Here is a 72,089-nt window from a genome sequence, read left to right as displayed (position 1 = left end):
TCATATACGTATTGCAAAGCTTTATTAGCTCTCTTGAAGAAAAGTATGACTTGCATGTCCCTAGGGAAGAGGATGGTAGGAGTTAACCATCGCACGCCTCCAACCTGAACAACACTAAAATTTCAACAAGGAATAAGAATACTCACACCTTATCACCATGCCATAACCAATATTTAGATTAACAGCAAGTTAACACCCTTTAAATATCAATATTTCTACTAACCAACAACCATGTACTCACGACCTTTCATATTACCACATCAATATCATTAACCCACAATTTCTCTTTTATGTGCTACATGAAAGTTTTATTATATCAACTGTGAATACCTATCATTTTTATACTAGTCTTATACCCCAGTCGAATTAATGTTACCCCATGTTAGACTCTCAAATAAATACAAGTGAAGAACGAGGGTGCAGTTATTTCTACAAAATTACATGCCACCATGCTTAGAAAGATATAAGTGAAGCTCTAGAGCAACTCCTTAGCTCAAAAGATATAAGTGGAGAAATATAGAGTATTCTAATAAATAAGGAACATGTGTATCTGTCGGGATCCCGATCCTAAGTCATAGGAATCCAGCATGTAACACATCAAATCACTTTGCGGCCTCACGCTCTTGGCCGGGACCGTTTGTGTCTTTTGACTCGTGTATGAAATTGTGTCGCTAGCATTCCAATGTCAAAGAACCTGGATCGACATAAATAGTTATAAACCCAAGTGGCACATCCGTCCACAGACAGGCATACATAACCCAGCAAAGAAGGTGTCGGTCATCAGCGTGTGTAGACGAGTTGTAGCAAGCTACAGGGACTCCATTACACCGCGAGACATTTCCCCGAAGGGACAGCCACAGCAGCAAAGAAGGATACATGCTGGTCAACCAATGTGTTCGGAGCGGTTGCAAGCTACCAAGGCTCGGTGGAATCACAAAGGGGCATTTCTTTGTAAGGAGTACTACTAAAGGCACAAAACTAGGTGTCGACCCCATACATATCACAGCACATCACACGTACGCATGACGTACCCAATATGCATAGATACAACAATGGCATCACAACATAACGATACAAAACCACGACATTTATTTAGGAGGCTCAGAAGAGCCTTGCATAATATGTTCTTACAGATAGGGGTCACATGAACCGACACTCAAATCATACACACAAAGTCATACAAGCCATGCAGAGGCATCAAAGCTGTCTGAGTACACACAGAAGAAAGGTAAAAGTCATAAAGCCTGACTATCTAACATTCCCTTCCAAGGGGCCAGGTCATAGCTCGGACACCAACTACTCGTCATCGTCAACATCTAGGTAGAACCCACCAAATGGTTTTGGGTGTCTTGTGCAATAGTTATTAAGCAAACATGAGTACGGAAGTACTCAACAAGACTTTAAATCAGATATGTCTACTCATGCACATGTATCATCAAAAGGGAGTTGTGGGGTTTCATGCAGCAAGCCAGCTTTGACTCTTGGTTAACCTGTACTATGACTACGAGTACTTTTGAACAAGTTTGATAAATTGTACACGAGTCCACTATCTCCACAACAATACACCACCATGGATCCTTTCTTGTTTCCCAACGAGATTGCCATCCATGGTACTCACACTTGTCTTAATACTTTTATGAGTAGACATTAAATTTATCTATGAAGAACATATCTTTCCAAGTAGTCCATATCCGAGGACGCGGGTATTCGAATAGATCATAACCCTGCAGGGGTGTACTTATTCACACATGCTCTCGGCACTTATCTCCATCTGCACTTCACGCACCTCGGCAACCTTCAAGCGGAAGGCCAACGAGGGAGTCGGCCATGACCGTTAACTACACTAACACCTAGTCAAGGTTTATCGTCTATTTGAGACTGAAACCGCATGAAAGTCCAGCCGAAGTTTCCGTTCCGGCCTCAAACGATGTGTGCAGAGGTCGCAAGTCCACCATCTGGGTGCCACTTGGTACACCGTGCCACTGCCTACCGAGTCACAGCCCACCTCTAAGGTCAGTGCTATGCACGACCTCTAGCATATGATACAAAGACCAGAATCTACTTCCAACTCTTGGACCGGGTACTAGGTGATTAATAAGTAGAGCAGGGTCATATTTCATGGCCTAGCATGTGGTATCATCTAGTCTTGTATCACATACACGGAACTCGGTTCCTCAGAATGGTTCTAATGAGACAATCTGCCATGTACTCCTACATAGCCTCTCATCGGTACCTTTAGCAAATCATGTTTAATACCCAACTTTTAACACCAGAACACATTCATTCACTCCACTTCATCATCTAGATGAAACAGGCCTGACACAACTCTAAGCAGACCAAGCATAGCAAGGTAACGCACATCATGGCTCAAGCATCTACCAGGTATTCTAGTGGACTCGTGTAGCATAGCAAGCATAGCAAGGTAAGGCACATCATGGCACAGCAAGGTAAGGCACATCATAGCACCCCATTTGAGCATTCCAATAAAATTCCATGTTCTTGCTCCTCCTCTCATTTATTGCATTAGGACACATCATTTAAAATGCTTTTGCTTCGGTAGGTTTAGCTATTTATTGTGACAATGACAAGCCATGCAAAGGAATGAGTTTAACTACCGAAGCAAAAGCATTTTAAATGATGTGTCCTAATGCAATAAATGAGAGGAGGAGCAAGAACATGGAATTTTATTGGAATGCTCAAATGGGGTGCTTGCCTTGTGGATCAGCGGAGGGATACACTCCTTCATTCGGATACTCCTGGGTATCCTGTGGAGCGAAGCCTACCACAATTCAAATAGATAGCAAACAATACATAGCAAGTGCAACAATCTGATGCATGATCATGGCATGATAAGAATATGTTGAATGAGCTAATTCATATATTAATGGATTGGTTAAAGCTGGTTTGAATCAAAGATTCAAATTCCACTTCACATGCTCAAATTGAATGAGCTAAATGCATGTGTTAATAAGGTATTTTCAAATACCTTTAACTGATTTGACCTAATGCTCAGGTATAACTTGTTATAGCATGCATGATAATAGCACAAATGAGTTCCTTGGATTTTTCTGATAAATTTTCATGTATAAATTATTTCAATCTAAGTTACAGATTATTTTCTATGAATTATAGAAGTTTTAACCTATTGCTGGAATTTAATTAATCCAGAAATGCCTTTACTGCATCAGCGTTGCATGAGTTGTTCAATCTGACCGTTGCACGTCAAACCTAACTAATGGGGTCCAATGGTCACTCACACACGCACTAAACAGAAATAAAATTAAACTCTTAACCTAATTCATGGCGCTGGGCCCACTTGTCACTGAGTGCTTAGTGTTTAATTAAGTAACATAATTTATTTAACTTAATCCCGAATTAAACAGGGGCTCGCCCACCTGTCAGTGGCCCAGGGAGTCAACCCTGGTGGTTTAGCTATTTATTGTGACAATGACAAGCCATGCAAAGGAATGAGTTTAACTACCGAAGCAAAAGCATTTTAAATGATGTGTCCTAATGCAATAAATGAGAGGAGGAGCAAGAACATGGAATTTTATTGGAATGCTCAAATGGGGTGCTTGCCTTGTGGATCAGCGGAGGGATACACTCCTTCATTCGGATACTCCTAGGTATCCTACGGAGCAAAGCCTACCACAATTCAAATAGATAGCAAACAATACATAGCAAGTGCAACAATCTGATGCATGATCATGGCATGATAAGAATATGTTGAATGAGCTAATGCATATATTAATGGATTGGTTAAAGCTGGTTTGAATCAAAGATTCAAATTCCACTTCACATGCTCAAATTGGATGAGCTAAATGCATCTATTAATAAGGTATTTTCAAATACCTTTAACTGATTTGACCTAATGCTCAGGTATAACTTGTTATAGCATGCATGATAATAGCACAAATGAGTTCCTTGGATTTTTCTAATAAATTTTCATATATAAATTATTTCGATCTAAGTTACAGATTATTTTCTATGAATTATAAAAGTTTTAACCTATTTCTGGAATTTAATTAATCCAGAAATGCATGTACAGCATTACATCAGCTGTTCAATCTGACTGTTGCACGTCAAACCTAACCACTCGGGTCCAATGGTCACTCACACACCCACTAAACAGAAATAAAATTAAACTCTTAACCTAATTCATGGCGCTGGGCGCACTTGTCAGTGAGTGTTTAGTGTTTAATTAAGTAAAATAATTTATTTAACTTAATCCTGAATTAATCAGGGGCTAGCCCACCTGCCAGTGACCCAGGGAGTCAACCCTGGTGGTCACCGGGTTCGTGCTCACGGGCGTTGAGCCGCTGGCAGCACCAGAGACGTTGGAGGGGGTCGGAAACGCTTTTCAGGCGACCAAATCGACGGCAGTTAGCACCTACAGAACGGCCACTCACGCGCGACTCTGATGGAACAAGCCCCATGGGCTGGGGTGGTCCGGAGCGTCGCCAACGGTGAGCTTGGTGGTTGTCGGAGCTCGGGCGAGCTCAGGGTCGAGACTACAGAGGGTGGGATACCCATACTAGACCACCCACACGCTCTACGCGAGCACCTGAACCTAAAGGCGCCATTGGCTCGACCGGAGAGACACCAGAGTGTCACCAACGTCGAGGTCCGTGGCGGAGCTTTTCGAGCTCCGATGGCAACGACGGCTATGGCGCGAGAACGGCGAGGGAAAGGGGGAAATGGGTCCGGGCCTCACGGTAAAGCTAAAGACGTCGGAGGGAAGGTCGGGGAGGCACCGATACGGTGAATCATCGGCGACGGTGGTCGGAGCACAGGAAGAATACGAGGTCGGGGTCGTCGATCCAGGGGCTCCAACATCGATTCACTTGGCGGAGAGTACAAGGAGGACCAGGCGAAGCTCGAGGCACGGTCGGGGAGGCGTGGCTATGGCTGGAGAGGCATGGCTATGACGACGAGCTCTCTGCCCCGACAGTCATGGCAACAGAGGGGAGAGGAGAGGAGAGAGGGCACGTCTGGGGCTTGCGATGGATCAGGATGATGCTGAGGAGGCTTATCCCCCTCGCCACCTCGACGAGCAGGCACGCAGCTGCGTGCCAGAGGCACAGCATGCGGCGGCTAGCTCCTCGTGTGCCAGTCGGCAGGAGGAAGACGGCAGGGGAGGCTCGGTGGGCTGGGCCACTGAGCGCTAGGTAAGGCTTTTGCCTTATTTATTTATTTTTATTCTGTTTTACAATTATGACATTTGTTCTTTTGTTTTATTGAACCAATAATCCTTAGCTCAAAAATAGCTGCAAAATTTTATAACATGTAGTTTGAATATTTCCAAACTGCCACAAAAGTTTCAACAATTTTGGAGCAACTAAATATTTATAGTTCATTAAGTGATATTTTCAGGCGCTTTGTTGGATTAAAGTAAATTCCAAAATGATTTGTAAATTAAAATGCATCCCCAAAATGTTGTTGCCAATATTTATCGGAAAGGATGAACATTTTTAAGGCCATTATGGGTTCATTGAAAATCACACCTTTTTGAATTGTTTTATTTGGGTGAGGTTCTAGGGTTTATTAATCCCCATTTCAAGTTCAAAATTTAAACATGATGCACATGTTAGCTAGGCACAAATCACAAGAAAACATAGGGATGTGACAACTCACCCCCACTCAAAAGAATCTCATCCCGAGATTTAGGAGTCGTCGAGAAGAGCGCGGGGTACTCTAGTCGGAGACGGTCCTCCCTTTCCCAGGTTGCTTCTTTTTTAGAATGATTTGACCATTCAACTTTAAGGAACTTGATGTTTCAACATCAAGTGGTACGCTCAGCTTGATCAAGAATATGAAGAGGGCATTCTCGATATTAAATGTTATCCTCGAGATCAAGCATTTCGTGGTCCACTTCACGGATAGGATCTGAGAAGTGACACGTGAGTTGTGAGATGTGGAAAACTTCATGAACCTTGTAAAGGTGCGGAGGAAGGTCCAATTGGTATGTGCTACAGCAACAAAAGTTCTTCCCCGGCAGTGGAGCGAGAGATCCTTCTGTCGTCTCTTGGGCTTGCGTTGGTTCTTCCCTTGAAGAGGAAAGGGTGATGCGGCACAGGAGCAGTAAGTATTTCCCTCAGTTTGAGAACCAAGGTATCAATCCAGTAGGAGAATCTCGTCAAGTCCAGAGTACCTGCGCAAACACAAAAGAGCTTGCACCCAACGCTATAAAGGGGTTGTCAATCCCTTCAAGATTGTTTGCAAAGTGAGATCTGAAGGCCGAAAGTGCAACGAAGTAAAAAGTGTAAGGCTGAAAATATGGTGTGGAGTAGACCCTGGGGGCCATAGTGTTCACTAGAGGCTTCTCTCAAAATAGCAAGTATTACGGTGGGTGAACGAATTATTGTCGAGCAATTGATAGAACTGCGCAAAGTCATGACGATATCTAACGCAATGATCATACATATAGGCATCACGTCTGAGACAAGTAGACCGATACTTTCTGCATCTACTACTATTACTCCACACATCGACCGCTATCCAGCATGCATCTAGTGTATTGAGTTCATGAAGAACAGAGTAACGCTTTAAGCAAGATGACATGATGTAGAGGGATAATCTCAAACCAATGATGAAAACCCCATCTTTTTACCCTTGATGGCAACAACACGATGTGTGCCTCGCTACCCCTTCTGTCACTGGTATGAACCCAAAACAAAGCACTTCTCTCATTGCAAGAATCATAGATCTAGTTGGCCAAACAAAACCCACAACTCGAAGAGAATTACAAGGATATGAAATCATGCATAAGAGAGATCAGAAGAAACTCAAACAAGATTCATAGATAATCTGATCATAAATCCACAATTCATCGGATCTCGACAAACACACCACAAAAGAAGATTACATCGGATAGATCTCCATGAAGATCATGGAGAACTTTGTATTGAAGATCCAAGAGAGAGAAGAAGTCATCTAGTTGCTAGCTATGGACCCGTAGGTCTATAGTGAACTACTCACGCATCATCGGAGAGGTCATGGTGTTGATGAAGAAGCCCTGTGTGTCCGAATCCCCCCTCCGGCAGGGCACCAGAATGTCGGGACCCCGATCCTAAGCCATAGGAATCCAGCCTGTAACACATCACATCTCTTTGCGGTCTCACGCACGGTTATCCCCATGGCTGCAACCTTACCTTAGCCGGGACCGTTTGCGCCTTTTGACTCGCGTATGCAATTGTGTCGCTAGTAATCCAATGACAAAGAACCCGGATCGACATGTCTAGTCATAAACCAAAGCGGTAGTTCCGCACAGGGACAAGCATACATGACCCAGCAAAGCAGGTGTCGATCACCAGCGAATGTAGACGAGTCGTAGAGAGCTACAAGGACTCCATTACATCGCGTGACATTTCCCCAAAGGGACAGACACAACAGCTAAGAAGGACACACGTCGGTCGACCAATGTGTCCGGAGCAGTAGCGAACTACCATGGCTCCTTGGAATCACAAAGGGGCATTTCCCTGTAAGGAGTGCTACTAAAGCCTACGGCTAGGTACTTGAACCCCATACATATCAAGTACAACACACGTACGCATGGCATACCGATATGTATAGATACATCGATGGCATCACAACATAACCATAAACATACAAACTTTATTTAGAAGGCTCGGAAGAGCCTCACACATAATATTACAAGGTAGGGGTCTCACGACCCATCATCACAAGTCATACACACAATTCCTACAAGCCAACGGAAGATTTAAAACTGTCTGAGTACAGACAGATGGAAAGATAAAGGCACATGGCCTGACTATCTACAGACCCATACTAGGGCCAGATCGTAGCTGGGATACCAACTACTTGTCGTCGTCGATGTCTAGGTAGAACCCTCCATTAGGTTCATTAACAACCTCTACAACAATTATTAAGCAAACATGAGTACAAAAGTACTCAGCAAGACTTTAGGAAATCTATCTACTCATGCAATGTATCAATAAGGAGTTGTGGGGGTTCATGCGGATAGCCAGCATTTGACTCTTGGCTAGACAACTTGCATTTTTAAATAGTTTTGGCAACTATGTTTCTCGCACACGAGTCCACTAACACCATAAAAATACTCCATTGTGGAATCATTCCGTCTCCCTACAAAAATGTCGTCCATGACACCCACACTTATCTTGTCAATTTTATGAGTAGCCATTATAGTTATCTATGAACAACATATGCTTCCAAGTAGTCCATATCCGCGGACGCGACTATTCGAATAGATCATAACCCTGCAGGGGTGTACTTCTTCACACATGCTCTCGCCACTTATCGCCATGTGCACCTGATGCACCTCGGCAACCTTCAAGCGGAAGCCTAGCGAGGGAGTCGGCCACGATCGTTAACCATGCTAATACTTAGTCCAGGTCTATCGCCTATCTGAGGGTAACCCGCACGGAAGTCCGACCGAGCTTTCAGCCACAGCCCGAAACGATGTGCGCAGGGTTCCCAAGTCCACCATCCGGGTGCCACTTGGTACACCGTGCCACTGCCTACCGCATCATAGCCCACCTCTAAGGTCAGCGCTACGCACGGCCTCTAGCATGACTATAAACACCAGAAACTACTTGCAACTCCTGGACCAAGTACTAAGCGATTAATAAGTCGAGTGGGGTCATATTTCAGGGCCCAGCATGTGGTAGTATCTCGTCTTGGATTACATACACGGAACTCAGTTCCTAAGGACGGTTCCAATGAAACAACCCGCCATGTACTCCTACATAGCCTTTCACCGGTACCTTTACCAAATCAGGTTCAACGCACAACCTTTACTTACTGAACATGTTCCCACAGTTCTGTTCATCACCCAGATGACAGACCATACACAACTCTAAGCATAGCATGCATAGCAGGATAAGGCACATCATGGCTCAAGCATCTACCAGGTATGCTAGGTTGCAAGGTTCATCTATTTACTGTGACAAGGACAGGTCATGCAAAGGAAGTGGGTTCAACTACGTGGTAAAAGCAGTGAAAGCATTTTTACCTAATGCAATAAGTAAGAGCAGGAGCGAGAACATGGGATTTATCGGGATAATCAAGATGGTTGCTTGCCCTGTTGCTCAGCAGAGGGATAATATCCGTCAGTCGGATATTCGGTGGAATCCGGAGGAGCGGGGCCTACTGGTAAAAACAACATCAATCAATAACATTCATATGCAACAAGATGATGCATGAGCATGGCATGAAAATGAAAGGTGGTAGGCTAATGTAGCTACCTTTTCTGAAGTTGAAGTTGATTTGAATCAAGACTCAAATATCACTTCAAACAAGGTATTTTTTCGAATACCCTTTTAATTGCTTCAACCTGATGCTCAGGTAATCTTGTTTTAGCATGCATGAGGATGGTATGTTGGGGTGTTGGTTGTGCTTAATCATTATTTGGTCATAATATTTGAAGTGGAATTCAAATGGATTTCAAATTCCAACTCCAAATTATTTAATAAGGTTATCCTATTCATCATTTTATCTGTTTGGTGATGTTAACATTTTCAAACATGTTTGAAAATATTAAAATCAGATTCCTTGGATTTTTCTGATCATTTTTCATATATAAATTATTTTCCTTGGAGTTACAGTTTATTTTCTATGATTTTTAGGAGTTTTGGGCATTTTTGGAATTCTTTTAAATCAAAAAACTCTTTATTGCATCAGATCTACGTCAGCATTGCGTGAGCAGTCGGCCGACCTGGTCAGGTCAAACCTGACAAGTGGGGCTAGTGGTCAGCGACACTAGGGATAATCCCGCGCTGACCAGCCCCTAAGTGGGTTTGACCCACCACTAGGGCCCACTGCTAGCATCTAATTAGCGCTAAGTAATCGGGGATTAGCTGGCCACGTCGTTCCTTGCCGGAGACTGACCGGCGGCGACCAGATCCGTGGCAGATCTTCGCCGGAGAAGCACCAAAGGTTGCTCTGGTGCTCGGAATCGAGTGCCGAGAGCACTGGGATGATCCCCAGGCTCGGCCTCATCCACTACGGGCTTCAGGAGGGACTGAGGGTGGCTGGAGGTCACCGGCGACGAGCCGAGGCGGCTGCGAGAGCTCGGGCTCATCGGTCTCGTGGCTAGAGTGCAAGAAAGCGAGGGGAAACAAAGGGGAAACGCGCGCGAGCTCACGGTGGAGACAATGGGAGGTTCAGACGGCTCGGGGAGGTGCTGTGGACGGAGATTCAACGGAGACTTGCCGGCAGCCGGAGGTTGAAGTCGACGGCGATGTGGCGCAGCAGAGCTCGGGGAGGTTGATTCCTTCGGCGTACACGTCGAGCTTGACGAGGCGGAGAGGATGGAGCACTCGGGGAGGGTTCCCTGTGGCTAGAGGGCCCGGGCGCCTCGATCTCAAGCTCCTGCTAATGGCTGCACGGAGAAGAGAGAAGAAAACCGAGAGGAGGGGGAGAATGGAGAGCGGGGGAGGATAAGGACGCGCTCGGGGGACTCATTCCCGATGTCGCGCTGTCCTGGGGGCACCGGGGAGCGCCACGGCGAAGCACGAGGTGGAGGGGAGCCACCGTGGTCGATCTCTCCTCTGCCAGAAGGCACAGCAAGAAGACGACCCTTCCCCTGTGGGTTGGGCCTCTACACGTGAGCGTAGGATAGATTTTTTTCTTTTTCTTCTGTTTCTATTTTCTGTTTTATTCTTTCTGTTATTTGTTTTGTTTTATTTTTGGCTCCGAACTATTTCTAAAACAGTTTGAAAAATACTAGAGTGTTAGTTTGAATATTTCCAACCACTCATAAAGTTTTCAACATTTTTGGAAACTTTGAATTATTTGAAATCAAATATATAATTGATTTCAGTAGCTTTTAACTTAAATTTGAAATGCCAAAAGTAGTTTGAATATAAGTTTCATCTCTGATATTTTGTTTTCAACATTTATCAGAAATATTGAACTTTTAAGAAGCCCATTTTGGGTTCATTGATTTTGGCACTTGTTGGAATTCTTTTCAATAAGAAGTGGCTAGGGTTTTGCTTTGGTTTTTCTTGTTTTGCTTTTGGGTTTTCATTTCATTTCCTTGGATGCATTGACAGAAAACATGAGCACAAATTACTAAACCCTAACAGGGATCAGGGATGTGACAACTCACCCCCACTCAAAAGAATCTCGTCCCGAGATTTGGAAGTCGTCGGGAATAGGACGGGATACTCAAGTCGGAGACGATCCTCTCTTTCCCATGTTTCCTCCTTTTCGGAATGATTTGACCATTGAACTTTAAGAAACTTGAGGTTTCAACGTCGAGTGGTACGCTCAGCTTGATCAAGAATATGCACAGGGTATTCTCGGTATGAAAGGTTATCTTGGAGATCAAGCGTTTCGTGGTCCACTTCACGGATAGGATTCGAAAAGCAACGCCTGAGTTGCGAGACGTGGAAAACATCATGAACCTTGGAAAGATATAGAGGAAGTTCCAACTGGTAGGCAACTTCTCCTCGTTTAGCAAGAATGTGAAAAGGACCAATGTAACGAGGAGCCAACTTGCCCTTGATACCGAATCGATGGGTACCCTTCAAAGGTGAAACCTGAAGGTAAGCCTTCTCGTCAACTTCAAGGGTCACAGCCTTATGATGACGATCATATTGGCTCTTTTGACGAGACTGGGCTGTTTTCAACTTTTCATGAATAATGCGAACCTGCTCTTCTGCATCCTGGATCATATCCAGGCCAAAGAGTTGCCTCTCTCCGGTTTCTTACCAATTAAGAGGTGTTCGACATCTTCGTCCATAGAGAACTTCAAAAGGAGCTTTGCCCAAGCTTGATTGATAACTATTGTTATAAGCAAATTCAGCGAAAGGAAGGCACTTCTCCCAATTCATACCGAACGATATAACACAAGATCGAAGCATATCTTCTAGGACTTGATTCACTCTTTCTACTTGAGCACTTGATTGAGGATGGAAAGCAGTGCTAAAAGATAAGTGAGTCCCCATAGCATTATGAAAACTCACCGAGAAGCGAGAAGTAAAGATACTTCCACGGTCTGAGTTAATCTCCAGAGGAACACCATGAAGAGACACTATTCGAGAGATGTATAACTCTGCTAGCTGGCTAGCTGTTATACTCTCACGAACTGGAAGAAAATGAGCTACTTTGGACGGACGGTCAATGATCACAAAGATAGTATTATTTCCTTTCTTGGTCTTGGGAAATCTGGTGATGAAATCCATACTGACTTTATCCCATTTCCATTCAGGAATAGCTAAAGGTTGAAGGGTGCCAGGACGCCTTTGATGTTCTGCCTTAACTCGATGACAAACGTCGCAGTTAGCAACGAACTCAGCAATTTCTCTCTTCATCCTAGTCCGCCAATACCTCTGGCGTAGGTCCTGATACATCTTAGTACTACCAGGATGAATGGTACGAGGAGAATCATGAGCTTCCTTTAGGATTAACTGCCTTAGATGTGGTTTCTTAGGAACCACTAGACGATTCTCGAAGAACACAACACCTTGATCATTCATGGAGAATTCCTTAGCGTTTCCACTAATAATATTCTCCCTGATCCGTGATATACCCTTATCATGCTTCTGGCCAGCTATGATTTGATCCTTAAGAGTAGGCTTCGCCACCAGGGTAGAAAGGAATCCTTGAGGAACAATATGAAGATTTAACTTCCGAAATTCCTCATAGAGATGTGGTCGACCTTGTTGTAGCATCAAATTGTTTCAATAAGACTTACGACTTAGTGCATCAGCCATAACATTGGCCTTCCCCGGGGTGTAAGTTATTCCTAAACTCAACCCACCGTCTTTGCCTGAGATTCAAATCCGGCTGGGAGAAGATATATTTCAGACTTTGGTGATCGGTGAAAATTTCACAACGATTACCAAGAAGGTAATGTCGCCAGGTTTTAAGTGCATGGACTACAGCTGCAAGCTCAAGATCATGTGTGGGATAATTATCCTCATGTGGACGCAACTGTCGAGATGCGTATGAAATCACATGACGATCCTGCAACCTAATCCTTGTCGCGAGGCGTCGCAGTAGATAATAAAGTCCTTAGAGAAATCTGGTGGTAGCAACACAGGTGCGGAAGTCAGGCATCTTTTCAGTTCCTGAAAACTATGCTCGCACTGTGGTGTCCACTCAAACTTTTTATCTTTCTTGAGGAGTTCAGTTAGAGGCTTTGCAACCTTGGAGAAATTCTCGACAAAGCGGCAACAATAGCTCGCTACACCAAGAAAACTCCTAACTTGTTTAACCGATTCAGGTTGAGTCCAATCATGGACAGCTTGAAATCTCTAGGGATTGACAGCAATACCCTTACCAGAGATTACGTGACCTAGATAGGTCACTTCTGGTAACCAAAATTCACATTTTGAAAACTTGGCATAAAGGCGATGCTCTCGAAGTTTCATCAATACCAGCCTTAGATGCTCGGCATGTTCTTGTTCGTTCTTCGAGTAGATGAGAATATCATCGAGGTATACTACGACGAATTTATCCAAATACTCCATGAAGATGGAATTCATCAAGCGAGAGAAGGTGGCTGGGGCATTGGTTAAATCGAAGGACATGACGGTGTACTCGTATTGGCCATAACGAGTGACAAAAGCCGTTTTTGGAATGTCCCCGTTCTTGATCTTGATTTGATGGTATCCCAACGTCAAATCCATTTTGGAGAAGATTGGGGATCCAGCAAGCTGATCATACAGGTCATTGATCCTGGGAAGCGGATATTTGTTCTTTATGGTGACCAGATTAATTGGTCGATAATCTACAACTATCCGATCCGTTCCGTCTTTCTTCTTGACGAAGAGGACGGAACAAGCCCAAGGAGAAGAGCTAGGACGAATGAAACCTTTATTTAAGGCCTCATCTAGTTGCTTCTTAAGTTCGGCTAGCTCCAGGCGTGCCATCTTATATGGTCTTCTGGCTATTGGAACGGTTCCCGGAACAAGGTCTATCACAAACTCTACATTTGTGTCATGTGGAATTCCTGGCAGTTCCTCTGGAAAAACATCCGGGAAGTCACGGACTACCGGAATGTCTTCAAGTTCTGGAAGAGGGTTGGCATTGAGGGAATAGAGTTGGCATTTGGCAACTCGAATAGAGACATTGACTATCTCACCCGAGGGATGGGTAAGCTGAACATTTCTAGAATGAGTATCAATCTTGGCATAATGAGCTGACATCAAGTCCATACCCAAGATAATATTGATATCCGAAGATTTTAGGGCTATCAAAGATGCTAGAAAAACTAGCCTGTCTACTAGAATTTCATTGTCATAGGTTATCCTGGAGGTTTGCCACTTACTACCAGGGGTTTGGACAACCAACGGGATTGGCATATCACAAAAATACATGTTATGCAACTGTGCATAACTTTCTGAAATGAAGGAATGAGAAGACCTAGTGTCAAAAAGAACACACGTTGGGTGATGATTAACAAGGAGCGTACCCAGTATGATGTCGAGATCCTCTACAGCTTCTTCTGCTGAAACATAGTTCACACGGCCACGTGCAGGAGTTGAATTCACATAATAAGCTTTGCCCAACGGACTTTCCGGGTTGCTTGGCACCCATGTTCTGAGGACACTCTTGGGAATAGTGCCCTGGTTCTCCACACTTGTAACATATCACCTGATTGGCATGTGTTGCAGCATTGCTAGCTGGACCACCATAGGTTTTTGCTGGAGGGTTGGTCTGATTCGTCTGAGGCGCCCCGTAGGATGGCCTCGGAGTATATCTTGGCGGCAGAGAACTATTTGGAACCCACAGCCTGTGTTTTGGAAACGCGGAACTAGATGACGAGCCAGAGTCACGGGAGTGCTTCTTTGTGGCTTCATAGTCGGAGTGACCAGTCTCGGCACTGATTGCCTTGTTGACAAGAGCTTCAAAGCTTGTACATTCATGGAGGCGCAAATCGCGAGAAGCTCAGGGCTCAGAACCTTATGGAATCTTGCTTGCTTCCTGGTATCAGTAGACACCTCCTCTGTTGCATAGCGGGCGAGGTTATCGAACTCGCGACTATAGGCATCCACGGTCAACTTTCCCTGGGTGAATGCACAGAACTCCTCTCTCTTTCTGTCCATCACGCCCTCTAGAATATGGTGCAGACGGAAAGCTGCACTAAAATCTGCCCATGTGGCTGCTGGTCCGGCAGGGCGCAAGCTTCAAAGTTCTCCCACCACAGATTGGCGGGTCCTTCGAGAAAATACGCCGCAAAGGTCACCTTGTCGGCCTCAGAAACATTCGCAGAGCGAATCTTGCGTGATATACTGCACAACCAATCATCAGCATCGAGGGGATCGACGGAGTGATGGAACATTGGAGGATTCAGCTTCACAAAGTCATTGAGGGACACTGCATCATTCCTAGGCTGACGAGCTGTATTTTGATCAATACGCTCCAACAGTCGGTTGGTCTCCCTTTTGTATCTCTCCGCCTCAAGCATAACTTCCACCAGAGAGGGCGGGTGAGGCAGTTCCTCCTGCGATGCTTGACTACCCACGCCTTGCTCATGAGCAGGGGCACGGTTCAACCTGGTGAACACCATCCTGACAAACAAACTCACAACTTAGACCAATATCATCATCAACACTAGCTATGGATTAAGAATGCATTGAACACATGGAATGCGGAAATGAATATCCGAACAGCATGGTAACAAGCAACTTCTATATATACACCATGGTTCATACACACCATTACATAGTTCAGTACAATCTTAACCGAAGAGCAAACTACTGAAAACATGAAACTACTCCTCAGAGGCTTCCAAGCTTCCTATACATTATTTATATATGCCTCTGGAATTCATTTCACGACACAAGCATACCTCACAAGTCACACAGGATTGTGGAAGTACAACTACTACCATACTATCCTTCCACTCACGGTTCAGGCATCCGCATAGAACATCTCATAAAGATTGCCTCCATGGCCTCGAAGCTCAACCCGCGGATCAGGAAATACTCCAGCCTGAGACCCCTGGGATCCATAAGGACACAGGTGTGGCCTTGGTCCCCTGACTGGTGGTAGTAGAGGTCCCCGAAGAGGGGTGACTCCTCCTATAGCAGGCCAGTCAACATGAGCCAGAATTGGGTCCTAACAGGGTTCAGCATCTCCATATCTCCATACCCTGTCTGGACTACAGGTGCCAGCTGCGTCAAAGCCGTCCACAGACGGGCACGTGTAGCATAGAGCTCCATACGAAGGGCACGAGCATCCATGTCTCTATTCTCTAGCATCTCAGCAGTGGACTGCAGCAGCGGATCCTCCATAGAGGAATCAAAGTAGACCCCACTGAGGTATCCTTCTTCACCTGGCTGAGAGGCAGGAACATAGCAGAACTCTAAATTCTGCAGCAGTGCATGTCTAGCCCTCATAATAGTCAGCATTGAATAGGCAGCATCTTGTACTGCGATGTCAACAGTGACCCCCAGTCCATAAGACCAATGGATCGGCTCCTCAGCTCCAGGGTAATCTGGGAATACCCTAACAGTGCAGAGGTACTAACTCTGATTAAAATCCCGGTACTGCTCCTCCACTGTGTAGTCTGGGTACCAGTGGTAACCGGATACTGACATCATCCTGACTAGCATGGCCGTATGACCCAGCACATCAATGCACCTAGTCAGACGAACCACCTGACGAGAAGGACGGCCAGGCATCTGAAAATAGAGAGTAATTCAAAAGCATTAGAGCTCTGAAGACAAAATTGGGCAGCATAACGGCTGTAAATGCTCAAAAACAATTTTGAGACAACCCATAAAAATAGGATAGCGTAACCACTCAACTATCAAGTTCAATTCCCTGGTCATCAAAACTTACTTCCTTTTCCTTCGGATAAAAGAAACCCGAAGTAACTCTCGACCCGTTGTCCTATAATCTACCGATCAGAAACACGAGCCTAAGAGAAGATAAGTAACCTAGTCCTTAATCCCCACAGAAAAGACGAGGATGACCAGAATAGAATAACTTGAGAAGAGAAGCAAGAGTCTTACGTTCCCTTTCACAAACAATTCCCTTATATATAACTAAAGCAATTCTAGACTCAACTTCGACCAGTTTGGCTTAGTAATCCTACAGTCAGTCAGGCTCTGATACCAACGCTGTCGGGACCCCGATCCAAAGCCATAGGAATCCAGCCTGTAACACATCGCATCTCTTTGCGGTCTCACGCACGGTTATCCCCACGGCTGCAGCCTTACCTTAGCCGGGACCGTTTGCGCCTTTTGACTCGCGTATGCAATTGTGTCGCTAGCAATCCAATGACAAAGAACCCGGATCGACATGTCTAGTCATAAACCAAAGCGGCAGTTCCGCACAGGGACAGGCATACATGACCTAGCAAAGCAGGTGTCGATCACCAGCGAATGTAGACGAGTCGTAGCAAGCTACAAGGACTCCATTACATCGCGTGACATTTCCCCAAAGGGACAGACACAGCAGCTAAGAAGGACACATGCCGGTCAACCAATGTGTCCAGAGCAGTAGCGAACTACCATGGCTCGTTGGAATCACAAAGGGGCATTTCCCTGTAAGGAGTGCTACTAAAGCCTACGGTTAGGTATTCAAACCCCATACATATCAAGTACAACACACGTACGCATGGCATGCCGATATGTATAGATACATCGATGGCATCACAACATAACCATAAACATACAAACTTTATTTAGAAGGCTCGGAAGAGCCTCACACATAATATTACAAGGTAGGGGTGTCATGACCCATCATCACAAGTCATACACACAATTCTTACAAGCCAGCGGAAGATTTAAAACTGTTTGAGTACAGACAGATGGAAAGATAAAGGCACATGGCCTGACTATCTACAGACCCATACTAGGGCCAGATCGTAGCTGGGATACCAGCTACTCGTCGTCGTTGATGTGTAGGTAGAACCCTCCATTAGGGTCATTAACAACTTCTGCAACAATTATTAAGCAAACATGAGTACAAAAGTACTCAGCAAGACTTTAGGAGATCTATCTACTCATGCAATGTATTAATAAGGAGTTGTGGGGGTTCATGCGGATAGCCAGCATTTGACTCTTGGCTAGACAACTTGCATTTTTTAAATAGTTTTGACAACTATGTTTCTCACACACGAGTCCACTAACACCACAACAATACTCCATCGTGAAATCATTCCGTCTCACTACGGAAATGTCGTCCACGACACCCACACTTATCTTGTCAATTTTATGAGTAGCCATTATAGTTATCTATGAACAACATATGCTTCCAAGTAGTCCATATCCGTGGACGCGACTATTCGAATAGATCATAACCCTGCAGGGGTGTACTTCTTCACACACGCTCTCGCCACTTATCGCCATGTGCACCTCATGCACCTCGGCAACCTTCAAGCGGAAGTCCAGCGAGGGAGTCGGCCACGACCGTTAACCATGCTAATACTTAGTCCAGGTCTATCGCCTATCTGAGGGTAACCTGCACGGAAGTCCGGCCGAGGTTTCAGCCACGGCCCCAAACGATGTGCGCAGGGTTCCCAAGTCCACCATCCGGGTGCCACTTGGTACACCGTGCCACTGCCTACCGCATCATAGCCCACCTCTAAGGTCAGCGCTACGCACGGCCTCCAGCATGACTATAAACACCAGAAACTACTTGCAACTCCTGGACCGAGTACTAAGCGATTAATCAGTCGAGCGGGGTCATATTTCAGGGCCCAGCATGTGGTAGTATCTCGTCTTGGATTACATACACGGAACTCGGTTCCTAAGGACGGTTCCAATGAAACAACCCGCCATGTACTCCTACATAGCCTTTCACCGGTACCTTTACCAAATCAGGTTCAAGACACAACCTTTACTTACTGAACACGTTCCCACAATTATGTTCATCACCCAGATGACAGACCATACACAACTCTAAGCATAGCATGCATAGCAGGATAAGGCACATCATGGCTCAAGAATCTACCAAGTATGCTAGGTTGCAAGGTTCAGCTATTTACTGTGACAAGGACATGTCATGCAAAGGAAGTGGGTTCAACTAACGTGGTAAAAGCAGTGAAAGCATTTTCACCTAATTCAATAAGTAAGAGCAGGAGCGAGAACATGGGATTTATCGGGCTGATCAAAATGGTTTCTTGCCTTGCTGCTCAGCAGAGGGATAATATCCGTTAGTCGGATATTCGGTGGAATCCGGAGGAGCGGGGCCTACCAGTAAAAACAACATCAATTAATAACATTCATATGCAACAAGAAGATGCATGAGCATGGCATGAAAATGAAAGGTGGTAGGCTAATGTAGCTACCTTTTCTTAAGTTGAAGTTAATTTGAATCAAGATTCCAATATCACTTCAAACAAGGTATTTTTTCGAATACCCTTTTAATTGATTCGACCCGATGCTTAGGTAATCTTGTTTTAGCATGCATTAGGATGGTATGTTGGGGTGCTGGTTGTGCTTGATCATTGTTTGGTCATAATATTTGAAGTGGAATTCAAATGGATTTAAAATTCCAACTCCAAATTATTTAATAAGGTTATCCTATTCATCATTTTATCTGTTTGGCAATCTTAACATTTTCAAACATGTTTGAAAATATTAAAATCAGATTCCTTGGATTTTTCTGATCATTTTTCATATATAAATTATTTTCATTGGAGTTACAGATTATTTTCTATGATTTTTAGGAGTTTTGGGCATTTTCTGGAATTCTTTTAAATCAGAAAACTCTTTATTGCGTCAGATCTACATCAGCATTGCGTCAGCAGTCGGCCGACCTGTTCAGGTCAAACCTGACAGGTGGGGACCACTGGTCAGCGACACAGGGGATAATCCCGCGCTGACCAGCCCCTAAGTGGGTTTGACCCACCACTAGGGCCCACTGCGAGCGTCTAATTAGCGCTAAGTAATCAGGGATTAGCTGGCCACGTCGTCCCCTGCCGTAGACTGACCGTCGGCGACCAGATCCACGGCGGATCTTCGCCGGAGAAGCACCAGAGCTTGCTGTGGTGCTCGGAATCGAGTGCCGAGAACACTCGGATGATCCCCAGGCTCGGCCTCATCCACTACGGGCTTCAGGAGGGATTGAGGGTGGCTGGAGGTCACCGGCGACGAGCCGAGGCGGCTGTCGGAGCTCGGGCTCGTCGGTCTCGTGGCTAGAGTGCAAGAAAGCGAGGGGAAACAGAGGGGAAACGCGCGCGAGCTCACGGTGGACACGATGGGATGCTCAGACGGCTCGGGGAGGTGCTGTGAACGGCGATTCAACGGAGTCTTGCCGGCGGCCGGAGGTTGAAGTCGACGGCGATGTGGCGCAGCAGAGCTCGGGGAGGTTGATTCCTTCGGGGTACACGTCGAGCTTGACGAGGCGGAGAGGATGGAGCACTCGGGGAGGGATCCCTGTGGCTAGAGGGCTCGGGCGCCTCGAGCTCAAGCTCCTGCTAATGGCGGCAGGGAGAAGAGAGAAGAAAACCGAGAGGAGGGGGAAGAATGGAGAGCGGGGGAGGATAAGGACGCGCTCGGGGGACTCATTCCCGACGTCGCGCTGTCCTAGGGGCACCGGGGAGCGAGACGGCGAATCAGGAGGTGGAGGGGAGCCGCCGTGGTCGATCTCTCCTCTGCCAGAAGGCATAGGAAGAAGACGACCCTGCCCCTGTGGGCTCGGCCTCTACACGTGAGCGTAGGATAGATTTTTTTTCTTTTTCTTCTGTTTCTGTTTTCTGTTTTATTCTTTCTGTTATTTGTTTTGTTTTATTTTTGGCTCCAAACTAATTCTAAAATAGTTTGAAAAATACTAGAGTGTTAGTTGGAATATTTCCAACCACTCATAAAGTTTTCAACATTTTTGGAAACTTTGAATTATTTGAAATCAAATATATAATTGATTTCAGTAGCTTTTAACTTAAATTTAAAATGCCAAAAGTAGTTTGAATATAAGTTTCATCTCTGATATTTTGTTTTCAACATTTATCAGAAATATTGAACTTTTAAGAAGCCCATTTTGGGTTCATTGATTTTGGCACTTGTTGGAATTCTTTTGAATAAGAAGTGGCTAGGGTTTTGCTTTGGTTTTTCTTGTTTTTCTTTTGGGTTTTCATTTCATTTCCTTGGATGCATTGAAAGAAAACATGAGCACAAATTACTAAACCCTAACAGGGATCAGGGATGTGACACAGAACGTGCCCGAGATGGGATCTTGCAGAGACAGAAGCTTGCGGCGGCGGAAAAGTACTTTCGATGATCTCGTGATTGTTTTGGGATTTTTAGGGAATATATAGACGAAAAACCTAGGGCAAAGGGGCCTCAAGGAGCCCACAAGCCAGGGGGGCACGACCTCCCCCCTGGCCGCGCCATGAGGGCTTGTGGGGTCCCTGGTGGGCCCTTGCCCTGATTCTCTGGCTCTCCGATCTTTTTCTGTTCCGGAAAAAATCTTTTTGGCAGTTTCATTCCGTTTGGACTCCGTTCAAAATCCTCCTCAGAAAGGGGTCAAAAACATGGAAAAACAGGAACTGGCACTTGGCACTGAGTTAATAAGTTAGTCCCAAAAAATATATAAAAGGCATACAAAACATCCAAAGTTTGACAAGATAATAGCATGAAACCATCACAAATTATAGATACGTTGGAGACGTATCAGTATGCAACCTCTCCTCGTTTGGCAAGAATGCTAAAGGGACCAATGTAATGAGGAGCCAATTTTCCTTTGATACCGAATCGATGAATACCATTTAGAGGTGTAACCCGAAGGTAAGCCTTCTCGTCAACTTCATAGGTCACAGCCTTATGATGACGATCATATTGGCTCTTTTGACGAGATTGGGCTGTTTTCAACTTTTCACAAATAATGCGAACTTGGTCTTCTGTCTATTGAATCATACCCGGACCAAAGAGTTGCCTCTCTCCGGTTTCTGATCATCTAAGAGGTGTTCGACACTTTCGTCCATAGAGAACTTCAAAAGGAGCTTTGCCCAGGCTTGATTGATAACTATTGTTATAAGCAAATTCGGTGAACGGAAGGCATTTCTCCCAATTCATGACGAAAGATATAACACATGCTATAAGCATATCTTCCAAGATTAGATTGAATCGTTCTACTTGACCACTTGATTGAGGATGGAAAGCAGTGCTCAAGGAGAGATGAGTCCCCATGGCATTTTGGAATCTTTCCCAGAAACGAGAAGTAAAAATACTTCCACGGTCTGAGTTAATCTCCAAAGGAACACCATGAAGGGACACTACTCAGGAAATATATAAATCGACTAGATGACTAGATATTATACTCTCTCGAACAGGAAGAAAATGAGCCACTTCGGAAAGACGGTCAATGACCACAAAGATAGCATTATTACCTTTCTTGGTCCTAGGAAATTCGGTGATGAAATCCATACCGACTTTATCCCATTTGCATTCAGGAATAGCTAAAGGTTGAAGGATGCGAGCAGGCCTTTGATGTTGTGCTTTAACACGATGACAAACATTGCAGTTTGCAACGATCTAAGCAATTTCTCTCTTCATCTTAATCCACCACAACCTCTGGCGTAGGTCCTTATACATCTTGGTACTACCAGGATGAATCGTGAGAGGAGATTCATGAGCCTCCTTAAAGATCAGCTACCGGAGATATTGGCTCTTAGGAACAACCAATCGGTTCTGAAAGAACACAACACCTTGATCATCCATGGAGAGATCTTTAGCGTGTCCACTAGCGATATTCTCCTTGATCAGGGATATACCCTTATCACGCTTTTGGCCAGCTATGATTTGATCCCTAAGAGTAGGTTTCACCACCAACGTGGAAAGGAATCCTTGAGGAACAATGCGGATGTTTAGTCTTCAAAATTTGTGTCGCATGATCCAAATTCACTAACTCAAGTCCGATCATCACGTGAGTTGAGTTTAGCTTCAATGGTGAACATCTCCATGTTGATCATATCAACCATATGATTCATGCTCGACCTTTCGGTCTCTTGTGTTCCGAGGCCATGTCTGTACATGCTAGGCTCGTCAAGTTTAACCTGAGTGTTTCACGTGTGCAACTGTTTTGCACCCGTTGTATGTGAACGTTGAGTCTATCACACCTGATCATCATGTGGTGTCTCGAAATGACGAACTACCGCAACGGTGCATAGTCAGGGAGAACACAATTTTATCTTGAAATTTTAGCGAGGATCACCTTATAATGCTACCGTCGTTCTAAGCAAAACAAGGCACATAAAAGGATTAACATAACAAGCAAATCATAAGTGACATGATATGGCCATGAACTTGTGCTTCTTGATCTCCATCATCAAAGCACCGACATGATCTCCATCATCACCGGCGCCACACCATGATCTCCATCATCACCGGCGCCACACCATGATCTCCATCATTGTGCTGCCATCGAGGTTTTCGCGCTAACTATGCTATTACTACTAAAGCTACTTCCTAGCGACATAGCAAGAGCATCTGCAAGTGCAAAATAAATTTAAAGATAACCCTATGGATCCTACCGGTTGCAGTAGCATCGACGTGCAAGTCGATATTTAACTATTACAACATGATCATCTCATACATCCAATATATCATATCATGTAATTGGCCATATCACATCACAAGCATACTCTGCAAAAACAAGTTAGACGTCCTCTAATCTATTGTTGCATGTTTTACGTGGCTGCTATGGGTATAGTATGATCGCATCTTACTTATGCAAAGCCACAACGGTGATATGTAAATTGCTATTTAACCATCTCCAAGGACCGCCTCGGTCAAATCCGATTGAACTAAAGTTTAAGAAATACACCCGCCTGTCATCTTTATGCGACAAGTTGCATGTCAGTCGATGAAACCGGTCTCTCGTAAGCGTGCGAGTAAAGCTGGTCCGGGCCGCTTCAATCCAACAATGCCGCCGAATCAAGAAAAGACTAAGGAGGGCAGCAAATTGAACGTCAACACCCACAAACTCTTTTGTGTTCTACTCGAGATATCATCTATGCATGAACCTGGCTCATGATGCCACTATTGGGGAACATTGCATGGGAAACAAAAAAAATCCTACGCACATGCAATACCTATCCATGGTGATGATCATCTACGAGAGGGGAGAGTGAATCTACATACCCTTGTAGATCGCTAAGCGGAAGCGTATATAACGCAGTTGATGTAGTGGAACATCTTCGCGATCCAAATCACAGCCCGTCCCGCGATCTCATCATGATCCGTCTCGCGATGCCATCATGATCCATCCCGATCTAGTGCCGAACGGACGACACCTCCGCGTTCAGCACACGTACAGCTCGATGACGATCACCACCTTCTTGATCCAGCAAGAGGGGCGGAGAGGTAGATGAGTTATCCAACACAAAGGCATGGTGGTGGTGGTGGTGAACTAATCCAGCAGGGCTTCGCCTAAGCAGTGTCGAACTAGACTAGAGGAGAAACAGATCTAGAGAGAAGTAGAGGGAGCACGTGGCAATTAGGGTTAGGGCTGCCTGTAATTCCTCTAGTACATATAGGATGGGGGGAGGAGGCAGCCTCAAACCCCACAAGGTTTGGCCGAAATTGGAGCTGGAGGAGTCCTACTCCATTCCTACTAGGATTAGGATTCCTCATCTCCACTTGGAAACCCTTTCCTCATCTTCCACCTTTGGGTTTTTTCCTTCTCAAACCTCATGGGCCTTAGTGGGGGCTTAGGCCATCCCAATAGGGGCTGGCTTGTCTCCTCTCACAGCCCATGAGGCCCATCGGGGCGTGACACCCCTCTCGATTGTCCCCGGTACCCTCCAGGCAATCCCGGTACACTACCAAAGTACCCAAAACTTTTCCGGTGACCAAAACAGGACTTCCTATATATCAATATTTACCTTCGGACCATTTTGGAGCTCCCCGTGACGTCAAGTATCTCCGGGACTCTGAAAAACCTTCGGTCACCAACACCTATAACTCAACTATACCAAAACGTCACCGAACATTAAGTGTGCAGACCCTGCGGGTTCGAGAACAATGTAGACATGACCTGAGACACTACGGTCAATAACCAATAGCGGGACCTGGATGTCCATATTGGCTCCTCCATATTCTATGAAGATCTCTATCGGTTGAACCTCTATGTCAAGGATTCAGATAATCCCGTATGCAGTTCCCTTTGTCCTTTGGTATGTTACTTGCCCGAGATTCGATCGTCGGTATCTCTATACCTAGTTCAATCTTGTTACCGGCAAGTCTCTTTACTCGTTCCGTAATACAAGATCCAGTGCCTAACTCCCTAGTCACATTGCTTGCAAGGCTTGTTGTGATGTTGTATTACCGAGTGGGCCCTGAGATACCTCTCCGTCATACGGAGTGACAAATCCCAGTCTTGATCCACGCCAACCCAACAGACACCTTTGGAGATACCTGCAGAGCACAGTTATAGTCACCCAGTAATGTTGCGATGTTTTATACACACAAGGTATTCCTCCGGTGTCCGGGAGTTGCATGATTTCATGGTCATAGGAACAGATACATTGACATGCAGAAAACAGTAGCAATAAACTGACACGATCATATGCTATGTTCATAGTTTGGGTCTTGTCCATCACATCATTCTCCTAATGATGTGAACCCGTTATCAAGTGACAACACTTGTCTATGGCCAGGAAACTTTGGCCATCTTTGATAAACGAGCTAGTCAACTAGAGGCTCACTAGGGACAATGTGTTGTCTATGTATCCACACATCCATTTGAGTTTCCAATCAATACAATTCTAGCATGGATAATAAACGATTATCATGAACAAGGAAATATAATAACAACCAATTATTTATTCCCTCTAGGGCATATTTCCAACATGTAGCATATGATCATGTTAGTTTACTGCTACTATTTTCTGCTTGTCAAGTATCTGTTCCTATGACCATGAGATCATGCAACTCTCAGACACCGAAGGAATGCCTTGTGTGTATCAAAGGTTACAACGTAACTGGGTGACTATAAAGGTGATGTACAGGTATCTCCAAGGGTGTCTATTGGTTTGGTGTGAATCGAGACTGGGATCTGTCACTCCCTATGACGGAGAGGTATCTCTCGGCCCACTCAGTAATACAACATCACAATGAGATTGCAAGCAATGTGACTAAGGAGTTAGTCACGGGATCTTGTATTACAGAACGAGTAAAGAGACTTGCCGGTAATGGGATTGAACTAGGTATATAGATACCGACAATCGAATCTCGGGCAAGTAACATATCGATAGACAAAGGGAACAACATACGGGATTGATTGTATCCTTGACATTGTGGTTTGACAGATAAAGATCTTCATAGAACATGTAGGAGAAAATATGGGCATCCAGGTCCCGCTATTGGTTATTGACCGGAGAGTGTCTCGGCCATGTCTGCATAGTTCTCGAACCCGTAAGGTCTACACACTTAAGGTCCGGTGACGATATAAGCATAATTTACTCATTGTGTTGGTGACCAAAGGTTGTTCAGAGTCCCGAATGAGATCCTGGACGTGACGAGGAACTCCGGAATGGTTTGGAGGTGAAGATTGATATATAGGATTAAGGTCATCAGAGTCCGGAAGTCTTCCAGGGTGCACCGAGGGAATAACGGAATACGGAAAGTGGTTTCGAGGCCCCGACAATTGTTGGGGGGCTCATGGGCCAAGGAGAGGGGGCACCACAGCAGACCAGGGGCTGGGCGCAGACCTTCACCCCTGCCCACTTCGACCGAAGGGGAGGAGGCCTCCTCCCAGGGCGTCTCCATCCCAACTTGGGTGGCAAGGCACCCAAGTGGGAGGGGCCACCCAACCCTAGCCGCCACCCCCCCCCCTCTTGGCTGTCGTCCCCTAGGGGAAACCCTAGGGCGCCCTCCCCTCTCCCATCCCCATATATATAGAGAGGTAGAGAGAGCGCAGCCACAAGACAACTTGTCGCGGCGCTGCTCCTCCTCTCCCTCGTAGCTCTTCTCCTCCAAATACCGCACGGCGAAGCCCTGGTGAGCTGTCACCACCATCACCTCAACATAACGTCGTGTTGTCGGAGGACACGGGCTGCTACTTGACCATCATTCTCTGGATCGAGGAGGTGAAGGCGTCACTAGGTTGTACGCGTGCTGAACGTGGAGGTGTCGTCCGTTCGGCACTTGATCGGGAATTCGCGGGACGAATCGTGATTGGATCGCGTAGACGTACCACTACATCAACCGCGTTCTTGAACGCTTCTGCTTAGTGATCTACAAGGGTATATAGATTCAATCTCTCCTCTCGTAGATGTGCATCTCCTAGATTGATCTTGGTGAGCGTAGGAATTTTTTTATTTCCCATGCAACGTTACCCAACAATAACTTTGAGCCTATTTGTGATTTGAGTGTGGACTTGCAAATAGGATGAAAAAACTACGGGCCCAGTTGTAAGAAGGGGATGGACTTGCAACTTGGACAACTACACAAAACTAGGATATGAGTTGAGAGTCAAGGATGGACTTGCAAATGGGTTAAAAAAACTATAGACCCAGGTACGAGTCGGGGATGGACTTGCAACTGGGATGAGAAAAACTATGGGCCTAGTTGCGATTTGAGGGTGGACTTGCAACTGTCACAACTACACAAAACTATGATATCAATTCCCAGTCAAGGGTGAACTTGCAAGTGTGAATAAAACAAACTACGGGTCTAGTTGCAAGTCAAGATGGACTTGCAACTTGGCGCAACTATACAACGTCTTGCAATTGAGACAGTAAAAAACCACGAATATAGTTGTGAGTCGAACCTGGACTTGCAACTGGGATGAACAACTAAACATGTGCCCCATTGCGAGTAGATGATGGACTTGCAACCGGGACAACTACGAGCCCATTTGCAAGCCGAGGGTGAACTTGCAAAAGGGACAACTACAAAATTATGAGCCCATTTGCGAGTTAAGGGTCAACTTGCAATTGGGATGAAACGGAATGTGAGCCGAGTTGTGATTCAAAAGGGTGGACTTGCAACTGGGATGAAAACAAAACCACAAGCTCTAGTTGTGAGTTGACGGTGGGCTTGCAACTCGGACAACTACGGTCCTAGTTGAGAGTCGAGGGTTGACTTGCAATTGTGACAACTACAAAACTACGAGCCCAGTTGCGAGTAAAGGATTGATTTGCAACTTGGATGTAACAAACTACGCGCCCGGTTGCGAGTCGGTGGTGGAAGTGTAACTGGCTTGAAAACGACCACGGGGCAAGATGCGGTTCAAGGTTTGGGCTTGTAACCGGGAAGAAAACAGCACCCTATGGGCCGAGTTGCAAGTCGAGGTGTGGACTTGTGATACGTCTCAAATGTATCTATAATTTTTGATGTTTTCACGCTGTTATCTTGCCTTCTTTGTATGTTTTATGTACCTTTTATATCTTTTTGGGACTAACTTATTAATTCAGTGCCAAGTGCCAGTTCCTGTTTTTCCGTGTTTTTTGACTCTTTTCAGATCTGATTTTGGAACGGAGTCCAAACGGAAGAAAAACCCCGAAATGATTTTTTTCCCGAACGGAAGAAGTCCAGGGGGCTTTTGGGCCAAGCCAGGTGGGCTCCAGGGAGCCCACAAGCCCCCACTCCGCCACCAGGGGGAGGCGGCAGTGGGCAGGCTTGTGGCCTCCCTGGCCGCCCCATGACCTAGGTCTTTGGCCTATAAATTCCCAAATATTCCGCAAAAAATCAGGGGAGCCTCGAAAATACTTTTCCACCGCCGCAAGCTTCCGTTTCCGCGAGATCTCATCTGGAGACCCTTCCCAGCGCCCTGCTGGAGGGGACTTTGGAGTTGGAGGGCTTCTTCATCATCATCATCGCCCCTCCAATGACTCGTGAGTAGTTCACTTCAGACCTACGGGTCCGTAGTTAGTAGCTAGATGGCTTCTTCTCTCTCTTGGATCTTCAATACAAAGTTCTCCATGATCTTCATGGAGATCTATCCGATGTAATCTTCTTTGGCGGTGTGTTTGTCGAGATCCGATGAATTGTGGACTTGTGATCAGATTATCTATGATATATATTTGAGTCTTTGCTGATTTCTTTTATGCATGATTTGATATCCTTGTAAGTCTCTCCTAGTCTTGGGTTTTGTTTGGCCAACTAGATCTATGATTCTTGCAATGGGAGAAGTGCTTGGTTTTGGGTTCTGCCATGTGGTGACCTTTCCCAGTGACAGTAGGGGCAGCAAGGCACACATCAAGCAGTTGCCATCAAGGGTAAAAAGATGGGGTTTTTATCATTGGTTTGAGATTATCCCTCTACATCATGTCATCTTGCTTAAGGCGTTACTCTGTTCTAATGGACTTAATACACTAGATGCATGCTAGATAGCGATCGACGTGTGGAGTAATAGTAGTAGATGCAGAAAGTATCGGTCTACTTGTTTCGGACGTGATGCATATAGAAATAATCATGGCATAGATGTCATCACGACTCTACACAGTTCTATCAATTGCTCGACAGTAATTTGTTCACCCACCGTCTACTTGCTTTCACGAGAGAAGCCACTAGTAAACACTACGGCACCCGGGTTGATTCGCATCCCTCGTTTACATCTCCGCTTTTACTTTGCTTTGTTACTTTGTTGCTTTCAGTTCTCACTTGGCAAACAATCTATAAGGGATTGACAACCCCTTCATAGCGTTGGGTGCAAGCTTTTGTGTTTGTGCAGGATCTTGAGATACTCTTCCGCTGGATTGATACCTTGGTTCTCAAACTGAGGGAAATACTTACCGTCACTGTGCTACATCACCCTTTCTGCTTCGAGGGAACACCAACGCAAGGCTCCAAGGCCACGGGGGAAATCCTTTGCATACTTGCCTAGGAAGTCCCTTAAGGCGTAGCCGTAGCTGAAGGATTCCTGGTGTCGTCGACACAACTATTTCCAGGCGCCGTTGCAAGGGATACACAGCAAACATCAACTTGCAAGTGGGATAACACCTTCTACTGAGCTATATGTGAGTTAAGGGGGACTTTCAACTATGACAAGAACAAAAAGATGAGGCAAGACGCGGGTCGAGGGGTGGGCTTGGAATGAGGAGGAAACCAATACCTTCTAGCCTAGTTATGATTCGGTGGTGGACTTGCAACTAGGTTGGAACACAACTGCGACCAGGCTGCGAGTCAAGGGGTGGGCTTTCTACCCATACGACAATAACACCTACGAGACCAATTCCAAGTCGATGGTGGACTTGCAAGTGGGACAACACATACTACATGCCCTGGTTGTGAGTGGATGGGGCACTTGCAACTGGGATAAGAACAACAAGTACAGACCAAGTTGCAGGTTGAGGGTGTGGGCTTGCCACCTAGACAACAACAACACCAGTGGGCCCAATTGCAAGTCGATGTTGGACTTGCATCTGGTTTGGAAACAACTACATGAAAAGTGCGAGTCGAGGGGTGGGCTTCAACTGGGAAGACAACAACACCTATGGGCCTAGTTGCGAATCGAGGGGTAGACTTGCAAGTGGGACAACAACTACTATGGGCTTAACTGCAAATTGAGGGGGAACTTGCAACTGGTACAAGAATAAAAACTAAAAGGCAAGATGTGTGTCCAGGGGTGGTCTTGGAATCAGAACGAAAACACACCTACGAGCCTACTTGTGAGTTAATGGTGTACTTGCAATTGGGTTTGAAACAACAACGACAAAGTTCAAGTCGATAGGCGAGCTTGCAACTAGGACGACAACGAATTCTATTGGCCAAGTTGGGAGTCGAGGGGTTGACTTGCAAGTCGAACAACACCTACTACGCCCCAGTTGCGAGTTGAGGGGGGCTTGAAATTGGGACAAGAACAAAAAGAACGAGCCAAGATGTGAATTGAGGGGTGGGCTTGCAACCGGGACAACAACAACACCTACAAGCCTAGTTGCGAGTCAATTGTGGACTTGCAACTTGGTTCAAAACAAGTGTGTGGAAAATATGCAGGTCAAAGGGTGGGCTTGCAACCGGTAAGACAACAACACCTATGGGCCCAGTTGCAAGTCAAGGGTGGACTTACAAGTGGGATAACACCTACTACGTGCCTGATTGCGAATCAAGGGGGACTTACAACTGTCGCAAGGACAAGTATGGGCCCAATAGCAAGTAGAGGCAACACCCTATAGGCCCAATTTGCGGGGTTGCTGTGTGGACTTGCAAGTGGGACAACACCAACTACGCCCCCCAAATGAGAGTCGGGGTTGCAACTGGGACAAGAACAAAAAAAGTACGGGCCAAGAGGCACGTCGAGGGGTGGGCTTGCAACAAGGATAACAAGTACACCTATGGGCCTAGTTGCGACTCGGGAGGGACTTGCAGCTGGTACAAAAACAAAAATGTACGGGCTAAAAGGAAGGTCGAAGGGTAGGCTTGCAACCAGGATCACAAGACCAGTTATCGTCCTAGTTGCGAGTCAATGGTGGACTTCCAACTAGGTTTAAAACAACCAAGGAGGTGTTTGGCTATGGATTGGTAATGCAAATGTAATTGTAATGAGTTTACAGTGTTAATGTAAATGGAATGGACAAAACATGAAATTCGTTTGGTTATCTACTGTAACGCCAACTAATACCGGGATGGCTCAAGAATTCACGACGATGAACATGGATAGGCAGGTCGTGAAGGCGGAAACGGCAGTGGCGAGCCAGCGCTAGATATGGCGGTGGAGTACAAGGGCTTCGACTGTAAGAGCCTGAGTGAGCATCGATGGCAGTCTCCGGCAACAGTGCCAGAAAAATGTTGTTTGGCAGATCTCTAGCTATGGCTGGACGAATGCTATTCTCGATTGCTCAACAATTAGAAATTGTCTTGAAATAACCCACCAGCGCGTGGGATCGAGGAAGTTTTCGAGGGTAGAGTATTCAACCCAAAATTGTTGGTACGCCAATAGGAAGTGAGAGGATACTCTCAAGTATTAGCAGCTGAATGTGTCAGATTCAACCACACCTGAAAGATTAATATCTGCAAGCAAAGTATCAACAGCAAAGTAGTATGATAACAACGGTGTCAGAAACGATCTGTTGACGGAAGACTATTCCTAACGATTGTATCAATGGCGCCAGAAGTTGCCCGTTGATGGAAATTCTCTTTTCCCGTCAACGCCGAGCGAACCAGAATTGTAGCAGGTAGCAACAGTGTAACGAGTAGCTGCAGTGGCAAGGAACAGCAGTAGTGACAGCAGTAGCAAGTAGCAACAGTAGCAAGTGACAGCACAACAAGTAACAACATCAGCAATAGTAGAAAGTAACAGCAGCAGAGCAAAACAAGTAACAGCAGCAGTGGGACAAACTCGTAGGCAATGGGTCGGTGATTTGTTTGGATGACATTCATCATGCAATAGTTATAACACGGAGAGATATGTGGCTAGCTCCCGTTCATCAATGTGATGTAGGCATGCATTCCGTGTGTCGTCATACGTGCTTAGGGAAAAGAACTTGCATGACATCTATTGTCCATCCCTCCCGTACCAGCGGGGTCCAAAAGGAAACTATGGGATATTAAGGTTCTCCTTTTAATAAAGAACCTGACCAATGCATTAGCACTTGGTGAACACATGAACTCCTCAAACTATGGTCATCACCGGGAGTGGTTCCGGTTATTGTCACTCCGGGGTTGCCGGGTCATAACACATAGTAGGCAACTACAACTTGCAAGATCGGATCTAAAACACACCTATATTGGTGACAACATAATAATTTCAGATCTGAAATCATAGCACTCGGGCCCTAGTGACAAGCATTAACCATGGCAGAGTAGTAGCAACATCAATCTCAGAACATAGTGGATACTAGGGATCAATCTCCGTCAAAACTAACTCGATTACATGATAGATCTCCTCCTACTCATCACCGCCCAGTGAGCCTACGAATAGATTACTCACGAACGATGAAGAGCTTCATGGAATTGGAGAGGGAAGAAGGTTGATGATGACGATGGCAACGATTTTCCCTCTCCAGAGCCCAAAGCGGACTCCAGATTTGCCCTCCAGATGAAGAACAGGATGTGGCGGCGCCTCCGTATCGCAAACGCGACGAAATCTTCTCTCTTGATTTGTTTTGGGACGAAAGTGAATTTATAGAGCTGAGTTTGGGGGCGGCAGGGCCACGTGGGCCCCACAAGCTTGCTAGCCGCCACCAGGGGGTGGCGGCTACAGGGCTAGTGGCCCACTGGCCCATCCCCTCCGGTGGATCTTTGCGTAGGTATTTTTTATATTTTCCAGAAATATTCTCCGTAAATTTTCAGGATGTTCTAAGAACTTTCATTTCTGCACAAAAACAACACCAAGCAATTTTGCTGAAAACGGCGTCAGTCCAGGTTAGTTCCATTCAAATCATGCAAAATAGAGTCCAAAACAAGGGCAAAAGAGTTTGGAAAAGTAGATACGATGGAGACTTATCAACTCCCCCAAGCTTAAAACCTTGCTTGTCCTCAAGCAACTCAGTTGACAAACTGAAAGAGAAAGAAAAACTTTGACAAACTCTGTTTGATCTTGTTGTTGCAACTATGTCTAACTCATAACCAGAATTTCAGCAAGATCAGAAGTTAACCACATAAGCAAGTGACACAAAGGTCTCACGGTAAACTAATATCAATGGAATAATCAGCTAACGAGCAAATAATAATGAGTTTCAAATACCAACAATTCAATCAAAACAACCTTGAAGCAATATGAATAGGTGGTATCTCGCTAGCTCTTTCTAAGACCGCAAAACATAAATGCAGAGCACTTTCAAAGATCAAGGGCTAACTAAACATCGTAATTCATAGAAACAAAGATCCAGACATAGCCATACTCAATATCAATCAATAGCAAAGCATAAAAATGACAGAGGTGCTCCCTAATTGGTGCTTATATAAGAAGAGGATGACTCAACGGGAAAATAAATAGACGGGCCCTTCACAGAGGGAAGCATTGATTTGCAGAGGTGCCACAACTCAAGCTTTAAAAACAGAGATAATAATTTTGGGTGGCATGCTTTCATTGTCAACGCAACGACCAAGAGTTCTCAATATCTTCCATGCTACTCATGATATAGGCGGTTCCCAAACAGAAAAGTAAAGTTTTAACTCCCCCACCACCAATCAATCACACTCCACGGCTAGCCGAATACTCAGGTACCGTCCATACTAACATCAATCCGGGGGGAGTCTTGTTTTACAGTTATGTTTTCGATTTAAGCGTGGAACTGGGCATTCCAATTACCGGCCCCTTTCTCGTGAATGACAGTGAATAAACACATGTCGAGGATAACACTCCTAGCATGGAAGATACCAATAGCCCCCTGTCACCACATGAGCTATTCGGGCATGCAAAACGGATTATTTCTTGAAGGTTTAGAGAGTGGCACATGCAAATTTACTTGGAACGACAGGTAGATACCGCAAATAGGTAGGTATGGTGGACTCTCATGGAAAAAACTTTTGGGTTTATGGAAGTGGATGCACAAGCAGTATTCCGCTTAGTACAAGTGAAGGCTAGCAAAAGACTGGGAAGCGACCAACTAGAGAGCGACAACAGTCATCAAGATGCAATGAGTTTGACTAACATTGAATGCAAGCATGAATAAGATATAAATCACCATGAACACGAACATCATAGAGGCTATGTTGATTTTGTTTCAACTACATGCATGAACATGCGCCAAGTCAAGCCACTTGAATCATTCAAAGGAGAATACCATCCTATCATACTACATCATAGTCATCTCAAAATCTATGTTGGCATTCAGGACAAACCATTATAAGCTCTCAGCTAGTTAAGCATGGCATCAAAAACTATGATCTCTAAGTTGTCATTATAAACACGGTTCTCTCACAACAAAGCTGAATCAGGCATGACAAGCTAGTCATATTTACAAAAACAAAATAGGTAAAGTTGATACCAGCTTTTCCAGTGTCAGTCACTTCATCATATATCATCATTATTGCCTTTCATTTGCACGATCGAACGATGTGAACAATAATAAGAGTGCTCGTGCAATGGACTAAGTTGAATCTACAGACAAACACAAAGGAGAAGACAAAGTAATATGGCTCTTTGAAAGCTAAACAGGTATGCATGCAAGAACCACTAAACATTGTAACCAATATCTTCTACCTTGACCCAAAGAAAAAGAAAACTATTTACAAGGGAAAGCTCCCAACAACCAAAAGAAGAAAGGAAAATCTTTTTGGGTTTTCTCAAAAGGACACAAAACAAGAAAACGAAAATAAACTAGCATGGATAATACAGTGGCAAAGTGTAAACACCGGCTAACAAAGTGAAAGCATAAACATGAATGCAGGGTCGATGAGAATACGTACTCCCCCAAGCTTAGGCTTTTGGCCTAGCTTGGTCTACTCCCAAGGTGGGAAATAACCAGCTCCGGGATACTCTGGAGCAGACTATGGATGCCACTGCTGTGTGAGCTCCTCTGGCTCCCACTGATAAACTGGCGTCTGGTACTCGACTGGCGGCTCGGGCACGGGAACCTGTGGTTGGGCCAAGCCCCAATATGCGTAGATGTCCGAGGGCATAATAGTGTACCTGCTTGTATGAAGATCAAACAAAGAAGGAGCAGGCAAAGTAATAGTCTCTCGAGTACCCTGACTAAATACCAGGTTATAAATCATCCGTCTACTAGCATCTCTATCCAGAAAATCATGGCGAACCATGCTGTCATAATCCAGATGTTTCTCAGGAAGAAGCATCTCTCCTTCCTCTCCCAGTCTAACGGGTATCTCAAAGTGTCTGGCAAGACAGGTAGCATAGATATCTCCATAGACGACACCCTTGGAACGGTTGATGTTCAACCGCTGGGCTACTATAGCACCTAGGCTATAAGTATTATCGTTATAAAGGCCTTCGCGCAAAACCGCAAGGTCTGGAGAGCTAAGTGATCCAGCCTCCCCACGGCCAATCAAACATTTTCCCACAAATAATGAGAAGTACCGAAGCACAGGAAAATGTATGCTAGCAATTCTAGCACGAGACGCTCCTCTCTCCTCTCCAATAGCAATAGTACCAATGAAATCCTCCAAGTCCCGTGGGCGAGGGTCACGGATATCCCCAACATAACGTAATTTGCATACATTGCAAAAATCCTGTAGCGTCATGCACTGGGGGACATCGTATAACATGAACTCAACCATGGGAGGATTCTTCCTCGGATAAAAGTTGAAGCTTTGAACGAAAAGATTGGTGAGGAGGAGGTATTGCGAGCACTTATCTTCAACGAACGCAGTAAGACCTGCGTTCTCCACCAAGTAATAAAAGTCTTCATAAAGCCCAGCGGCGCGCAAAAATTCATCACTTGGCCACTCGCACGCTCGAACTTCTGTGACTCGAGGAACTACGTACTTGGGGTGGTTCTTCTCATCCTCCTTGGAGTTACGGCTCGAAGAGCCTCTCAAGAACCTCCTCATCTTTTCCTTTTTCTAGCTCTGAAAAATTCGGAAATTTTTAGAGACTTCGAAAGAAAAGTGAATAAAGATTAACCCAACTCGTAGCAACTACTCCTACTAGTGCCTAGAGACCGTATCATGCGCTAAAACTAATTGGGACCAGCTAAAATCAACATTTCTAGCTCAAGAACAGGGTCACCAAGGTAGCAAGAATACGCGAAGGATAAAGCACTAGAGAAAAAACTAATTGGACCAATGGAGGAGTCACTTACCAAGGAGTAATTTCCCCAAAACGGTTCGGAGAATGGTGCTTTGAGCAAGGAGATCGAAAATCACAGCCAAATGAGCAAGAACACGGGTTTGAGCTCCGAAACAATTTTTTCTGGAGGTGGAAGAAGAGGATGGGAGCTGGAATGAGTGGAGGGGGTCCCTGTGGGCCCCACAAGCTTGCTAGCCGCCACCAGGGGGCGGCGGCTGCAGGACTTGTGCCCCACTGGTCTGGCCCCCAGGCCAGCTCTCAGGCCCAGTATTTTTTAAATATTCTAGAAAAATCATACTAGATTTTCAGGACCATCGGAGAACTTTTATTTTCGGGGTATTTTTCTCCGGAACGCTAAAACAGAAAAGAGGAAAAACTAAAGTAAATCTATCATTTTTCTTCTAAGCAACAGAAAGTGAAAGCTTAAAATAGAGGTATGTGACTCTTTGATTCATCCATTTCATGGTCATCGAAAGAAATCCGTCAATGGGGTTGATCAAGTCATCATGACAAAACCTTCTTGAATCGCAAGAGAGAACGGAGAATTTTCAAATAGCCACCAAGTCATCTCAATGGGGATATGTATCTCCCCAACAAGAAAATCATACTTCATTTTGACACGAGGAATAGGGCATTCAAAGCTCCCAATAAGAATCGATGAAGTCTTTTCGATAGCATTGATGCAATGTACTTGATATCGTTTCTTCGGAAAGTGCATTGTGTGCTCATTACTGTTGACATGGAAAGTGACATTGCCTTTGTTGCAATCTATAACAGCCCCTGCAGTTTTTAAAAAGGGTCTTCCGAGGATGACAGCCATGGCATCGTCCTCGGGAATATCCAAGATAACAAAGTCTGTTAAGATAGTGGTGTTAGCAACCACAACAGGCACATCCTCGCAAATGCCGATAGGGAAAGCAGTTGATTTGTCGGCCATTTGCAGAGAGATTTTAGTGGGCGTCAACTTATCCAGTTCAAGTCTACGATAAAGAGAGAGCGGCATAACACTGACACCGGCTCCAAGGTCACATAAGGCAGTTCTTACATAGTTTCCTTTAATGGAGCAAGGTATAGTGGGCACTCCGGGATCACCAAGTTTCTTAGGAGTTCCTCCTTTGAAAGTGTAATTGGCAAGCATGGTGGAGATCTCTAGATCTGGTATCTTCCGTTTATTGGTCATGATATCTTTCATATACTTGGCATACGGAGACATTTTGAGCATATCAGTTAACCGCATCTGCAGAAAGATGGGTCTTATCATCTCAACGAAGCACTCAAAATCCTCATCATCCTTTTTCTTGGATGGCTTAGGAGGAAAGGGCATAGGTCTCTGAACCCATGGCTCCCTTTCTTTACCATGCTTCCTAGCATTGAAGTCATTCTTATCGTATCTCTTAGGTTGTGGGTTATCAGGATTAACCGTAGGTTCAATCTCCACATCCTCATCATTGGTACATTGAGCATTATTATGAACATCACTGTCCATATTGTCACCAGGTTCATGTTCATCACCAGATTGTGTTTCTGCATCAGACGCAGAAATATCATTAGGTTCTTCAGGTGTGACAGTATTTGGTGAACTAGCATGTAGGTTTCTATCATCCTTCTTCTTCTCCTTAGGATGACTGGGTGTATCAGCATTAATTCCTTGAGAATCTTGATCAATTCTCTTAGGATGGCCTTCAGGATACAAAGGTTTCTGAGTCATTTTCCCCCCTCTAGTAGTGACTCTGACAGAGTTGTCATTTAATTCATTGAGCAAGTCATTTTGAGCTTTAAGTACTTGTTCTACCTGAGTAGTAATCATAGAGGCATGTTTACTCAGAAGCTTCAGATCATTGACATTTCTGTCTACACAAGGACTTAAATGGCTAAGCATAGGAGTACTTTGTTCCAAATGTCTGCTAACATAATCATTGAAACTCTGTTGTTTGGCAACAAAGTTGTCAAATTCAGCAAAGCATAGGCTAGCAGGTTTGTCAAAAGGAATATCACTCTCATCAAACCTACGTAGAGAATTTACTTCTACTACCTGTATCGGGTTATCGAGACCATGGATCTCTTCGATAGGTGGTCGATTTTTGACATCTTCAGATCTAATGCCTTTCTCTTGCATAGATTTCTTGGCTTCTTGCATATCTTCGGGACTGAGGAATAGAATACCTCTTTTCTTAGGAGTTGGCTTAGGAGGTGCTTCGGGAATAGTCCAAGCATTATCGTTGATCAAGATGTTATTCAAAAGTATCTCAGCTTGTTCTATAGTTCGTTCCCTAAAAACACAACCGGCATAACTATCTAGGTGGTCTCTAGAAGCATCGGTAAGTCTGTTATAGAAGATATCAAGTATCTCATTCTTCTTAAGAGGGTGATCACGCAAAGCATTTTGTAGCTGGATGAGCCTCCCCCAAGCTTGTGGGAGACTCTCTTCTTGGAGTTGAGAAAAGTTGTATATTTCCTGCAAGGCAGCTTGCTTCTTATGGGCAGGGAAATATTTCTCACAAAAGTAATAGACCATATCCTGGGGACTACTCACACATACAGGAGCAAGAGAGGTGAACCAGGCTTTAGCGTCATCCTTTAGAGAGAAAGGAAACAGCTTAAGGATATAGTAGTGGCGGATCTTCTCCTCACTCGTGAAAAGGGTGGCTATATCGTGTAGTTTGGTAAGATGGGCTACGACCGTCTCAGACTCATAACCGTGAAGAGGATCAGATTCGACTAGAGATATTATCTCAGGATCGACAGAGAATTCATAATCCTTATCGTTGATAAAGATAGGTGAAGTGGCAAACTTCGGGTAGTATTTCATCCTAGCTTTCAGAGATTTTTCCTTCCACTTGAGAAGTAATTTCTCAGCATCATAGGCATCCTTACACGCAAGAAAATCCTCAGCTATCTCTCCCTCCATAACGTAACCCTCAGGTATATCAGGCAATTCATATCTAGGAGAGCTAGATCTAGCAGGAGCAAAAGCAGGTTCTATCTCAATAGTATCGGTAGTTTCAGAAGCATCACGAGCATTGGCAGTAACTCTAGCAATATGAGCATCAAGGAACACCCCTAGTGGAACATCAGGCAAAATAGTATCTCTAGCAGTATCAAGCATAGCATCTCTAGCAGTATCATAAGCATCATCAAGCACAGGCGACATATCAAGATTTCTAGCAGGAGGTGATGTCGCAAACTTACTCATAACTAAAGGTGAATCAAGTGCAGAGCTAGATGGCAGTTCCTTACCTCCCCTCCTAGTTGAGGGCAAAACTTTGGTTTTTGGATCTTTCAGATTCTTCATAGAGATTAGCAGATATAAATCCCAAGTGACTTAGAGAATATAGCAATCGCCTCCCCGGCAACGGCGCCAGAAAAATGCTGATGGCAGTCTCCGGCAACAGTGCGAGAAAAATGTTGTTTGGCAGATCTCTAGCAATGGCTGGACGAATGCTATTCTCGATTTCTCAACAATTAGAAATTGTCTTGCAATAACCCACCGGCACGTGGGATCGAGGCAGTTTTCGAGGATAGAGTATTCAACCCAAATTTGTTGGTACGCCAATAGGAAGTGAGAGGATACTCTCAAGTATTAGCAGCTGAATGTGTCAGATTCAACCACACCTGAAAGATTAATATCTACAAGCAAAGTATCAACAGCAAAGTAGTATGATAACAACGGTGTCAGAAACGATCTGTTGACGGCAGACTATTCCTAACGATTGTATCAATGGCGCGAGAAGTTGCCCGTTGAAGGAAATTGTCTTTTCCCATCAACGCCGAGCGAACCAGAATTGTAGCAGGTAGCAGCAGTGTAACGAGTAGCAGCAGTGGCAAGGAACAGCAGTAGTGACAGCAGTAGAAAGTAGCAACAGTAGCAAGTGACAGCACAGCAAGTAACAGCAGCAGAGCAAAACAAGTAACAGCAGCAGTGGGACAAACTCGTAGGCAATGGGTCGGTGATTTGTTTGGATGATATTCATCATGCAACAGTTATAACACGGAGAGATATGTGGCTAGCTCCCGTTCGTCAATGTGATGTAGGCATGCATTCCGTGTGTCGTCATGCGTGCTTAGGGAAAAGAACTTGCATGACATCTATTGTCCATCCCTCCCGTGGCAGTGGGGTCCAAAAGGAAACTACGTGATATTAAGGTTCTCCTTTTAATAAAGAACGGGACCAACGCATTAGCACTTGGTGAACACATGAACTCCTCAAACTATGGTCATCACCGGGAGTGGTTCCGGTTATTGTCACTCCGGGATTGTCGGGTCATAACACATAGTAGGTAACTACAACTTGCAAGATCGCATCTAAAACACACATATATTGGTGACAACATAATAATTTCAGATCTGAAATCATGGCACTCGGGCCCTAGTGACAAGCATTAAGCATGGCAGAGTAGTAGCAACATCAATCTCATAACATAGTGGATACTAGGGATCAATCCCCGTCAAAACTAACTCGATTACATGATAGATCTCATCCTACTCATCACCGCCCAGCGAGCCTACGAATAGATTACTCACGAACGATGAAGAGCTTCATGGAATTGGAGAGGGAAGAAGGTTGATGATTACGATGGCGACGATTTCCCCTCTCGGGAGCCTAAAACGGACTCCAGATCTGCCCTCTAGATGAAGAACGGGATGTGGCGGCGCCTCCATATCGCAAACGCGATGAAATCTTCTCTTGATTTTTTTGGGACGAAAGTGAATTTATAGAGCTGAGTTTGGGGCGGCAAGGCCACGTGGGCCCCACAAGCTTGCTAGCCGCCACCAGGGGGGTGGCGGCTACAGGGCTTGTGGCCCAGTGGCCCATCCCCTCCGGTGGATCTTTGCGCAGGTATTTTTCATATTTTCCAGAAATATTCTCCGTAAATTTTCAGGACGTTCTGAGAACTTTCATTTCTGCACAAAAACAACACCAAGGCAATTCTGCTAAAAACAGCGTCAGTCCAGGTTAGTTCCATTCAAATCATGCAAAATAGAGTCCAAAACAAGGGCAAAAGAGTTTGGAAAAGTAGATACGATGGAGACGTATCAAGCACCGCGGCTGCCGCCGTCGCTGGCCCTGCGAGCAGTGACCTGTCCTCAAGGCTGAAGGCTTAGGTGAGGCGTCGTAGTCACGCTGAGGAGTGACGAGTCGACGCCGATGCTGCCATTTTTCAGACAAGACCATGACCGATGCCGCCATTGGTCGAACAAGACTATGACCGATGCTGCAAGCACGTACAGGGCCTCCGGTTCGATGCAAAGCTCGCCGGTGATTGAGAAGTTGTTCAAGGCTTTGACCGCCTCACCATCGATCTGCTCCTCCGACCAAATCTCGGCCATGACGGCGTGGTGTCGAGGAACAAGACAAAGAGGGAACAAAGAGCACCGATGAAGCTTCCTTCTCGTGCCTGAGGAACTAGGAAGGAGCCCGCATAGCTCGTGTGATCGCATCTAGTGCGGAGAGGAGATGGTTGTAGCCTAATCTGTCACTAGTGGAGAACACACCTTTAGTCTTGGTTGGGAACGGCCTTTAGTCCCAGGTCGCCAACCGGGACTAAAGACTGGGGGCTAAAGGGTCCGACCTTTAGTCGAGGCTAGCCATACCAAGGCAGTGCCGACGACGGGACAGCGCGGGCGATCGACGACGGTGAGGATGGGGATGGGAAGGCACTAATAAGTAAACCACACATACACATATGCAAACTAAGAAGTTAATTTGATCTCAAATTTCATATAAGTCAAATAAAACTCTCACATAATTACTCTCGATCCAAAAATCACAAATCACTATATTTATAGAGCATGAAACTAGCTAAACTAGCAATGTGAGATGAAAGTATGAAGTTGCTAAGCTTTTAAAACACTTGGATGGACGGGGTGCCTTCAACTTGACAAATCTTGGCAAAAAATGGAGGATGGACTCGAGCTTGTGGAATGAAATAGAAAGGAGAGGAAGTTTGGACTCGGGCAGGAAGAAGCAGAGCTTTATATAGGTAAGACTTTAATCCCGATTTGTATCACCAACCGAGACTAAAGGTTTATATTTAGTCCCCATTTCAACTGGGACTAAAGTTGGCCATGCCCCAGCCCGCTCCTAGGAGTTGGAACCGAGACTAAAGGTCTATATTTACTCCCGGTTGGTGATACCAACCGGGACTAAAGAGGCTCGCATGGGCTCTTAGCCGGTCGCAACCCCTTTAGTCCCGGTTGGTATAACCAACTGGGACTAAGGTCTCATTTCAACCAGGACTAAAGTCCGTCGTGCCCAGTCTTCTCCTAGCCGTTGGAACCGGGACTAATGCTCACATTAGTCCTGGCCCCAAACCCAACCGGGACTAAAAGTCCGGACGAAAGGTATGTTTTCCACTAGTGTGTTATAGTGGATTTCCAATGGTATCGGATTTGTATTAGACTTGGATTTGATACCATGTTATTGGATTGCAGAGAAAAGGAAACAAACACAATTTAGCGGGGCATGTTAGTGTTGTAATCAGATTACGTTACAATAGTGCGAACCAAACACCTTCTAAGAGCCAAATTGTTAGTCGAGTGGTGGGCTTGCAAACTGGGAAGATAACAACACCCTATGGGCCCAGTCGCGAGTCGAAGTCCAGACTTGCAAGTGGGACAACACCTATTATGGGTCCAGTTGCAAGTGAAGGGGAGACTTGCAACTGGGACAAAAATAAAAGATAAGGGCCTAGTTGTAGGTTGGGGGATGGGCTTGTAACCTGAACGACAACAACACCTATGGTCCAGTTGCAAGTCAGTTGTAGACTTGCAATTAGGTTGGAAACTGGAATGGCCGTCGGACAAGTTACATGTTGAGGGTGGATATGCAACTTAGTCAGATGAGTTACGTGTCAAAAATGAACATGCAAGTAGATTGGAGTCGAACAAGTTGCATGTCAAGGAAGGACATACAACTCGGATCACAATTGAATAAGTTGTTTTTCAAGGTTGGACATGCAAATGCGGTGAACAAATTGCATATCAAAAAACGTACATGCAATTAGGTTAGAGTTAGGCAAGTTATATGTTGTGAATGGATATACAACTCTCAAGTGATTTGTATGTTGAAAGTAGACATGCAAATGGAGACAATTAAGTGGGTGAGATCAATTGTATGTCGAGAATGAACAACCAAATGAACCGAGTTGCATATTGAGGATATAAGTACAATAGTTAAACAAGTTTGTGCATAAAAAATAAATATGCAACTCTCTCATTAATGAAACAGTAAACATGCATAAAAAATCACAATAAAAAATGACTCTACGCTAAAGTATACACGTGAGCATCACAAAAGATCACGTTGAAAATGAAAAATAAAAAAATAGTTGTCACAAATAGATAAGAGGTGAACAAAAACATAATTTACTCTTTAATTTTAAGTTCTCAAAAGCACGACCCTTAAAAAAACAAGTCGACGCAGCAACCCAAGACCGAATATAGCAACATTCATCACGACACAGGGCCCAACAACGGAACCAGCTCCACGCTTGCAACGAAACACGAAACTTAGGAGGTGTTTGGTTCGCACTACTGTAATGTAATCTGATTACAACGTTAATAGGTCCCGCTAAATCATGTTTGTTTCCTTTGCTCTGTAATCCGATAACATGGTATCCAATCCCAGCCTAATACAAAACGGATACCGTTGGAAATCCGTTGTAACAGATTATGCTACAATCATCTCCTCTCCACACGATGCGATCGCACGAGCTATGTAGCCTCCTTCCTCGTTCCTCACGCACGACAAGGAAGCTTCACCGATGCTTTTTGTTTCCTCTTTGGCCTGTTCCTGGACACCAGTTGTCATGGCCGGAATTTGGCTGGAGGAGCAGATCGACGGTGAGGCCGTCAAAGCCCCGAACAGCTTCTCGACCACCGGCCAGCTTTACATCGAGCCGGAGACCCTGTACGTGCTTGCAGCGCCGGTCATGGTCTTGTCCGACCGATGGTGGCATCGGCGCCGGCTCGTCACTCCTGAGCGTTTCTGCGGCGCCTCACCTCCGCCTTCAGCCTTGAAGGCAGGTCACCGCTTGCCGAGGCCAACGGCGACGACAGCCCCGGCACTCGCTCACATTCTTACTGTCCGGGCCCTTGTACTCCACCACCATATCCAACGCTGGCCAACCAGTGTTGTTCATGCCTTCCCGGCCTACCTATCCATGTTCACCGCCATGAATTCTTGAGACAGCCCTGTATTAGTCAATGCTACCATAGGTAACTAAACAAATTTCAAGTTTTATCCATTCCGTTTACATTAATATTGCAAACTCATTACATTTACGTTTGCGTTTCCAATCCTAGCCAAACACCTCCTTAATGTCATAATAATCAAACGATGTAAACATTAAATATGAGGTAGCTATTTCATATCTATGTGGAATAGCAAATTCATTTTTTATTGCGTTTCGCTTCGCCGGGTTACAGGTTATTCATTCCCGGATGTTCCATGCCACAATTGCGTGGTTCAGATTGTCCGCTCGAACGTGTGCGTGTGTGCATTCTATTATCTCAGTTTCTAAATATAAGATTTTTTATAAATTTTACTATAGATTACATACTTTCTTCGTCTTAAAATTCTTGTCTTAAATTTATCTAGAAATAGATGTATCTAAATATTAAAATATAACTAGATGCATTTATATCTAGATAAATTTAAGACTAGAATTTTAGGACGGAAGGAGTATGTAGCAAAATAAATGAACCTGCACTTTAAAATTTGTTTATATACATTTATTAAAATCTCTAAAAAATCTTACATTTAAAAACGGAAGGAGTAAATTGTGATGGGAGAAGATAGGAGATCCAAACCTGAAAACAAATCATGATTAGTCAGAGACGCGCTTAGAGCGAGGGGCCACGTGCACCGCAGTTCGTTTACCATTAAAAGCAGAATCTTGGCACGGCAGCCCGGGTTCAAATGTAGCAGTAAAAAGGTCCTCCTTGAGACCCACCCATTGATGTTATGTAGCAGTAGCAGTGCTTTCACTGGAGCAACAAGCATCCAGACTCACTCGAGGGACAGAGACTCGAGACAGTGACAGAGAGAGAGAGAGAGAGAGAGGGAGGGAGAGGCTGTGGCTGACTGGGTGTGGCTGGAGAGGAGAGGAGAGGAGAGACATGAGCGGCGGAGCGGGGGCGGCGACGGCGGTGAGCAGGTTCATCAAGTGCGTGGCCGTGGGCGACGGCGCCGTGGGCAAGACCTGCATGCTCATCTGCTACACCTGCAACAAGTTCCCCACCGTTGAGTACCACCCCTCTCCCTCTCCTCTTGATCTGGTTTCGTTTCCACGAAATGGCTGCCCCTGTTGACGCGGGGGTGGATGCAGGACTACATCCCCACCGTGTTCGACAACTTCAGCGCCAATGTCTCCGTGGACGGGAGCATCGTCAACCTCGGCCTCTGGGACACCGCAGGTCTCCCTCTCTTCTTCCTCCACTCCCCATCCCCGATGCGGAGTGCTTTTCTTCCTGTAATGGTGGTCCGTCTTGGGTTGCAGGTCAGGAGGATTACAGCAGGCTGAGGCCTCTGAGCTACAGGGGAGCCGATGTCTTCATCCTCTCCTTCTCCCTCACCAGCAGAGCAAGCTATGAGAATGTGCACAAGAAGGTACACTCACACTACACTCACTCACTCACATTGTTGCTCTTCTCCTGAGCAGGCGCATCGTGATTACTGACGGCCTGCCATTAATTTGTTCTGCGCAGTGGATGCCGGAGCTTCGCCGGTACGCCCCCGGCATTCCTGTACTGCTTGTTGGAACCAAGTTGGGTATGCTCCTGAGCTTCTACACTTTATTTAGTTGGATGCCATTCAAATCCACACATTCTGGTGTCGGTGTGTATCCAGCAATGCATGCATATCTTTGGCTGTTCTTGAGCGATCAATTTCCCGTGCAAATGCGCAGATCTCCGGGAGGATAGAGCTTATCTTGCTGATCATGCAGCTGATTCCATCATAACAACTGAGCAGGTTTATGCCTTTCACACTCAGATGGCAGCAATCAGCTTGGCATTTGAAATGATACTACTACCAAATTAACTTTACACATGTTTAGGGTGAGGATCTTAGGAGACAAATAGGTGCTGTGGCATACATAGAATGCAGCTCCAAGACACAAAGGGTATGGCTTCTGGTGCATCCAATCAGTAAAAGCCTTGGGATTTCAAAGAGTTGTACTACATACTTCATCCGTCTCAAAATAAGTGTCTCAAGCTTAGTACGATTTTATACTAGAGCTGGTACAAAGTTGAGACACTTATTTTGAAATGGAGGAGTATGTCTAAAAATATTCTTTCTTTTCCCCCTTGATGATTGTTGACAGAACATTAAGGCTGTTTTCGACACCGCAATCAAGGCGGTTCTTCAACCTCAAAGGCACAAGGAGGTAGCCAGAAAGGAAACTCGGACACGCTCTAGTCGGTCAGTAAGGTAGGCTTCAAGTTTATGCTATTTTCTCAAACAATCACCACTCATTCGCAACAAAATCCTCAACATCTTGATTTCCATTCACGCCCCTGCTTCATTTTGTAGGCAGTACTTCTGTGGGAGTTCTTGTTTCGCGTAGCCGAGAAGAACATTCTGGAGTCTTTCCTCGACACGATGCTCAGATGGCCCGTGGTTGTTCTCCAAATGGGAAGACAATGGTGGTAGAAGCATCTCATTGTTAGAAGCTAGAAGGAACTCTTGTTCTCTCGTGCACTGTGGTGGAGCACCTTGTTGATGTAAGATAGGTACTTATCAAGTTTTGCCTCTGTAATAAGACATGCTCTTGTGGATGATCAAATTTGAAATCTCCCACTCCTTGGGCAGGCTTGAAAATCTCAGGGTAATATGATCAAACAAGATAATCTTGTTTGTCTAACAAGTTATTTGCCTATTTTACCATTTTGTTCAACAAAATAAAAAAAATCACTTCTGTGGCTATTTTTTTCAACACACAATAACAAGTCCAGCACAACTTAGCTTTTCTAGTACAAACTCAACCTAAGTAAAGAGAAAAACACAACTTGAACAATAGTGGAAACAACCTCCTGACGCCCCTAGAGTAACTCTATTCGACAAAACCAATGGAAATTATGTCAAATTTCACCGACATGATATCCAAATCAATGATATGAATGCTGAAAACAGTGTCAAATTTCACCGAAAAATACCACCAGCAGGACAAGCAACAAAGAGCATTGTATGATTAATGAGTCAGACAAAGTATAATCTACTTAAATATTGGGCTGAACCATCCTTCATGACTTAGGAGTAAAACTACGGCGGCAATAGTTTACAACATCTTACACCTATAACCATTCAGCCAACATTACCACTGACAAACCATCCTTTAGAAGTAAGCGACTGCAATTCGACAGTTTACAACACCTGGCAGCTAGAAGTAATCTGCCGATATTACCACCACTAACCAGCCTTTGCACCAGTCACAACATTTGTAAACAAAAATAATGTTAATCACACAATAGGCAAGCCCTAAAAATCAAAAGCTTACACACTTTCTCTTGACTAGACAACTAGATATGTTGATAGTTCATCCGCTTTGTCATGACCTCAGGAGGGTATAATCTCATCTTGGCCTATTACATTACATACATAAGCTGGAGGCTGCAATTTGAGAGCCCATGGTAACTGTAATCTTTCCATCCAGAAAAGGGAGCATACATATCTTACTAAGGAGCCTGCATGCAACATCAATGACTAAAGTAAATGACTGTTCATTTCCACTATGGTGATCTTTTTTACATGGAAATAATGAGCTTACCTTACAAACAATAGAGAAAAGCCTTCATGATCCAGTATTTGAGCGTTTGACGCCATAAAGATGAAGTGTATTATTCTAAATGTTTTGGAAATGTACGCACACCGCCGTCTGCTTCAAATGTCCGCCCTCATATACTCATTGTCATCACTAATTGTAGTAAAATCACATGGATTTCTGTTAGTCACACAGATATCCTGTCTTATCAACATATCCAAGGGATTGGCCATTCTCCCTTGATCTCTGGTCCAAGACTGAGCAGTACCATTTCTCACTGAAGAAAATCCTGGACTGGAACTAACAGAACTCAACCGCCGCGCATTCCATGCTGCTGAATACATCCCTGAGTTCAAGGCCTCAACATTTCCCCTTCTGTTTATATCAATCAATGTTATCCCTTTGGACACCCCTATTTTGTAACCTGACTGTGTCCCACAGCTCTCTGACCAGTCTGCAATTTCCTTCTGCAGCAAGGAACTGAGCACGCCAACTCTAGGAAGTGGACGTAACGGTCTGTGCAAATTTGGCTGGAGCTGATGGCGTGATAAATCCTCCAGCGTCAATGGAATCCTTCCATTTAGGTTACTTCCATATGCTGTGCTAGCTGATCCCATGCCATTTAGGTTAGTTCCATACCGTGTGCTAGCTGATCCAGTGTACTGATTGTGTGCTGCACACAATGAGCTAGTTGATCCTATGTAGTGATTGTGTGCTCCACACAATGTGCTAGCTGATCCCATGTACTGACTGTGTGCCCCATATGGTGTGCTAGCTGATCCGATGCACTGATCATGTGCATAGTGTGAATTCCGAGGTTGAAATTCCATCTGGTTCCTGCTAGACCCTTCATAGTTGAAACTGGCTAACATTGGTGACTCGGACAATCTCAGGGGATGAGTAGCAGGCATGGTTTCCCTTGGATAAAAAACTGAATGTCCAACATTTCTTCGATCACGCAGGTTACCAGCTTCCATTGTTGACACTGAACTTGGAAAACTTCTTGCCTGGACTGGGTTAACTGCTCTATATGTATAGTGGTCAAGTGTCGAAAGCACTTGCTGGCGAGTGGGATAATAATTGTTAGAAGCTCCTGCCACATCAGTGCAAGTTAAATCAACCGTGTCAATGCTAGATCTAAACTGAGCACAACCTGTTGCGGTCGATAAATCTCTTGGAACTGCCTTGAAAGGTTCCCATATCGACTTCTTTGATCCCACATGGCTCCAGCGCTCAGGTGTTGCTTCAGCAAGAGGCTGATCCTTGTCTTGTGGCGAGGTTGCAGCAACAGTGACTAATTCTCCCATGCCCGAATGTGCCTGTGGCTCCTGTGTAGACATTACATGACCAGGAGTCTGTAATTTGAGAGCATGCGTATAAGTAACCTGTGTGGTGGCTGCTACACGATTCTGTAATGCATTCTGGTAACTATCTGGTTCCAAAGGCCGCTTCTGCTGTGAAGTAGTGTCAAACACACTTGACACATAATTTGGACCATCCTCGGCAGCTATTACAGTACAATCTTCATCTTCCATTATCTTGGATTGAGTATGACTAATATCAGCGGAATTGGTCTCAGTTGTCAGTGGTCTCTTATCCTGACATCTCACAAGCAGTTCAACAATGTCCATTGGAATGTCATCTGTCATGGCATGTTTTTCGTGCATCACTTCTTGCTTTTGTTTATTTCTCTTCTTAGGTAATTTCTGCTCAAAGGCAGTCACGTTCCGGATAACATGCTTACCTGGAGAAACCTAAGGAAACAAATGACGCAAAACAGTTATTCTCTTACAATATTTAGCAGAGAAGCACTACAAATTTTTCACTGCGTTAACACTAATATTGCACCACAGTGAGTAAAATAATTAATAAATTGAAGATGAGTAAATTTCATATTGACCATAAGATCATCAAGCACAATTGGGGCGGGGGTATGCATATAGCTTGCCTTAGTAATTTAAATAGGATAAAATTCCACGTGATTCGCAACAAATGGGAACAGGGCGAAGCCGACCACCCACAAGGAGCACGGCTTAATTCTTACCTTTTTCAAGCGCCGCTGCACAGGCTTTCTGGGTACCATTTGGCATTGATCATCTGTCCTGAGTACAGCCGTCTCTTCAGTGTTGACATCATCATGTTGCGCGTTGACATTTGTAGGAATTTTCCTCTTACACAAACTCATATTTTTTACCTTTGACAATGACCTCTGCCTACAACTCTCGGATTCAGTTTCACACATGCCATTTGTGTTCTGCGTATCTCTCTCCAGATTATTGTTCTGAATGTTTTCATCACCTTCCCTAGTGCTGGCAGTAGGTGGTATTTTTCTCTTGCTCAACTCCTGAGCTGAGGATATAAAATCGTCTTCAACATCTTTCAAAGCAACTTTATCAACAGCAGTATATTTTAAGTTAGCAGCAGAAGAATCATTACCCTTGTATTCCGTGTCCTTTTTCTCGGTTCTTAATTTCTTCGGTATTCTTTTCATCCAATCCATAAGTGAAGACCCCTCATCATCGACAGCATCAACTCCTTTGTATTTTGTCTTCTTCTTAGCAGTTTTTGATGATATTTCTCCCACCATCTGTCGGCTAACAGGAACAACACCATCATGCTGGACACTAGCGGTTGGAGGCATTTTCCTCTTACTCAAACTAATGGTTTTTACATTTGATAAGGACCTCTCTGTGGAATTCTCAACCTCCATTCGCCTCATGTCATCTGTGCTCTGTGTATTTCTCTCCAGATTATCATTCTGAACATTTTCATCACCTTGCTGCATACTGGTAGTAGGAAGTGTATTTTTCTTGCTCAATTTCCAACCTAAGGACGGAAAATCTTGATGCGTATCCTTACAGGCAAATACATCTGCAGTAGATTTTGAAGCAGAAGAATCACAATCCTTGTGTTCTGAATCTTTCTTCTCAGTTCTTAATCTCTTCGGAATTCTCTTCATCCAGTTCATAAGTGAAGATTCATCATCTACAACATCAACTCCTTTGTCTTTTGACACGTTCTTCGAAGTTTTTGATAAAATTTCTCCCACTGCCTGGTGTTCAACAGAAAGAACATCATCCATATTTCTATCATCCTCGGACAGATCAGCAACCTTTTCGCCATTAACTTCAATATCATTTCTAGAACCCCCGGCCGGGTCAGTATTGATGATTTCTGACAGCAGCCGAAGCTTTATTTGCTTTCTCCGACCGACTTTTACATCTGAACTGCCAACCTGTGTAGTAGGTTTCCCTTTCTTCTTCTTATATGTAGATCCAATACTTCTTTTTGGAACTGCCTCTTCACATGGACCACTGTTGCAGACCAGATCACCTTTCTGCCGAGATATTGGTTTAGCCTCGGGAATAGTGTGGTCAACACTCAGTACCTCTTTGTTTTTCCCATTTGCTTCTGCATTTAGCTTAATAGTCGCTTCACTAAGTTTTGAACTGGACGGGGTTGCAATGGCATTTCCTTCTCTGCTTGCTCTAATCTGGGAATCTTCAGGTAAAGCCATGATATCCACAGAAGCATTATCTGAGATATTTGCGATTGTAACTTGATTAGTTGACGCCCCCTGTAAATCTGAGGATATAACAGCTATGTTAGCTACATTTATACCAGAAAATGCTAGCTAGGAATTTAGCAAGCCCTACCATACCTTTCATGGGTGGATCAGTATTCGCCTCATAAGGTGATTTGCATTTGGAATTGTTTTCTAGGTTACTCTTCAAAAGTGCTGATCTATCAGGATTCTTCTCTTGAGCTAACTGTTGTGCGCAAGGAAATAAGCTTCTGAAATCAACACTAGTAGGCACTAAAGTACTCCGAACAAATCTAATAGAGCAACCATCCCTTGAGACATTCTTCGCCGTAAAAGCAGCTCTAGATGTTGTCCTGTCATCTAAGATTTTCAACTCATCCAAGCACATGGAGCAATCCCATCGTCGAAACTTTGCTTCCGAAAATGGGCGCAAACTGTTATGGCGTTCATGCAATTGTTGCTGAGCGCTGAAACTCTGAGATAGAGAGCAAAATTTTGCATCCATCTTCTGAGAAACATACCCGCTGGCATAAAGAAAGATCATTATAAGATACACATCATATGCAATAGCACATTGTTTGCTTCAATGAATAAAGTGTAAACTCATGCAGCGCTTACAATATTCAAAACCACTTCAGCACCAAGTGTAAACAGATTCTCTCTCAAAAAAAAAAGTGTAGACATATTCATTCATAGGTTGTACCATAAACCTTGTTCAGACAGAGGGCCTTATTGACATGCGGGACAACTAACAAAATGGAACTAGTAACCTCTTCTGATATGAGAATATGTAAAACAGACTTTTTGTTCAAATATATAAAGCAAACTTGTTGATATAATGTAATCTTCTGTAGTGGGTCAAGAGCAAATAGACATGAACAATAATAATTGGTTTAAATGAACTATGACTAAAATATATTAATGCATATATAACTAAAATAATTGAGTATATTAATAGCAATTTCATAAAAAATAACCAACGTAAATCATGTCAGAAAGAAATAGGACCTTTTTGCATGTCAGTTAAGATACAAAGAAAGAAAAGGGGGTTGCATGCCTAATATGTCCCAATGTGTGTGTGTGTGTGTGTGTGTGTGTGAGAGAGAGAGAGAGAGAGAGAGAGAGAGATTTTGAAGGGCATCTGCGAGAACAAATGAAAAAGTTGCCTTTTCAGAAAACAAACATGCCAGCACAGTGGGAAAAAAATATTGACGAGGCAAGAACTGTTATATCAGCAATAAAGGACTTGACTAATGAAGTGCATATTAATAAGTTCTAGCCATCTGAAAGGGGTGCATGGTGGATAACATGAACTCTAAAGTCTCTTGACACTACAAATGATTAAACATGGAAACATTTCCTTCGAACATAATTGTAAATTTGGATCTTTCCCGGTACTCCTTGGTATCGCAGCCCTGGACCTAACGCCTAACAATCCTGGATGGAGGGAGTACGTTATGAATGTGCAAGAGAGAATTCAAGGGGAATTCGGTCCACCTGGAATTGAAAAATGCCTAACACTGCAAATGACTAAACATGGAAAGTTCCAAAGATAATGAAAAATATGAGGCAATATGTTCTACTTCTAACCACCCCTTTACCTGCAAATCTAGGCATGAGAAAAATGGGAACAAAGTTAGGTCACACTATAATGAGAATGCAAATTATATAGGTTCATTTTATTATATTGAGCAGCTGATTCTATGAAAATGTCAGATACACAAGAGAGCTTCCTAGCACAATTGGAGTGAAAACTGATGAAACTTCAGATCAGGCAGAAGCTTATGTTGCAGCTGATGAATCTCCCACCGTCTGAGATAGGAGGTTCTCGACAATGGAATTGATCCTGATGGTAAAAATCAAAGGCTGAGAGGATGATATGGTGCAGTTGCAACCTTCGCCTGATGTGTCTATTGCAGCTAGCTAGCGAGCCTGTCAGCGCTCCTAGCACTGGCTAGCTGCCTAATGATGGAAAGAAGTAGTGTGCAAAAATGGAAGCAGATGTTGCTGTTCACTTGTTCAGGAACCGACGGGCAGATGCATGAGCCGGATAGAAATGTTAACAACTGCCCAGACAAAGGTGGTTGGGATCAGCCATTGCATGTTTGCAAGTTGCAACCCATACGAGAGGATGCGGGGGCTGATGAAAGTGAGACGTAGATTATGCAAATGTTGTATGCAGAGCATATTGCAAAGCCTGTTGTATTCAGAGCAGCTTGTTGATGCATAAATTATGTCTAAACCTTTTGCTGAAGTTGCGTTCAATGAAAAACGTCAAAAAAATGTCAGGTACACAGATACAAATCTACAGCATGGCTAAAATAAATGGATGCATCCATATAAACAAGACAAATATGAAAAACACACAATGATTAATCAACAAAGACACACTCATATTTTTTGAATGCATATTCCTCAAGGCGCAAAGCAGCAACACCTAGGGAGCAGGGAGAAGACACACTCATATAGACATGCATTTGTGTAGCAGTGATGATATCATGTGCTCAGACGCATCCATACTGAAGACTTTGGTGGATATGAAGTACTAAAGACAATGAAACACCAAATATAACAAGTAGTTTGCAGAAATCACTGTTAAGTGTTAACCAAGACTAATAAATGCACACGACTAAACATTGAGTGAGTGGAATATTCTTGTTCCAAAACACAACCATACGTACAGATGCATGTTACAATGCATGCTTACACACAGACGAATATGTAAATGTAAGCTCAAAGAATTGTGCAAAAGTGTAAGCTAACCTGTGCCAGGCATATAGCATAGCATGATAGGACAGTTAACAAGGTAACAGAGATGATTACCATATGGAGAAATGGTTGCATGGGTGCTCTGGCGACGTATCATCAGTTTCAGCGACCACTGCGCCCTGACGCTTGGATGGTTCTGGTGGTGTAACACTGGTTCCTCCACGAGGATTACCTGTACCACCTCCATCGCTCTCCTCTACTGCAGGCACTTCCATTGGTACTTGCACACAACACAGAACACCTTCCCTTCCTGCAGGTCAATCTTGTGATGATCCAGTAACGGAACGGAACAGCTCAAACACCGAAGCAGCACGCACAGGAGAAACAAAACGCAGCTTGGATCATCATGCAGAACCCTGAACACACGTCTCAAAAAAGATGGCTAGGTACGCTAGGTTGAAAGCCTGAAACAAAGAAGCAAGCATTAGACGAGGAACGAAACGCGAAGATGGCTATCTTGGGCCATCCATGCATGCATGCATGCATGCAAGCAAACACATTCAGCTCATGGAATATAGAGAACGACACGACACAAAGGTAAACAATCACACAGCAGACGAAGCTGAGAGAGGTGGTAATGAATGTAACCCAGCTACATCTCCAACTAATCCTAAGCAGATACCATGCATACCAAAATGAGAGGAGACACGCACACACAGCTACTTGTGCGGAGACGTGTACACACGCAGCTACTAATAAGGAACTAAGCGAAGCTGTGCGGTGCAGGCCGACCTTGCTACTGACCGCGGAGCTCAGCTTAAGCTTCGACCCTTTCTTTTGGCGACATGAAATATAGACGCGCGGCGACAGCATCCGAGAGCCACGGAGTTGGAGGTGGAGCTCGAGTCCCGAGAGGCCCATGCACAGCTGGAAACACTGCCCAAGACCCCACGCAGAAAAAAAGCAGGCAAGGCAAACAGTACAGCCCACCCCCCATGAGCCCCTCTCCCCCACCGCTCTTGGCCTGGCGGAGAGCCTCCTCGCCGAGATCCATGAAATGATAGCCGCGAAACCTAGGAAAAAGAAAAAAAGCGTCGCTCCTTGGACGAACCAGCAGATCCCCTTCCGAAAACTTACCGGACCACGCAAGCTACCAAGGGACAACCATCAAACCTTCCTCCATGAAATCATTAATCCAAAATGGGGTGGAGATGTAGCCATCGATTAGACCGAACGGAGATTAAATCCATGTTTTTTTTTACACCCGTCAGTCGTGAATCTACCGCGGGGCCTCGGAGAGAAGGCAAGAAACGGAAAAGATTTGGCCCGGGGAGAAAAAAAGGGATGCCGAGAGATTATAGGGTGAAAACGACTGAGCCCCTGCCCCCTCACCAGATCCACCAGAAAAAAGCAGGAGGAGCTCGCAGAGACGGGATCGAGTAGATCAAACCAAACCTGTGAGGAGGACAAGGCTCGCCCCGGCCCGGACGCTTCGGCAAGCACGATCCACGGCGAGGGGCGTCGCGGCCGCCAGGGAAGGGATCGCAACAACGCCGGGGCGCGGGCTGGGCCTCCGTGGCGGCGCGGCGGCGGCTCCGGTGGGAATTTAGGGGGAGTGTGGGTGGGGAAAGGCGCGTGCTTTAGGGTTTTTTGGGGAGATGGGCGCCGAGAGAGAGAGAGAGAGAGGTGGGGAGGTAGAGAAAGAGGATGGGTGGGAGGGACGGAGGGAGGTGGTGATAGAGAGAAAAAGGCAGCTGGGAGGGAGAGGGGGTAATCAGCTGCGGCCGGCGTGTGTGTGGACGCGAATGTTTCCTTCCCGGGGAGACGCGCCCCCATGTGCCCTTGCCACCACGTCAGCCCCTGCCCATACCAGGTAGTACAAAACACACTGCTCTGTCATGTTTGTATGTGTGTGTTTTACATTTTCTCTGCAAAGTTTTTTCTTACGTAGTACATTCGGAAATGTTTATGTAGACGCACATAAACTAATTTTTATAAACGCACGCATACTCTATCCGTTATGGACACTTTCGAGATATGTGTGTTTTACATTTTCTATGTAACGTGTGTTTGGTATGATAGCTTTGAATTTTTTCAGTATTGTTCTGTTTTCATAATTTATGTGAAATTCTTTTTTTGTACTTTTGATAGACATTTGTGTGTCGGGTAGATATAGTGATGTTGTATGCAATAGTGACACGGGGGTTGACTTGCCATGGACCCGCATACCATGTGGTTACAGACTTTTGTCGCGATCTCGCACTATACACACACATCCCGTGTGGACGCGGGGTTTGATGATGATGATCAAGACCCCCAAGCGTCAGTTGTATCGTCCGCTCACATTTTATTGGCACACGATCTCACACTATACACACACATCCCGTGTGGGTGCGGGGGTTGATGATGATGATCAAGACCCCCAAGCGCCAGTTGTATCGTCCGCTCACATTTTATTGGCACGCGATGGGATATGGCACAACTGGGTTCATGTCGCTTTGCGCTCTCACTTTACTAGACCTGACCCACATTGATGGATCTGGCGCTCTATCTCAACAACTGAACCGGACGAGGCCTTGCCTATGTCAGGAAGGATGTTGGATAACTTCGTCAAGATTTTGCGGTGCTTCGTGCTCTCGCGAGCTGTTCTCATCCAAGTTTGACCGAATCGAGCCCAAGTGGTGCAGTCATTAAGGCCGCCAGGAATCGATGCTTCATACGTCTCCAGCGTATCTACTTTTCTTAACGCTTTTGCTTTTTTTTTTGGACTCTAATTTGCAGGATTTGAACGAAACTAACCCAGAGTGACACTGTTTTCAGCAGAATTACCATGGTGTTATTTTTTGTGCAGAAATAAAAGTTCTCGGAATTGAACAAAACTTTCTGATTTATGGAATAAAAAAATATTGGAACCAAGACTCACTAGAGGGGAGGCCCAAGACACCCACTAGGCACGAGGGCACGTCACCCCCCGGCCTGGTGGGTAGTGGGGACCACGGGGCTCGGCTGACCCTAACTCTAGCACTATAAATCCTATTTTCGAAGAAAACAATAGGGGAGGAAGTTTCATCACGTTTTACGATACGGAGCCGCCGCCACCTCGTGTTTTCATCAGGAGGTCAAATCTGGAGTCCGTTTGGGGCTCTGGAGAGGGGAATCTTCGGTCTTCGTCATCACCAACCCTCCTTCTTCAACATTCCATGATGCTCTCCACCGGGAGTGAGTGATTCCTTCATAGGCTTGCTGGTCAGTGAGGAGCTGGATGAGATTCATCATGTAATTGAGTTAGTTTTGTTAGGGCTTGTTCCCTAGTATCCACTATGTTCGGAGATTGATTTTGCTATACTTTGCTATGCTTAATGCTTGTCACTAGGGCCCGGGTGCCACGATTTCAGATCTGAATCATTTATGTTTTCACCATTATATCTACGTTCTTGATCCGATCTTGCAAGTTATATGCGCCTACCACGTGTTAGGATCCACATACCCCAAAGTGACAATAATTGGAACTCTTTTCGATGATTACGTAGTATGAGGATTTCATGTGTTCACTATGTGTTAATGCTTTGTTCCAGTTCTCTATTAAAAGGAGGCCTTAATATCCCTTGGTTTCCTTATGGACCCCGCTACCACGGAAGGGTAGGACAAAAGATTTCATGCAAGTTATTTTCCATAAGCATGTATGACTATTTATGGAATATATGCCTATAGTATATCGATGAACGGGAACTAGTTTTGTGTCGCCCTATGTTATGACTGATACATGATGAATATCATCCAGCAATACCACCGATCCAGTGCCTACGAGTTCTCCACATATCATTCTTGCAAAGTTACTATTGTTGCTACTGCTGCTACAACTACTACAAAACTGCAATAACTCTTACCGTTACTGCTGCTATTGTTACCACTGCTATCAAAACTATCATATTACTATGCTACTGATCACTATGTTGCAGATACTTAATCTCCAAGTGTGGCTGAATTGACAACTCAGCTGCTAATACCTGCAAATATTCTTTGGCTCCCCTTATGTCGAATCTATAAATTTGGGTTGAATACTCTACCCTCGAAAACTATTGCGATTCCATATACTTGTGGGTTGTCAAGAACATTTTCTGGCGCCGTTGTTGGGGAGCATAGCTATATTTGTTGAGGCACTTGGAATATCTATTTATTGATCACTATGAACAATCTGAGAGATCCAAGAACCAAGATTGTTCCATCTAAGACGATTGTTCCCTTTATATTTGTTGAGGCACCTGGGATACAAGGATCATGCATGAGGACATTATTGCCTATCGGAATGCCCACGCAGCGGCTGAGCAGGAGCCCTAGGAGTGGGACTCTCTCGTGCCACCGCCCAAACACTTCGACATGAGGTCGGGCGGCTACTACGGGTGGTGATTACCAAGCTAGGACAAAAGCCTAAGCTTGGGGGAGTACGTGTTTCCACCGACTTTACGTTCATGCTCACATATTCTAGTTGTCGGTGTTCACACTTTTTCACTGTATTATCCATGTTAGATTTAGTTTTCTTGCCTTCTTCCTGTGCGTTTGAAAAACTTGCAGAAAATGCAAAAATATTTCTTGTTTCTTTTCATTTTTTCTTTCTAGCGTAATTTAGTTGTAGTATTAAAAGAAAACCCAAAAAGATTTCTCTTTTCTTCTTTTACTTGTTGGGAGATTTCCCATGTAAACAGTTTTCTTGTTTTAGTTTTCCCTTCTTTAATTTGCTTTCTTCTAGAAAAACTGAAATGTCCAAAAATATATTAGTGTTTTCTCTAATTTTTCCCCTTTATTGAGTTGTACCCATGGGGAAGACCACGATGAAAATGTTGAGTGGCTCTCATATGCATTGTTATTGATCTAATAAAGAGCCCATACTACCTTGTCTTTTCCTTTTGAATAAAATATTATAGATTCTAGCTTAGTCCATGACACTCTTGCACTATTATTATTTTCTTATCATTCGGTCATGTAAGTGAAATGTAATAATGACTATATTTGATGAAGTGGTTGTGGCAGAGAGAAGCGAGTATGAACTCAACTTGGTTTTTGTTTTTGTAAATATGTTTAGACCAGCATCCATGATTTAGCGTGTATGACCAAACGTGTTTGCAATGACAATTAGAGATTATAGTTGTTCATGCCATGCTTAAGTAGCTAGGAGTGGAAAATGATTTATCTTGGACGCCAACATGCATTAAAATGATTGTGATGTAGTATGATGATATGGTATCCTTTTGTGAATGTTCGAGTGGCTTGACTTGGCACATGTTCACGCATGTAGTTGAATCAAAACCAACATAGCCTCCACGATATTTATGTTCATGGTGTTTATATCATACTCATGCTAGTATGCAACGATAATTATTCATAAGCATGTTCATGGCCGTCTTCGCTCTAGCTGGTTGCTTCCCAACCTATTTGCTAGCCTTCACCTGTACTAAGCGGGAATATTGCTTGTGCATCAAAATCTTTGAAACAAAGTTATTCCAAATGAGTCCACTATATCTACCTATATGCAGTATTACCCTGCCGTTCCAAATAAATTTGCATGTGCCACCTCTAATCTTCAAATGTATTTCTGTTTTGTGTGCATGGACCTTTCATGGAGCGACAGGGGGCGGTCAGTATCTTCCATGCTAAGCGGGTTATTCTCATGAGGAGTGTTTATTCACTCGTCCTTGCATGAGAGGGGCTGGTAAAAGGGACTCCCAATCCCAAAATCATAATTCACAAATAATTAAACAAAACTCCCCCTTGATTGTTGTTGGTATGGACGACACACGTGGATTCAATTAGTCGTGGAGTGTGTTTGTTGGTGGAGGGGGAGTAAACCTTTACTTTTACCGCTTGGGAACCGCCGCTAATTTGATTAGCATGGAAGACACCGATAACTCTTGGTCGTAACGTTGACAGGAAGGGTGTACCTCCCAAAATAATTTATCTCTGATTTTTGGTATGAGCTCTGACACCATTGCAAATCCCTGCTTCCCTCTGTGAAGGGACTTTCTATTTACTTTCAAGTTATTTTATTTTTAGTATGAGTCATGACCTTCTCAAATAAGTACCAGACCTAAGAGCACTATTGTCATCCTCATGCTTTGTGTCTAGTTAAACGTTGTTTGCAGCATGACTAGATCTCCTCTACCATGAATTACAATGTCTAGTCGTTGCTTGAACTTTGGATGTGCTCTACATTTATGTTTTGCGGTCTCACAAAGGGCTAGGGAGATACCACCGTTGTCATATTATATCATGATTGTGTTTAACAAAGTGTTGGCGTTTGCGTTATCTTATTATTGCTCGCTAGTTGATTATGCCATTGATATGAGCTAATATAGTTTCTAAGGGTTATTCCCGATATGATTAGTCATGATTTATGCTGAAAATCTGGGTGCCCACTAAGCATGTATATGTAAATAAGAACATAAGAGTTCGTAATAGTTTTTGTTTTTCACTTTCAGTTTGTCAACTAAATTGCTTGAGGCCAAGCAATGGGTTAAGCTTGGGGGAGTTCATACGTCTCCATCGTATCTACTTTTCATACGCTTTTGCTCTTGTTTTGGACTCTAATTTTCATGATTTGAATGAAACTAACCCGGAGTGCTGATGTTTTCAACAGAACTACCATGGTGTTGTTTTTGTGCAGAAATAAAGGTTCTCGGAATTGAAAGAAATTTTCTGGAGATTTTTTATGGAATAAAAGAAAAATAGTGGAACCAAGACCCACTGGAGGGGTGGCCCCAGGCGCCTGATACGTCTCAAATGTATCTATAATTTTTGATTGTTCCAGGTTGTTATATTATCATTCTTTGATGTTTCACAATCATTTTATAGTCATTTTATATCATTTTTTTGGTACTAACCTATTGACATAATGCCCAGTGCCAGTTATTGTTTTCTGCATGTTTTTTAAATCGCATGAAATCAATACCAAACGGAGTCCAAACGCAGCGAAACTTTTTGTGGATTTTTTTGGGCCAGAAGACATCCAGTGGGCCAGGAACGCACGTGAGGGGAGCTCCGATGGGAGCACAACCCACCAGGGCGTGCCTAGGGGCCCAGGCGCGCCCCGGTGGGTTGTGCCCTCCTCGTTGGCCTCCCGCACCGCCTCTTTGCTCTATTAATACCCCAATATTCCAAAAACCCTAGAAGGGGGACGAAAATCAATTCCATCCATCGCAGAGTCCAGAAACACCAGATCCAATGTAGACACCATCACAAAGGGGTTCATCATGTCCATTGGTGCCTCTCCGATGATGCGTGAGTAGTTCTTTGTAGACCTATGATACTTCTCCAACGTATCTATAATTTTTGATTGTTCCATGCTATTATATTATCAACTTGGGATGTTTTATATGCATTTATATGCTATTTTATATCATTTTTGGGACTAACCTATTAACTCAGTGCCCAGTGCCAATTTTTGTTTTTTTCCGTGTTTTTGACCTTTTTCAGATAAGAATATTAAACGGAGTCCAAACGGAATAAAACCTTCGAGGTGATTTTTTCCATAACAGAAGAGATCCAGAAGACTTGAGAACCAAGGCAGAGGGCCACGGAGGAGGCGACGAGCCCCCTAGGCGCGCCCGAGGGGGCGCGCCTAGCAGGCTCGTGGGCCCCCCGTGCCTCCTTTGCCCTACCTCTTTCGCCTATAAATTCCCTAAAATCTCCAAACCAACATAGAGAGCCACGAAAATACTTTTCCGCCGCCACAAGCTTCTGTTTCTGCGAGATCCCATCTGGGGACCGTTTTGGTGCCCTGCCGGAGGGGGATTCGGACATGGAGGGCTTCTTCATCAACATCATTGCCTCTCCGATGATGCGTGAGTAGTTCACCACAGACCTCGGGTCCATAGCTAGTAGCTAGATGGCTTCTTATCTCTCTTGTATCTTCAATACAAAGTTCTCCATGATCTTCATGGAGATCTATCTGATGTAACTTTCTTTTGCGGTGTGTTTGTCGAGATCTGATGAATTGTGGATTTATGATCAGATTATCTATGAATATTATTTGAGTCTCCTCTGATTTCTTATATGCATGATTACAAATCCTTGTAATTCTCTTCGAGTTATGGGTTTCGTTTGGCCAACTTGATCTATAATTCTTGCAATGGGAGAAGTGCTTGGTTTTGGGTTCATACCGTGCGGTGTCCTCACCTAGTGACAGTAGGAGTAGCGAGGCGCGCATCATGTTGTTGCCATCAAGGGTAAAAAGATGGGGTTTATACCATATTGCATGAATTTATCCCTCTGCATCATGTCATCTTGCTTAAGGCGTTACTTTGTTTGTTATGAACTTAATACACTAGATGCATGCTGGATAGCGGTCGATGTGTGGAGTAATAGTAGTAGATGCAGAAAGTATCGGTCTACTTATCTCGGACGTGATGCCTATATGTATGATCATTGCCTTAAATATCGTCATGACCTTGCGCAATTCTATCAATTGCTCAACAGTAATTCGTTCACCCACCGTAATACTTGCTATCATGAGAGAAGCCTCTAGTGAACACTATGGCCCCCGGGTCTATTTTTCACATTACATATTCAGATCTACATACAAAAATACCAAAAATACCTTACTGCACTTTTATTCATTTATTTATATTTACCTATTATCACTATCAGATCTCACCTTGCAAGTAATCGTAAAGGGATTTACAACCCCTTTATCGCGTTGGGTGTAAGTTTGTTTGTTTTTGCGCAGGTGCTTTGGTGCCTCATCTTGATACTCCTACTGGATTGATACCTTGGTTCTCAAACTGAGGAAAATACTTATCTCTACTTTGCTGCATCACCCTTTCCTATTCAAGGGAAAAACCAACGCAAGGTCAAGAAGTAGCAGGAAGAATTTCTGGCGCCGTTGCCGGGGAGTATTCAAGTGAAGCATATCTACCAAGTACCTATCGCAAACTCATCTCTTGCATTTACATTATTTGCCATTTGCCTCTCGTTTTCCTCTCCCCCACTTCTAAAACAAAATTTACAAAAATGTTTGCCTTTCTTTATTTTGCCTTTTTCGTTCGCCCCTTTCTTTCGCTTACTTTCTGTTTGCTTGTGTGGGTTAGTCTACTTATCCTTATGGCTAGTCCTATCGCTATGATCATTACTCCTGAGAGTGAGGTTCTTAACTTTATACAAAATGAGGGAGAAAACTTAAAAGATGTTTGGTATAGAATTTCCAATGCTCAGAATAGATCTACTCGTAAGCAATCTACTACCGTTCTACTTCGCAATTTTTATGTGGGTATTTCCCCTTGGAATAGGTATGTTTTTGACACCATCGTAGGCGGAAATTTCTTGGGTAGCCATACCGTTGATTCTTATGGTGCTTTAATAAATTTGGTAGGCTCACCCCCACTCATGGTTAATGGAACTACTTTAGAACATGTGATGCGTAGGCTGGATATTATTGAAAATAAAGTTGCTACGATAGAACTCATTGAAAATTTGGATAAAAAGATCCACAATCAAATCACTCAATATGGATCCAAGGAGGGAATGACTTTGATAAATTAGATCATGATTCCGCTAGAATTGGCAAACTAGAGGATGTTATAACCAACTTGGGTTCCTCTTTTGCTGCTGTTCAGAACACTCCAAATTTTGCCCACAATAAGGCCACTAATCTTGTTTATGTTCCTAAAAACAATGGTGAACCATCTAGTAAGAGAGATGAAGATCTTAAAATGTTGAGTGTTCACCCTACCTATCTTGATATATTAAAAAACCTATCATCACTAATGATTATCTTTGTTGCCTATCTAGGAGTATAATTATTTATAAAATTAAAGAACTCCCTAGTAATGATGATGGTATGAGTGGTTTGATCACTAAATATGACAATACTGTTGGGGAACGTCGCATGGGAAACAAAAAATTTCCTACGCGCACGAAGACCTATCATGGTGATGTCCATCTACGAGAGGGGATATTCGATCTACGTACCCTTGTAGATCGCACAGCAGAAGCGTTAGTGAACGCGGTTGATGTAGTGGAACGTCCTCACGTCCCTCGATCCGCCCCGCAAACCGTCCCGCGATCAGTCCCACGATCTAGTGCCGAACGGACGACACCTCCGCGTTCAGCACACGTACAGCTCGACGATGATCTCGGCCTTCTTGATCCAGCAAGGGAGACGGAGAGGTAGATGAGTTCTCCGGCAGCGTGACGGCGCTCCGGAGGTTGGTGATGATCTTATCTCAGCAGGGCTCCGCTCGAGCTCCGCAGAAACGCGATCTAGAGGTAAAACCATGGAGATATGTGGTCGGGCTGCCGTGGCAAAGTTGTCTCAAATCAGCCCTAAAACCTTCGTATATATAGGGGGAAGAGGGGGAGCCTTGCCTTGGGGTCCAAGGACCCCCAAGGGGTTCGGCCGAGCCAAGGGGGGAAGGTCTCCCCTTCCAAACCGAATCCAACTTGGTTTGGAAGGTGGAGTCCTTCCCTTTCCCACCTCCTCCTTTTTTTTCTCTTTGATTTTCTTCCTATGGCGCATAGGGCCTTCTTGGGTTGTCCCACCAGCCCACTAAGGGCTGGTGCGCCACCCCCAAGGCCTATGGGCTTCCCCGGGGTGGGTTGCCCCCCCCGGTGAACACCCGGAACCCATTCGTTATTCCCAGTACATTCCCGGTAACTCCGAAAACCTTCCGGTAATCAAATGAGGTCATCCTATATATCAATCTTCGTTTCCGGACCATTCCGGAAACCCTTGTGACGTCCGTGATTTCATCCGGGACTCCGAACAACATTCGGTAACCAACCATGTAACTCAAATACGCATAAAACAATGTCGAACCTTAAGTGTGCAGACCCTGCGGGTTCGAGAACTATGTAGACATGACCCGAGCAACTCCTCGGTCAATATCCAATAGCGGGACCTGGATGCCCATATTGGATCCTACATATTCTACGAAGATCTTATCGTTTGAACCTCAGTGCCAAGGATTCATATAATCCCGCATGTCATTCCCTTTGTCCTTCGGTATGTTACTTGCCCGAGATTCGATCGTTAGTACCCGCATACCTATTTCAATCTCGTTTACCGGCAAGTCTCTTTACTCGTTCCGTAATACAAGATCCCGCAACTTACACTAAGTCACATTGCTTGCAAGGCTTGTGTGTGATGTTGTATTACCGAGTGGGCCCCGAGATACCTCTCCGTCACACGGAGTGACAAATCCCAGTCTCGATCCATACTAACTCAACGAACACCTTTGGAGATACCTATAGAGCATCTTTATAGTCACCCAGTTACGTTGCGACGTTTGATACACACAAAGCATTCCTCCGGTGTCAGTGAGTTATATGATCTCATGGTCATAGGAACAAATACTTGACACGCAGAAAACAGTAGCAACAAAATGACACGATCAACATGCTATGTGTATTAGTTTGGGTGTAGTCCATCACATGATTCTCCTAATGACGTGATCCAGTTATCAAGCAACAACACCTTGTTCATAATCAGAAGACCCTGACTATCTTTGATCAACTGGCTAGCCAACTAGAGGCTTGCTAGGGATAGTGTTTTGTCTATGTATCCACACATGTATATAAGTCTTCATTCAATACAATTATAGCATGGATAATAAACGATTATCATGAACTAAGAAATATAATAATAACTAATTTATTATTTCCTCTAGGGCATATTTCCAACAGTCTCCCACTTGCACTAGAGTCAATAATCTAGTTCACATCACCATGTGATTTCAACGAATCCAACACCCATATAGTTATGGGGTCTGATCACGTCTTGCTCGTGAGAGAGGTTTTAGTCAACGGTTCTGGAACTTTCAGATCCGTGCGTTCTTTACAAATCTTTATGTCATCTTATAGATGCTGCTACTACGTGCTATTCGGAAATGCTCCAAATATCTACTCTACTATACGAATCTGTTTCACTACTCATAGTTATTCGGATTAGTGTCAAAGCTTGCATCGACGTAACCCTTTACGAAGAACTTTTAACCACCTCCATAATCGAGAAAAATTCCTTAGTCTATTTAGTTACTAAGGATAACTTTGACCGCTGATCAGTGATTCAATCCTGGATCACTCTGTGTACCTCTTAACAGACTTGCTGCAAGGCACACATCAGGTGCGGTACTCAGCATGGCATACTTTAGAGTCTACGGCTAAGGCATAGAAGACGACCTTCGTCTATTCTCTTTATTCTGCCGTGGTCGGGTTTTGAGTCTTACTCAAATTCACACCTTACAACGCAACCAAGAAATCCTTCTTTGCTGATCTATTTTGAACTCCTTCAAAAACTTGTCAAGGCATGCATCTTGTTGAAACTTCCATTAAGTGCCTTTGATCTATCTCCATAGATCTTTGATGCTCAACGTTCAAGTAGCGCAATCCAGGTATTCCTTTGAAAACTCCTTTCAAACAACCTTGTATGCTTTACAGAAATTCTACATTACTTTCTGATCCACAATATGTCAACCACATATACTTATCAGAAATTCCATAGTGCTCCCACTCACTTCTTTGGAAATACAAGTTTCTCATAAACCTTGTACAAACCCAAAATCTTTGATCATCTCATCAAAGTGTATATTCCAACTCCGAGATGCTTGCACCAGTCCATTGAAGGATCGCTGGAGCTTGCATACTTGCTAGTATCTTTAGGATCGACAAAACCTCATGGTTGTATCTCATAGAATGTTTGCTCAAGGAAACTGTCGAGGAAACAATGTTTTGACATCCTATGTGCAATATTTCATAAATAATGCATCAACTACTAACATAATTCCAACAGACTTTTAGCATCGCTACGAGTGAGAAAGTCTCATCATAGTCAACTGTTTGATCTTGTCGGAAACATCTTTGCGACAAGTCGAGCTTTTCTTAATAGTGACTTATCACCATCTTCGTCTGTCTTCCTTTTAAAGATCCATCTTTACTCAATAGTCCTATGACCATCAAGTAGTTCTTCCAAAGTCTACACTTTGTTTTCATACATGGATCCTCTCTCGGATTTTATGGCTTCCAGCCATTTGTCGGAATCCGGGCCCACCATTGCTTTCTCCATAACTCGTAAGTTCACTGTTGCTCAACAACATGACCTCCAAGATAGGGTTACCGTACCACTCTGCAGTAGTACGCGACCTTGTCAACCTACGAGGCTTGTAGTAACTTGATCCGATGCTCGATGATCACCATCATCAGCTTTCACTTCAATTGGTGTAGGCGCCACAGGAACAACTTCCTGTGCCCTGCTACACACTGGTTGAAGTGATGGTTCAGTAACCTCATCAAGTTCTACCACCCTCCCACTCAATTCTTTCGAGAGAAACCTTTCCTCGAGAAAGGATCCGTTTCTAGAAACAAACACTTTGCTTTTGGATCTGAGATAGGAGATGTACCCAACTATTTTGGATATCCTATGAAGATGCATTTATCCGCTTTGGGTTCGAGCTTATCAAACTGAAACTTTTTCACATAAGTGTCGAAGCCCCAAACTTTCAAGAAACGATAGTTTAGATTTCTCTAAACCTCAGTCTATACTGTGTCATCTCAACGGAAATACGCGGTGCCCTATTTAAAGTGAATGCGGTTGTCTCTAATGCATAACCCATAAACGATAGTGGTAATTCGATAAGAGACATTATAGCATGCACCATACGAGACAGTGCGTGGCTATGACGTTCAGACATCATCACACTATGATGTTCCAGGTGGCATGAACTGCGAAACAATTTCCACATTGTCTTAACTGCATACCAAAACTCATAACTCAGATATTCATTTCTACGATCATATCGTAGACAGTTTATCCTCTTGTTACGACGAACTTCACTCCGAAACAGAATTGAACTTTTCAATATTTCAGACTTGTGATTCATTAAGTAAATACTCTTGTATCTGCTCAAATCTTCATTGAAGTAAGAACATAATGATATCCACTGCGTGCCTCAGCACCCATTGGACTGCATACATCAAAATGTATCACTTCCAACAAGTTACTATCTTGTTTCATCTTAATGAAAACAAGGCCTTGCTCATGTGGTATGATTTGCATGTCACTAGTGATTCAAAATCAAGTGAGTATAAAGATCCATCAGCATGGAGCCTCTTCATGCAATTTATGCCAACATGACTCAAGCGGCAGTGCCACAAGTAAGTGGTACTATCATCATTACCTCGTATCTTTTGGCACCAATATTATGAACATGTGTAACACTACGATCGAGATTCAATAAACCATTGAAGGTGATTATTCAAGCAAATAGAGTAACCATTATTCTCTTTAAATGAATAATCGTATTGCAATAAACACGATCCAATCATGTTCATGCTTAACGCAAGCACCAAATAACAATTATTTAGGTTTAACACCAATCCCGATGGTAGAGGGAGCGTGCGATGTTTTGATCATATCAATCTTGGAAACACTTCCAACACGTATCGTCACCTCGCCTTTAGCTAGTCTCCGTTTATGCCGTAGCTATCATTTTGTGTTACTAATCACTTAGCAACCGAACCGGTATCCAATACCCTCATGCTACTAGGAGTACTAGTAAAGTACACATCATGTATAACAAATATACTTCTTTCGACTTTTGCCAGCCTTCTTATCTACCAAGTATCTAGAGTTGCTCCGCCTTAGTGATTGTTCCCCTCATTACAGAAGCACTTAGTCTCAGGTTTGGGTTTATTCCTGGGTCTCTTCACTAGTGCAGCAACTGTTTTGCCGTTTCACGAAGTATCCCTTCTAGCCCTTGCCTTTCTTGGAACTTAGTGGTTTTACAAACCATCAACTATTGATGCTCCTTCTTGATTTCTACTTTCGCAGTGTCAAACATCGCGAATCGCTCAAGGATCATTGTATCTATCCTTGATATGTTATAGTTCATCACGAAGCTCTCACATCTTGGTGGCAATGACTTTGGAGAACTATCACTATCTCATCTGGAAGATTAACTCCCACTTGATTCAAGCGATTGTCGTACTCAGACAATCTGAGCACACGCTCAACGATTGAGATTTTCTCCTTTACTTTGTGGACAAAGAATCTTGTTGGAGGTCTCGTACCTCTTAGCAAGGGCACAAGCATGAAATCACAATTTCATCTCTTTAGAACATCACTTATGTTCTGGGACGTTTCAAAACGTCTTCGGTGCCTTGCTGCTAAGCCATTAAGTATTTTGCACTGAACTATCGTGTAGTAATCAGAAAACGTATATGTCGGATGTTCACAACATCTACAGACGACGCTCGAGGTGCAGCACACCGAGTGGTGCATTAAGGACATAAGCCTTCTGCGCAGCAACGAGGACAATCCTCGGCTTTACAGACTGAGTCTGCAAAGTTTGCTACTATCAACTTTCAACTAAATTTTCTCTAGGAACATATAAAAACAGTAGAGCTATAGCGCAAGCTACATCGTAATTCGCAAAGACCATTAGACTATGTTCATGACAATTAGTTCAATTAATCATATTACTTAAGAACTCCCACTCAAAAAGTACATCTCTCTAGTCATTTGAGTGGTACATGATCCAAATCCACTATCTCAAGTCCGATCATCACGTGAGTCGAGAATAGTTTCAGTGGTAAGCATCTCTATGCTAATCATATCAACTATACGATTCATGGTCGACCTTTCGGTCTCATGTGTTCCGAGGCCATGTCTGCACATGCTAGGCTCGTCAAGCTTAACCCGAGTGTTCCGCGTGTGCAACTGTTTTGCACTCGTTGTATGTGAACATTGAGTCTATCACACCCGATCATCACGTGGTGTCTCGAAATGAAGAACTGTCGCAATGGTGCACAGTCAGGGAGAACACAATTTCATCTTGAAATTTTAGTGAGAGATCACCTCATAATGCTACCGTCGTTCTAAGCAAGATAAGATGCATAAAGGATTAACATCACATGCAATTCATAAGTGACATGATATGGCCATCATCATGTGCTTCTTGATCTCCATCACCAAAGCACCAGCACGATCTTCTTGTCACCGGCGTCACACCATGATCTCCATCATCATGATCTCCATCAACATGTCGCCATCGGGGTTGTCGTGCTACTCATGCTATTACTACTAAAGCTACGTCCTAGCAATATAGTAAACGCATCTGCAAGCACAAACGTTAGTTTAAAGACAACCCTATGGCTCCTGCCGGTTGCCGTACCATCGACGTGCAAGTCGATATTAACTATTACAACATGATCATCTCATACATCCAATATATCACATCACATCGTAGGCCATATCACATCACAAGCATACCCTGCAAAAACAAGTTAGACGTCCTCTAATTGTTGTTGCATGTTTTACGTGGTGACCATGGGTATCTAGTAGGATCGCATCTTACTTACGCAAACACCACAACATAGATATATGAGTTGCTATTTAACCTCATCCAAGGACCTCCTCGGTCAAATCCGATTCAACTAAAGTTGGAGAAACCGACACTTGCCAGTCATCTTTGAGCAACGGGGTTACTCGTAGCGATGAAACCAGTCTCTCGTAAGCGTACGAGTAATGTCGGTCCAAGCCGCTTCAATCCAACAATACCGCGGAATCAAGAAAAGACTAAGGAGGGCAGCAAAACGCACATCACCGCCCACAAAAACTTTTGTGTTCTACTCGAGAAGACATCTACGCATGAACCTAGCTCATGATGCCACTGTTGGGGAACGTCGCATGGGAAACAAAAAATTTCCTACGCGCACGAAGACCTATCATGGTGATGTCCATCTATGAGAGGGGATATTCGATCTACGTACCCTTGTAGATCGCACAACAGAAGCGTTAGTGAACGCGGTTGATGTAGTGGAACGTCCTCACGTCCCTAGATCCGCCCCGTGAACCGTCCCGCGATCAGTCCCACGATCTAGTGCCGAACGAGCGGCACCTCCGCGTTCGGCACACGTACAGCTCGACGATGATCTCGGACTTCTTGATACAGCAAGGAAGACGGAGAGGTAGATGAGTTCTCCGGCAGCGCGATGGCGCTCCGGAGGTTGGTGATGATCTTATCTCAGCAGGGCTCCGCCCGAGCTCCGCAGAAACGCGATCTAGAGGTAAAACCGTGGAGATATGTGGTCGGGCTGCCGTGGCAAAGTTGTCTCAAATCAGCCCTAAAACCTCCGTATATATAGGGGGAAGAGGGGGAGCCTTGCCTTGGGGTCCAAGGACCCCCAAGGGGTTTGGCCGAGCCAAGGGGGGAAGGTCTCCCCTTCCAAACCGAATCCAACTTGGTTTGGAAGGTAGAGTCCTTCTTCCCTTTCCCACCTCCTCCTTTTTTTATTTTCTCTTTGATTTTCTTCCTATGGCGCACAGGGCCTTCTTGGGATGTCCCACCAGCCCACTAAGGGCTGGTGCGCCACCCCCAAGGCCTATGGGCTTCCCCGGGGTGGGTTGCCCCCCCGGTGAACACCCGGAACCCATTCGTCATTCCCGGTACATTCCCGGTAACTCCGAAAACCTTCCGGTAATCAAATGAGGTCATCCTTTATATCAATCTTCGTTTCTGGACCATTCTGGAAACCCTCGTGACGTCCGTGATCTCATCCGGGACTCCAAACAA

The 72,089-nt window shown here is 44.3% G+C and overlaps 2 protein-coding genes across 2 annotated transcripts; one reads left to right on the top strand and one right to left on the bottom strand.

Annotated features, from left to right (window-relative positions):
- Positions 1-45,513: 45,513 nt before the first annotated feature.
- Positions 45,514-47,338, top strand: LOC123443253 (rac-like GTP-binding protein 1). Its single transcript, XM_045119571.1, has 8 exons — positions 45,514-45,759; positions 45,846-45,933; positions 46,017-46,126; positions 46,225-46,288; positions 46,425-46,489; positions 46,575-46,640; positions 46,842-46,948; positions 47,051-47,338. The coding sequence occupies exons 1-8, from the start codon at positions 45,637-45,639 to the stop codon at positions 47,082-47,084; spliced, it is 657 nt and encodes a 218-aa protein (XP_044975506.1). The 5' UTR covers positions 45,514-45,636; the 3' UTR covers positions 47,085-47,338.
- Positions 47,339-47,686: 348 nt separating this feature from the next.
- Positions 47,687-56,231, bottom strand: LOC123443252. Its single transcript, XM_045119570.1, has 6 exons — positions 55,987-56,231; positions 54,646-54,995; positions 51,940-52,346; positions 50,323-51,863; positions 48,285-50,032; positions 47,687-48,201 (listed from the first exon to the last, which is right to left on the bottom strand). Exons 2-5 carry the CDS (start codon positions 54,804-54,806, stop codon positions 48,398-48,400), a joined length of 3,744 nt encoding a protein of 1,247 aa, XP_044975505.1. The 5' UTR covers positions 54,807-54,995; positions 55,987-56,231; the 3' UTR covers positions 47,687-48,201; positions 48,285-48,397.
- Positions 56,232-72,089: the final 15,858 nt, after the last annotated feature.

Source organism: Hordeum vulgare, chromosome 3H (assembly GCF_904849725.1).
Source record: "Hordeum vulgare subsp. vulgare chromosome 3H, MorexV3_pseudomolecules_assembly, whole genome shotgun sequence".
NCBI classification, from domain to species: domain Eukaryota; kingdom Viridiplantae; phylum Streptophyta; class Magnoliopsida; order Poales; family Poaceae; genus Hordeum; species Hordeum vulgare.
The sequence above is the reverse complement of the archived record's forward strand: the minus strand, read 5'-3'. Positions and strand labels throughout refer to the sequence as shown.

Bases quoted from the DNA above. Each gene is read 5' to 3' on its own strand.
- LOC123443253 (XM_045119571.1), top strand. From the start codon at position 45,637: ATGAGCGGCGGAGCGGGGGCGGCGACGGCGGTGAGCAGGTTCATCAAG. The intron at 46,127-46,224 runs GTACACTCACAC...TGTTCTGCGCAG, and splicing joins ATGAGAATGTGCACAAGAAG to TGGATGCCGGAGCTTCGCCG. The intron at 46,641-46,841 runs GTATGGCTTCTG...GATTGTTGACAG, and splicing joins GCAGCTCCAAGACACAAAGG to AACATTAAGGCTGTTTTCGA.
- LOC123443252 (XM_045119570.1), bottom strand. From the start codon at position 54,806: ATGGAAGTGCCTGCAGTAGAGGAGAGCGATGGAGGTGGTACAGGTAAT. The intron at 51,864-51,939 runs GTATGGTAGGGC...TTATATCCTCAG, and splicing joins TACTGATCCACCCATGAAAG to ATTTACAGGGGGCGTCAACT. The intron at 50,033-50,322 runs GTAAGAATTAAG...TTGTTTCCTTAG, and splicing joins TGCAGCGGCGCTTGAAAAAG to GTTTCTCCAGGTAAGCATGT.